The following is a 72,089-nucleotide window of genomic DNA, read 5'->3' as shown; positions in this document are numbered from 1 at the left end:
ATTCAAAGTCAAATACCTGATTTCTGTTCCAGCATGTGCTATTTATAATTAATGAGCTCACTTCAAAAGTCATTTTATTTCCTCAACTGTAAAATGAAAGGCTTGGATTAGATTCTCAATAAATTCCTCTTAAGATCTAGATCCTATGAACTGTAAATACTAAAGAAAGCAGATTGGTACAATAGAAAGAGCATTGAATCTATTGTCAGAGGATCTCTGTTCAAATTCCTTTTATGACTCTTCATTATCCTGAGTCTAAGTTTCTTCATTTGTACAATGAAGATGGCCTCTAAGATTCCTTCAAGCTCTAGACTTGTGAGCCTTATTACATGCCCAGAAATGTTTTTCATTTGTGGGAATTTTTTAAATCTAAACTATAACACAATTTCTGTTATCAATGACTTTTTATATTATTGAAAAGGCAACATTATACAGATGAAAGGGAAAAGAAACCAGTACATAATATGCATTTAAATTTATGCATATATGTATATGCATATAAATTTAAATTGAACATAATCCAAAAAATGAAAGCAATGGATAAACACAAAGAGAAAAAATATTACTTAATTGTTTTAGATCTTAGGTTCTTCATTTGTAAAATAAGAAAACAAATAAATACAGCCCTTTCCAGAAGCTATGTGATGCAGTAGATAGAGTACCAGACCTGGAGTAAAAAAACTTGAGTTCAAATCTGTCTCAGTACAGACTAACTGTGTGACCCTAGCCAAGTTACAACTCTGTTTACCTCATTTGTAAAATTTTACCTCATCTGTAAAATGTAAAAATTGTAAAATTTACCTCATCTGTAAAATGAGCTAGAGAAAGAAATGGCACTCCAGTATCTTTGTCAAGAAAATCTCAAATGAGGTCACAGAAAATCAGACATGATTGAAGCAACTAAACAATAAGAGCCCTTTCATCTTTAAATATGTGATTCTTATCTTGATTGGCATTGCCAGAAGAAGATTCAAGAAATTGACCTTAAGGGCTTAAAATATCTACATCCACACACAAAGAATTCTCTCTGGTAACTCTCAAGAACACAGGACAAGTAGTAGTGGCAAAAAAAATACCATGTCTTGTGTCTTATAAAAAGAACTGAAATATACATAGATCTTTAAAATTTGAAAACTTTTTTACATGTTTTAACACTATGAGACTGTATTGCATAAACTATTATGGTTTTAAGTCAATAACTCAAATCAACAAGTATTTATTAAATACTATGTGCCAAGCACTTTATTAAGTGTTGGGAATATAAGTATAAGTAGAAAGAAAGACCTTGCTGTTAAAGAGCTTCTATTATGTTGGAGAAAGCAGCACAGGGAAAGACAACAATGAGGAAGAAGAGGGAGCTGAAAAGTTGGTGGTGAGGATGAGGAAATGGGATTGAGAAGGGAAATGTACCCAGAGGTAGAAGATAAGGTTCAGTAAGTGAGGAGTGAAGAGAACTGAGACATGACTGGCCTGGACATTTTCCTTAAAATGGAAGTTCTCAGAGAAACCAGATAATCTTATGAAGTCCCTCCAGGAGTCGAGAGCAGAGTACTTCCAGTAGAAAAATCTGGCAGTGGGATGAAGTAGACCTCTAATGACCCTTCAGTTCCACATCTGTGTTCCTATCATCTTATTGGGATGTTCCATAAAGATCTCAAACATCATGTTCAAAAATATCTTTTATCATTTCCTTCCTCATTCTCAACTCATCCCTTCTCCAAACTTTCCCATTTCTGTTGAGGTCATGAACTGATTGTGAATTTGTGAAATGATTTCGAAAATAGGGACAGGCACACCCAGTTCTTTGGGTACTAACCAGGAAAGACCATGATTGACAGTCAGAAAGAGGGAAGCAATTACATTTTAATTAAACACAGAGGATATGAAGGCAGAGACAAATGGTGAAAAATGCTTCAGAGGCACACAGCAGCATGAGAACGGGGGATGAGCTGGTGAAGGAAGGCAAGATAAGACTAAAAATGGGGAGGGTAAGAGACAGAGAATATCACTCATGTAATCATGGATTAGAGTTGGGATCTTTAGGCAGCATGGAGCCAATGGAGAGGGAAGAGTTGCTCAGGAGTAAAACTTTGAGGTCCCATTTTTATAGCATTTTGGACTTTGGTGGGAAAAGACCATTTGTCTTCTATCTGTGTTTCCTTGGGGTCAGTTCATTAACATCCAAATCATCTCAAATTTTCAGTAAAACTTCAAAGTCATCATTTCAAAGTTATCAATCTTTTTGACATTCTGCTGTCCTGGATTCGTGGAGATCTAGATTTTGTTTGGAATTTATATATCACTGGACCAGAACCAGTGCCTAGATGATTTCTCCTGACTTGGCACATATTATCAGGATGTGAATTTTGGTCAATATATAATACAGTTTGCAAAATATGCTTCTTTGATCTTTGGGAAAGTTTGTACTTCCTAGTTCCCCTTTGCAATCTTGCTTCCTGATATTACCCTTCAAATTTAATCACCATACTGGCTAGGAGAAGGGAAGACATAATCTTAACACCTTTCAGTCACTTGGTTTACAAATTTGAAAACATCCTTGACTTTTTCCTCTCTCTTGCTTCCTTTATTCAATTAGGTATTAATCCTTAGTCATTCTACTAAATAATACCTCTTTACTCTATTCTCTTTTCTCCACTCATTTGACTTTTACATTAGGTCAATCCTTTTATCTAGACTATTCCAGCAATCTCTTTATTGGTTTTCCCAGTTCTCAGTCTAATTCCATTCTCTTTTCTCATCTGTAAAATGAGCTGGAGAAGGAAATGGCAAATCACTTCAGTATTTTTATTAAGAAAACTCCAAAAGGGGTCATAAAGAATTGGATGTAACAGAAATTAACTGAATGATAACAAAGGGGGCTGGTCTTAATTTACTCTTAGCATCAATTTTGTGACCTTCCTGGGAAAGCACAGAGGGAGCATAGATTAACAAGAGAATTTTTGAAGATGATTATCACAGTCGACAGGTATGCCAAAAAGGTCTCTCTTAATTTAAGGTGCTTGTTTTTTCTGCCAGGAGGGAATGGTCCCCTTCTATTAAGCTTCTAGGGTGATGATCCTGCTTTTTTTTTCAGTCTGGCTTGACATTTTTTGGTTGTTTCCAAGTGAGAGTTGTCTCCATCTTTGTGACTTTGGGCAAGTCACTTCACTTTTGTCTGCCCCAGTTTCTTCATCTATGAAATGAGGACTAATAATAACACTTACCTTCCAGTTGTTATAAAAATAAAATTATATAACATTTGTTAAATGTATAGCAAACCTTAAAGCACTAGAGAAATGCTAATTATTATTATCATCATCATCATCACCACCACCATTATTATTATAGGATCATGGATTTTAGGATGGAAGGGATCTCAGAAGCCATTTAATCTAAACTCCCCAACCCCATTTTATAAAGGAACTGAGGCCCATGGAGATTGAGTAACTTACCTGTTATGAGAATTTATTTCCTTTATTTATTTATTTATTTAGCACTCAGGGACAATTCTCATGCAAATTTTGATTAACTAAAAATCTGATTTAATATTAACCACATCTGATTAAAATTTGTCCTATTGGATGTGAAAATTTACTTAAAAGATTTATCTTTAGATGAAAAGCCACAGAAGGAATTTCAACTATCCTCAGCTATTTAAGGACATATAGATCATTCTCAATCAACCTATTTGAGAATCCTCTAAATGCAGCCTAATCTGTAACCTGACTTAATTACATAGAGCTTGGTTCATGAAGTTTGTTTCCTTAGGAAATATATAAAATTATGACTATTCAACTAAGTTCAATCTTTATGATATTAAAGGGAGTATGGGATTATGCATGTATCTTCTTTTTAACTATTGCGACTAAGAGAAAGCAGTATTATATCATTAGATTAATAACTAATTTGTGCATTTGTGATATACCCTTTTCTTCCTGTTTTTATTAAAGCTCAGTTCCTGAAAAGGTCAGTCAGCCTCTCATGCTGTTTGATGAGATTCTTCTAATTTCCGAGGCACAAGCTTGTTAGGCAGGACTCCGTCCAACCAGAAAATCTGATTTCTGTTTACAACATAGAGAGAATCCAGTCTAGGGCAGCCTTTTTCTGAAGAAAGAACCCCTGTCCTTGATCCTTCTCCATTAGAAATCAGAGCAACCCAGCTCATGAAGGGGAAAACTAGATAGAGAGGACCAGATGGAGATGGTTTCCCCTACCCAGGTGCTTAAGGCTGCTGAGTCTCATGATCAAGCCACGTTTTCAACAGGAGAAAAAAGAATTTTAGCCCAACTACTCATTAAACGTACACTAATCAGGGTTGTTTTTCATTTGTCAAAGGAGTTCCCTTTCAGAAGGGATTTAGAGCAATGCAAAGTCTCCCTTGGCATTTTTGGTTACTGAGATACCACTGACCAACAATTAATTAATTTCTGGCTAGCCCAATTTAAAAAATTGATTATTAATTACCTAGAAAGTCTGTCTCGAGGTTTTATTCATCTCATGCTCCAAGAGGTCAACCTATAAAATGCAATCTATAAAGGAATTATTTCTCTCTTCATTCTAATGTGATTTTTGTCTATAAGGGAATTTATAAAAGTCCTACTAGAGTTCAAGTTTTCCCTGAGACTTGAACCCATGCTTGAGCATCATAATAAAACCCATTTTATCTCTATAAAATACAAATATATTTTCTATATATTTGGCAGCAGTTACCCACCTACATGAACTCAGAGAGAAGATATTTTTCCCATAATACATTTGGCAACTGATGATTAATATCAGAGATGGGAAGTATCCATATGGTATATTCTCCTTTTTTCCCCAAAGGGCAAAATGAGAACTACCCTTTACCTTTGAGGAGGGTAATAAAGGAAAAGAATGATTACTAAAGGCAAATATTATCTATTTCAACATTTTGCCAAGAACTGGACTTATCCAACAGCCTGTACATTACCTCCATAGGATCATGACTTTTGAGCTGGAAAGAACTTTAGAGGACATCTGGTTTAACATCCTTATTTACAAATGAGGAAGCTGAGGCCCAGGGGGATTAACTGTCTTGTCCAAAATCTCATAGCCAGTGTGGGGCACAGTTTGGATTTGAATCCAAGTCCTTGGATGCCAGACCCAATGCTTTTTCCACTGGACCACATTGTCTTCCTTCTGATAGTGGTTTTCAGCTTTCACAAGACAAGCCCATTCATTCTCTTTTCACCTTCCTGGCTATAATAATTTCAGCACCTATTTACTAAGTTATCCTGCTTGTAAAAGCAATGTGATCATCTCTTTCTATTCCATTTAAGCATGGTCTTTCTACTAGGGTACCATTTATGAGAAAAATGTATTTGGACATGTCTTTCTCTAGAGTGTTATATTTTAGTGGGGGAAATTAATTCCCTCTCTCACTCTCATAAATGCTAAAATAAAATAAACATTCAGGGTGAGAGCAGGGAGAACCCAGAATGCATACTGAATAACATTATTATGCTCCCAGTCATTCTCTCTGGTTCTAATTTGCATTTACCTTGGTTTTTGGAGGAGTTTTGCCTCATCTGTATTCCTCAGTGCAGCTGCTTGCTAGCAACCTCTTCAGGATGGTTTATGTGTATTGTAATGGGCTGTGAAGCTACCCAGCTACCATTAATCTTTCTCATCCCCTTAGATAAGGAATGCTAACTATCTATCTCCTGTCTTTCTCCTTCAGTCCACCTGAGCAAATCAGAAGGCTCCTGTGACTGGGTTTATAATCAGAACCAGACACACAAAGATGGCTCTGGTCTATACACTGTGATTTCAGGGACATGAAAAAGCCTGCCAAGAACTCTCCTGAAAGAGATGGAGAATGAATTCTGGGACATCTGTAAAAGGGGTGTAATGTCAGAGGCAAAACTTTCTTTGTGAGCTCTCTGTCCCTATTTCCACAAAATTTGTTAAAAAAAAAAAAAAAAAGGAGGGGGGTGCTTCCTTCTTTGCCTTGGGAATAGAGGAGAAATTATGGATTGGTTCAATATACAAAGTCTTTTATGCTATCTTGCAGACCTACCTCCTTCTTCACTGGAGAAGTAAGAGAGTTGATCTCCTCATTTCCCAGTAGACAATATTTAATATAACCCCCAAACTCAAGAACCAAGGGAATATTCTAGTTTGATTACTGTGGTGCAGTAGATACTTCTGCTCTGGAAACTTCCCATCTCTGATATTAATATCCAGTTGTCAAATTTATTATGATAGAAATATCTTCTCTCTGAGTTTATATAGGTGTGTAATTGCTGCCAAATACATAGAAAATGTATTTATAGTTTATAGAAATAAAACATAGTTTATGATGTGCAAGCACAGGTTAGATCTCAGAACCCTGAACCCTGCTAGGACTCCTATAAGTTCTCTTAAAGGCTAAAATCACATCAGAACAACAAGAGAAATAATTCCTTTAGAGATTGCATTTCATAGATTGCCCTCTTGGGTCTCATTGAAAATAAAGTACTGTTTACCAAAAAAGGAAGGGGAGAGGTTGCTGTCTGGCAAATTAAAAATCTCTTCCCTATATAATCTATCCTTAATCCTTATCACCTAAACAGTTCAGCCCCACCTATTTCCCATCCCTATATTAGTCTATAATCATCTTTAACTATGCCCTCTGGAACCCTTACTTTATCATTACCAAATTCTCCTTTCATTCTACATCTCATTCTTTCCATCTTTTGTGTTCAGAGAAATTTGGCTATCTGTGGAATATCCATCTTCTGCAGAGACCCTTTCCATGGTTAGTTGCTCCTTCTCTGATCTCCTGAGCTACTGGGCCAACAGTAAGTTCTCTTATTCCCTGACGCTGACAACTTCTAAATGCCCATCATTCAAAAATCGCTCCTACTTTAATAGTCATGTTGTCACCTGTTCCTTTGTGAACTACACAATACTCCCCATGTTATATGTGAGGAATAACTTTAGATATGTATGAATGAAGAGAAGTCTCTGCTTATTTGGAAACACTGAATGCTTAGCTCGTGAAACAATCTCCATAGAAAAATAATATTAGTTATCTGAGGTTGGTTTCTACTTTAGGAATGTACAGTTAGGTGGCAGCTAGATGGTATAGTAGATAAAGCACTGGCCCTGAAGTCAGGAGATCTGAGTTCAAATCTGACATTATACAATTAACACTTACTAGCTGTGTGATCCTGCACAAGTCACTTAACCCTAATTAGCTCACCAAAAAATCCAAAAACAAACAAAAAAACAACAACAGAATGCACAATTTATGGCAGTGAAAATGTGGGTTGATAGTTATGTTCTCATATGTTGTATCACCTAGTCCAGATAACCACTGTTGTGATCATCTGCCTTCTAATCATTCTTCCTCTTTTTTCAAGATTTTCAGTATATATCTGCCAAGTGTTTAAAAATATTTCTTATGGAAATGGTTGTCTCAGAATTCAACAGTTTGGTGCTTGGTTTGTTTCTCCTAATTTGTCACTGAGATTTTAAAAAGGAAAGTCCAAAAGAAATTTCATCATGATACAGAGACTCAACTATTGAGAGAACATTTTTCTTAAGTTTTCTTCTTCCACTGTTTCCTGTCCCTCATTAACCTCCTCCTCCAGGACCCCCAAATAAGATCATTAAAACCCACACACCCTATATTCTTCCTGTCATACCATTATTCAAAGAAGAGAAGAAAGATCACTCACAGTTGATTTGGTAATGGTGGAAAACTGTGATAGGGGTACAGAAGAAGGTGGGAAACTGTTATGATTATTACAAGGTTCTAAGTCACTGGAATTGATAGGCATTCCGGGAGATTCACAAGTCAGGATTCAATCCAGGAGATTCACAAGTCAGAAGGACAAGTCCACTAGAGGAGGAGCCCACTCTCAAAGGCAAGACAGATTCATTCCATATTCCTCCTTTGTACTGGCTGGAGGCTTTGAATTCAGAGAGCTAGAGGCTGAAGCTGGAAGAGACAAAGGACTAGTGGCAAGAGCTCTTGGAACCAAGGAGAGAGATAGGCCTCTAAGAAAGCTAAAAGGGCTATTTTGGAAGAGACAATAAAGGACTGGACTTTAACAGCTGGCTGTATTTGCAGTGATTATTACTTTGAACTGAAACTAAGGCTACCTCCAGAAGCCCTCCAAGAAACCTGCTCCCAGAGAACGATTATATTTTAGAGAAAAGAACATTACATTTTGGCACCCAATGTGGGGCAGACACAATCCTGATTTCAGTGGAAAAGCCTCCAATTCTGATCTCAGTGGAAAAACCTCTGATCCTGATTTCAGTGGAAAAGTCTCCTCAACCCAGAAATTAGGGTGAGTACAACAAGGAAACTTTGTTAAAGGGCTAAGATATTATTTCAGCTAAAATGGGACAGATGTTTAGAAAACAGCCTTCTGTTTCTCTTCAAGGAAAATGTGTAGAGAGCATTGTCAGGGTTATGAAAAGCCAAGGTTTGATTATAATTTGGGAGCAGATCACTGAAGTTTTAGAAACTCTACAATACACATCTCCTTGGTTCTCTATGGAAAAGGAATTGGATCTAGATGAATGGAAATTAATAGGAGAGCAACTTTGTCAATTCTACAATAAAAATGGACCTGACTCAATTTCCAAAGACACACTTAATACGTTTAATTTCATACAACTGGCTTTAGGAAATTATATAAGTTATAGAATAAGGAAAAAGAAGAAAGAGCAGGAGGGGGAGATGCCAACTAAACTAGATGAAAAGGATGAATAATCAAATAAGAATTCACAGCAGGAGAAATTAGATCATTCCCAATCCCCTGACCTACTTCCCTCAATTAACCCTTCATAGATGGAGGGAGAAGGAGGAGGGGGAGAGGCAGTGACACAAACAGAATCACCTATTAAGCAGCCTATGACAACATTACAAAAAGCACTGGTCAAGGCAAAAAATGAAGGACAGGATGTATCTGATTTTATAAATGCATACTCTGTGATTCAAAAGATTGACTCTTCAGGTCAAAAAAGGAGAAGATATACTCCTTTTGATCTGGAAAAAATTAAGGATTTGAAAAAAGGTTGCACTTTTTATGGGGTTACATCATCTTATGTTAAGACATTACTAGATAATTTGTCTTATGAAATCCTAACCCCCAGTGATTGGAAATCCATAGCAAGGACATGTTTAGAACCTGGACAAAACTTCCTGTGGCTTTTGGAGTATCGTGAATTATGTAGGATTCACGCCAGATACAATAGGCAAACAGGAGTTAATGTACAAATCACTTTTGACCAACTAACCAGTGAAGGTCAGTATGGAGAGAATTCAGAACAGATTACTTACCCCATAACAGCTTATGAACAGATCGCCACTGCTGCAACAAAAGCTTGGAGTTCCCACCTCGGACAAAAAGATCGAGGGGAAGCCTTCACAAAAATAGAGCAAGGTCCCAATGAACCCTTTGCGGATTTTCTGGTATGTTTGCAGACAGCTGTCCCAAGAACCATTGGAGAAAATGCAGCTACAGAAATAATGACCATCTGGCTAAGGAAAATGCTAATGAGGTTTGCAGAAGAATTATATGGGGACTACACAAAGATGCTCCTTTAGAGGAGATCATAAGATGCTGTGTACCCGGACTATGACGAACATGGGAAGACAGGGTCCCTCTTGGCAAGGGACTTCTAGAAAAACTCGTCAATGTTTCAGTATGGAAAAGTTGGACATTTGAGAGTCCATTGTAGATATGGAGATAGAATGAGAAGACAAGGTGAGAAATAAAACCCAAAACCCCATGTCCAAAATGCAACCAAGGCTTCCAGTGGGCCTCAGAATGTAGATTGACCCAGAGAAATGAGAGGTGGAGCCCAGCCCCAAGATATCATACAAAAGACAGGTGGGGCATGATGGCAACTGAGTTTACACCCAGAGAGTTTTTAGAAGGTCAAAACTCTGATGTGATCTATAAGCCAAAAAGCAATCACATGGCAGAAAGGGATTACATGATCAGTCAGTCAAAAAGCAATCAGATAGCAGAAAGGGATTGCAACTGGGGAGAATACAAGCTTTTTAAACCAACAGGGCAGTGTCCAATGAAAACAGCTCCAATGTGATTGCAAGATGATGAGGAGAGATTTAGAAAGTGGTAAATAGAAGGGACTAGATAAGTTAACTGCCTGGGAGAGAGGGTTTGCTTGTATTCCTACAGATGTAAAAGGAAACAGATGGATGGCAATGAGCACTTAGAGAGAGACAAAAAAAGAGAAAAATCTGGAAAGAAAGGAGAAGACCTAAGAACAAAATCTGCAGGAATCATTGGATTCCCTAATACAAGATAAGACTGTTACAGGACTTGAAAACCAGCAGGAATCACTGGATTCTCTGAGATGAAAAATTGTTGATAAAAACTGTTGCAAGACTTGAAAACCAGCAGGAATCATTGGATTCCTTGAGATGAAAAACTGTTGATGAGACTATTGCAAGACTTCAAGACTTGCAGGAATTATTGGATTCCTGACACATGAACTAATGGACAATAGATTCCTTTTGGACTATTTCTAGTCCATGTATAATTTCTCATGTTGATTCATGTTATTTGTTATATCACTACTAGCTTGTGTTATGTTACTATGTGCTTATGTAATTTATGTAATTACGTGTAATTCCTGTTATATGGATGCATTTATGTATACCTGTTTTAAGAGTGAGCCCTTTCAGAAACCTGCTAATCTGATTTGATTTCCCATTTCCTTTGGTGTTTTCATCTCCCTTCCTGAGATGGCAGGGAGGGCATGATCACCTGCTTTTTATGGTGTTTTCACTCCTTTTTTGAGCAGTCAGGGAAGATGTGATCACCTTCTTTTGAGGGGTTCTCACCTCTTTGAGAAGTCAGGGAGGTAATGACCACCTATGTTCAAAATCAAAAGAAAGCATAAGATGTTATGATTCTTACAAGGTGCCAAGTCACTGGAATTGATAGGCACACCGGGAGATTCACAAGTCAGGATTCAGTCCAGGAGATTCACAAGTCAGAAGGACAAGCCCACTAGAGGAGGAACCCACTAGAGGAGGAGCTCACTCTCAGAGGCAAGATAGATTCATTCCATATTCCACCTTTGTGCTGGCTGGAGGCTTTGGATTCAGAGAGAGCTAGAGATTGAAGCTGGAAGAGACAAAGGACTAGCAACAAGAGCTCTCGGAACCAAGGAAAGTTAACTGGGCTATTTTGGAAGAGACAGCAAAGGACTGGATTTTAACAGCTGGCTGCATTTTTGGTGATTATTACTTTGTTTTTTTGTTTTTTTTTAATAACTTTTTATTGACAGAACACATGCCAGGTAATTTTTTACAGCATTATCCCTTGCACTCACTTCTGTTCCGATTTTTCCCCTCCCTCCCTCCACCCCTCCCCGAGATGGCAAGCAGTACTATACATGTTAAATAGGTTACAGTATATCCTAAATACAATATATGTGTGCAGAATCGTACAATTCTCTTGTTGCATAGGGAGAATTGGATTCAGAAGGTATAAATAACCCAGGAAGAAAAACAAAAATGCCAATAGTTTACATTCATTTCCTAGTGTTCTTTCTTTGGGTGGAGCTGCTTCTGTCCATCCTTGATCAATCGAAACTGAGTTAGACCTCTTTGTCAAAGAAATCCACTTCTGTGATTATTACTTTCAACTGAAACTAAGGCTGCCTCCAGAAGCCCTCCAAGAAATCTGCTCCCAGAGAACTTCATATTTTAGAGAAGAGAATATTACAGAAAAGCCACTTGATATTTAATACATATATAATACTTGCTATATGCCAGGAACTGTATTAAGCACTTTACAAGCCTTATCTTATTTGGTCCTCACAACAACCCTGAGAAATGAGAGCTATTATTATCCCCATTGCACAGATGAGGAAACTGAGGTAAGCAGAAATTAAGTGACTTGTCCAGGTCACAAAGTTAGTAAGTGTCTAAGACCAGATTTGATCTCAGGTCAAACGTTCTATTCACCCTGCCAACTAGCACTGAAAGATTAATTGAGAAAATTCATGTATGATCTTCACAAACTATAAAAGACTCAACAAATATTGTTTGCTTACATTTTGTTTTCTTTCTCTTTTTTTTTTCCTTTTTGATCTGATTTTTCTTGTGCAACATGATAATGGTGGAAATATGTATAGAAGAATTGTTGTTTAACATGTTTAACATATATTGGATTACTTGCCATCTGGGGTGGTAAGAAGGGAGGGAAAAAAATTTGGAAAACAAGATTTTGCAAGGGTGAATATTGAAGATTATTTATGCATATGTTTTGAGAATGAAAAAGCTTTAATAATAAAAAATACACTCAACAAAGGCTTTCTGACTAACTCCTATAAATGTAAGGGATTATTCTTATCGTCATCATCATCATCATAGAGGCAGAAAGGGGTAGTGGATTGAGTGCTAGAACTTGGAAGTCAGAAAGATGCATGTTCAAACCCAAATCATTTACCCTCTACTTGCTTCCAGTAACAACCTAGACTTCTAAGTGATACTTATTGATAGAAAGAAGTCCCCAAATATCAGGCCAAAGCTGCATAGGACTTCATCTAAACCAACCTCCTCCTTTCACAAATGAGGAAACTGAGGCCCAGGGTAGTTTGTTGACTTGTCTAAGATCAGCCAAATAATAAGTATCAAAAATAGGATTTAAACCAAGTTTTTCTGACACCAAGGCCATTTTTCTATTCACAGTGCCAATCCTCTTCTCTAATCGTGAATTAAGTATAATCATCAGAACCAACCTTGAATGTAAAATAGGCTTATTAAATGAAAATAGATACTTTTTTCCTTATTTCACATCCCAACAACACCCCATTCCTAGTATAATATCAAAAAACTAAGAGGTACACAATGTAACTTAATGGAGTAAAAAAAAATTACTCAAGGGAGACAAATAATGAAAATGAGAGAATTATTTTTCTTTTTTTTAAATTTTTAATAGCTTTTTATTTACAAGTTATATGCATGGGTAATTTTATAGCATTGACAATTGCCAAACCTTTTGTTCCAATTTTCCTCCTCCTTCCCCCCAACCCCTCCCCAAATGGCAAGATGACCAATACATGTTAAATATGTTAAAATATAAATTAAATACAAAATAAGTATACATGTCCAAACCATTATTTTGCTGTACAAAAAGAATAGGACTCTGAAATATTGTACAATTAGCCTATGAAGGAAATCAAAAATGCAGGCGGGCAGAAATATAGGGATTGGGAATTCTATGTAATCTTAGTGATCTCCCAGAGTTCTTTTGCTGGGGGTAGCTGGTTCAGTTCATTACTGCTCCATTGGAACCAATTTAGTTCACCTCATTGCTGAAGATGGCCCGGTCCATCAGAATTGATCATCATATAGTATTGTTGTTGAAGTATGTAATGATTTCCTGGTCCTGCTCATTTCACTTAGCATCAGTTCATGTAAGTCTCTCCGGGCCTTTGTGAAATCATCTTGTTGGTCATTTCTTACCAAACAATAATATTCCATAATAGAGAATTATTTTTCTTACAACTGAAATATGAAAATGGTGAGCAGTAGATGTGGAATTAGGTAAATGCTGCCAGAAGTGATCAGTTTGTTTTGTTTAATTACTTTGTTACAAGAGAGGAAGATGTAGACATTGGGAAATGACAGCATTGTTTCTTTTTCTTTTTTTAATTGTCAAGAAAACACTTTTTAAGCTATGCAATGCTGAAAAAGTATGCTCTTTCTTTTTCTTAACTAAATTAATCACTCACCCACCCAAGAAGCTATTGTTCCCAAAGGTTTGCACTCAATGGGCTGGAGAAGGAAATGGCAAACCACTTCAGTATTCTTGCCAAAAAAAAAATAAATCAAATAGGGTCACAGAAAGTCAGTCATTTCTGAAACAATTCAACAACAAAATTCATCCCACATTTTCACTGCAATTAATTGTGCATTCTGTTGTTGTTTTTTTGGTTTGTTTTTGGATTTTTTTTTTTTTTTGGTGAGCTAATTAGGGTTAAGTGACTTGTCCAGGATCATACAGCTAGTAAGTGTTAATTGTCTGGACAAAATGGGTCCATGATTTAGGCATAAAGAATGAGATTATAAATAAATTAGAGGAACATAGGATTGTTTACCTCTCAAACTTGTGGAGGAGGAAGAAATTTGTAACCAAAGATGAATTAGAGATCATTATTGATCACAAAATAGAAATTTTTGATTATATCAAATTAAAAAGACTTTGTACAAACAAAATTAATACAAACAAGATTAGAAGGGAAGCAACAAACTGGGAAAACATTTTCACAGTTAAAGGTTCTGATAAAGGCCTCATTTCCAAAATATATAGAGAATTGACTCTAATTTATAAGAAATCAAGCCATCCTCCAATTGATAAATGGTCAAAGGATATGAACAGACAATTTTCAGATGATGAAATTGAAACTATTTCCACTCATATGAAAGAGTGTTCTAAATCACTATTGATCAGAAAAATGCAAATTAAGACAACTCTGAGATACCACTACACACCTGTCAGATTGGCTAACATGACAGGAAAAAATAATGATGAATGTTGGAGGGGATGCGGGAAAACTGGGACACTGATGCATTGTTGGTGGAGTTGTGAACGAATCCAACCATTCTGGAGCGCAATATGGAATTATGCCCAAAAAGTTATCAAACTGTGAATATCCTTTGATCCAGCAGTGTTACTTCTGGGCTTATATCCCAAAGAAATACTAAAGAAGGGAAAGGGACCTGTGTGTGCCTATATGTTTGTGGCAGCCCTGTTTGTAGTGGCTAGAAACTGAAAAATGAATGGATGCCCATCAATTGGAGAATGGTTGGGTAAATTGTGGTATATGAATGTTATGGAATATTATTATTCTGTAAGAAATGATCAGCAGGATGAATATAGAGAGGCTTGGAAAGACTTACATGAACTGATGCTGAATGAAATGAGCCGAACCATGAGATCATTATACACTTCAACAACGATATTGTATGAGGATGTATTCTGATGGAAGTGGACTTCTTCAACAAAGAGAAAATCTAACTCAGTTTCAATTGATCAATGATGGACAGAAACAGCTACACCCAAATAAAGAACAGTGGGTAATGAATGTAAACTGTTTGCATTTTTGTCCTGGGTTATTTTTACCTTCTGAATCCAACTCTTCCAGCGCAACAAGAGAACTGTTCGGTTCTGCACACATATATTGTACCTAGGATATACTGTGACATATTTAACATGTATAGGACTGCCTGCCATCTAAGGGAGGGGGTGGAGATAAAAAAAATTACCCAGGCATGGATTCTGTCAATAAAAAGTTATAATTATTAAAAAGAAAAAAAAGTGTTAATTGTCTAATGCCAGATTTGAACTCAGATCCTCCTGACTTCAGGAACAGTGCTCTATCTACTATACCATCTAGCTTTCCCCTAATTGTACATTCCTAAAGTAGGAACCAGCCTCAGATAACTAATATTATTTTTCTATGGAGGTTGCTTCACAACCTAAGCATTCAGTGTTTTTAAACAAGCACTGTCCCTGAAGTCAGGAGGATCTGAGTTCAAATCTGGCATTAGACAATTAACACTTTTTTTTTTCTTTTTAATAATTATAACTTTTTATTGACAGAATCCATGCCTGGATAATTTTTTTTACCTCCATCCCCTCCCCTAGATGGCAAGCAGTCCTATACATGTTAAATATGTCACAGTATATCCTAGGTACAATATATGTGTGCAGAATCGAACAGTTCTCTTCATTCATAGTTAAAGTTATTCCTCACATATAACATAGAGAGTGTTGTGTGGTTCTCAAGGGAACAGAAGACATTTTTAGTCTCTTCTCTCTCAATCTTCAAGGAAGACTAATTCCTGCCAGGAGGGGAAAGAAGCAAGAAGTTAAAGTCAGAAGTTTGGCCATTCTGTTCTTGTTAGAGGAATTATATTCATTTAATCTCTTAAATATTTTTGGTCTAGGGAGTATAGTTTTTAGGTTCAGGCTAATCTTCTGATTATTGTTCATTCATTAATGGGGAAAGGACAGCAAGTTTTATATCAAAAGTTCAACTCCCCTTCTATCAAATATCATGTGTTTCCCAATGAATACGTAAATACCAAAAAACCCATTTATCCAAGTCAATGACAAAACAGAAATCAGAAAGAGTAGAAAGAGAAGAATATATATCAGATAATGCAGAATAAAAGCGTTCTCTCATTGGGAGCAAGATAACACTGTTCAACCAAGAAAATCACAAATCTCACTAAAAGGGAAAATTCCCTGAAGTCTCTGGTATAGCAAATTGGGGACAAACACATAATAGAGAATGCCCACTCCTCTCATGTCAGCTTCTGCTGAGAATCTTATTTTCCTCTCAGGAACTTGAAGTGAAGTTGGCTCTATTAATCTTCTCTCTCAAATTTGGAAACTACAAGTGCTAAAGTGACTACAGAGCTTCAAAAAAAACCCAAAGAATCAGAGTTTTTAATTCTCATCTCTCCAATTTCACCCTATTCTAGGAGTAGGGCATTAACCTTCACCAGTAAGACTCATACCATTATATTTTGAGATTTCAGCTATAATAGCAAAAGGAGTTTCTATTTTGATTTCAGAAAAAAGCATAGGAATATACTATAATGGAAGTAGAGAATGGTCACATAATTTTTTCTTTTATTTCATATATATAATGAGGATTATAAAAGGAATTGATTGAAATATAACCAGATTCATGGATGATTTCATGTTAAATGGAAACTCTTCTAATGGGTAAATGTTATCATTTTGCAGCCATTCTTTGCTTTGTCAAGGCAAGTCATTTCTAAGACTAGTAGTAGGAGAAAGTCACACATTACCCCCAATATTCCCTGGAGGGAATGGGAAAGCTGTTTTTTTTTTTTTGTTTTTTTTTTTTGTTTGTTTGTTTGTTTTTAAATACTGATCACGAATAACAATGTTTTTCTTAGTCTCTCTGTTAAGGATAGAATATGAAGATAACTCATAGATTATATATAGAAGTCTAATTCTTCTAAACTTAGTTCAGAAGACTGAAAAATGACATTTTTATTCTATCACAAAACCTCATGAACTCAGACTCCTTTAACTTAGAATCTGTTTAGTCATAGTTTTTCTTGAAATGTAGCTTTTATTATCTCTGAAGAAAGTATCTGCCAAATACATTAGCATCAAAAGGAAAGGTTGCTTGACTCTCTGGTGACCTCAAGTTTCATCCCTGTATTCTCTTTCTGAGGGGAAAAGCAGGGGAACCTTCAGCTACTACAAATCAGGGGATTATTTAGAGCGCTTTGGGAAAGTGGAGTTCTCTGAAAAAGCTAAGGAATATTTCTTGCCTTTCTATGGACTAGGATGCAAGTCTATATTTTTTGTGTTGTGTTAAATAAAATATACTCCATTTTGGTGAGAAGCCCAGACCATCCAACCTTCATTCTCCTCCCTCTGATACCTTTCACTTTCTAGTCTTCAGTATCACATCACTGCATTGGTCCTTCATGCCACCCCACCATCCACCTCTACCTTTCAGCTCCCTTGTAAGGGATGTCTTCCTCTATTAGAATGTTAGCTTTTTGAGGGTATAAACTGTCTTTTTGCTTGTATTTATATCCCCAATGCTTAGCACAGTTCTAGCATAGTAAATACTTAATAAATACTTCTTTTCTTGCCTTCTTATCATCCATAGTTTACATATTTTTAACCTGTTTGCAGAAAAACTGATAACAACGTTTTTTGGAAGAGCTGCCATAACCCACTGTTCCCAAATGTTACTTGGACAGGGGCAGAATAAGCTAGTACCTGAAGTAGAGACAAATGAGCCAAAGAGAATGTATGAAAAGTCTAGCAAAGTTCCTGATACCTAGACTTTCATTTCTGAAGCTAAATCTTCCTATAGCAGGGTTATTTTTTTAAGTGGGTCCAAAAATATGCTGGTGATATTTGCTGAACTGAATTATTTGTGGTATTTAACATACTTGACTGTATTTTTAACCAAAAATTTTACCTTGAGGTCCATTCTTTTGGTTTTTAAAAAAATTTTGATAACTATATTTCAATATACTTTGTTTTGTAATCCTATTTATTTAAAATGTTATTCTGATAAGAGGTTCTTAGGCTTCACTGTGCTATCAAAAAGCTTCATGATACAAACAAGATTAAGAACTCCTGTTTTAAGCTATTTGTCAATTGAGACTTTTCAAAAAAAAACCCACTGATTCGCAGTAACCTTCCCCAAATAGTCCAAGTTCAAGTACATGTAAATCTCTTGTGTAGTTGTAACTTTCAATTCAGCCTCTTAATCTACTTTCTTCCCTTTTAAATGAAAATGTTTTTTGAAATCTACCTACTCTATGATTCTCAAAATCAGTATATTAATCAGTATTATCTGCCCCCTCTCCTTGCCATCATCAATCACCAACAGTCAGCATTTCAGTAACTGAGAAGTGACTTGTAAATGACGGATATGGCTACAGTCACAAGATATATTCTCAAGTGCAAATCTGTTTTCATAACAAATAAATTAATATATATGATGATAGCTTTTAGTAAATAATGAAACTCTTGGTTTTCCATTCAGGTGAGAAACTTATTGGTTTAAGATTATGAATTGGCCTCATGAGAAATTGTGGAATCCTTCTCTCCTTAATATGTTCCATTGAAACTGCTGTTATTTTGGTTCAAGAGGCATCATAATATTAAGGAAAGAGTGATAAATTGGGCTCCAAACTCAACCATAATCCTTAAAACTTTTATGGCCTTATCCCCTTTGTGCCTGGCTGTCCTCATTTGTAAAATGAAAAGCCTAGACTTAGATGACTTTTGAGTTTCTGTTCAGTTCTAAATCAATCATTCTGTAAGATGGTGATGAAGATAATAATAATGAAGATGAAGAGAGGATGACAAATATTTGAGAAACACTGTGTTATAACAGAAGGAAAACTGAACTCAATCAAAAATTGATTTTTTTTTTTTGGATGACATAGCATATGGAACACTGGATCTGCAACAAGGAATCTAAATTCAAATCTGGTCTCAGACAATTACCAACTGTGGACTCTTTCTACACAAATCACTTAACCTGTTTGTCTCAGTTTCCTCATTTATAAAATGGTGATAATAGAAATACCTCTTTCCCAGGCTTACTGCAAAGATAATTTTTTTTGTAAAGAACCTTGAAAACCTAAAAGCAGCAAAAAATATTAGCTGTTATTATTACTAAGAAGGTGCAAATCCCACTCTTCCAGCTGCTTACCTTTGTAACCACAGGCAAGTTATTACACATTTGGATCCACACGTTTCTCATCAATAAAAGAATAAAAATTCTTGTAAGTCTACCTTGCTATGAGCCATGTATTTTGTGTCTAAAGCAGATACTAATCTGTTATTATTTATGCACTACATTTTGATTTAAGAAGTATTTTCATAGATTCAGAATATAGAATGAGACATTTATGCATATATATACATGTATTTTTTTTCTTTTAGCTATAACCAATGGAATAATTAGTTTTGCTTAGCTGTACATATTTGTAACAGGGGATTTGCTTTTATTTCATTTTATTTCATTCTCAATGGGAGGAGGGGTGAGAATGGGCAGAATTGTACTGATTGGAAAAAAAATTAACTTAAAAAAAAAGTATTTTCTTTTTTTTTTTTTTTACTTAATACTGGAAATACCCTTACATCTATAAGTCACTGCACTCTGAATTCCTTGAAAGATCTATCTTTTGCCTTTCTTTGTATTCTTAGCACCTAGACCAGTGGGTGCTTACTAAACTTAGTTAATTGACTGACCACAAATTAGATATCAGATTATAGATAAAGGATCTTCACAAATTTAGTTATTCCAAATTGAAACAGACTTTTTAAAAAGATAAGTTCTTCCTCCCTGGAGCCTCCCAAAGGTCAGATTACCATGTATAGGGAATGTTCTATTCTATGTAGTATTTAAGAAATGTTTTTTCAGATACTCATTCTCTCTTGGTCAGATAAAAGTTGGACCAGATGACTTCTGAAGTTCATTCCACCTCTGAGATTTGGTGATTTTACAATTCAGATAATTTTGCCTAGACACAACCCATGTTCTATTTAAAACTAAGCTCCAGTATTTCCTTGTGCTTTTTTTTTTTCCCCCTTGTGCTTTCTTATAAATATAAGTACAGTGGGATAAGAAAGACCATTCAACACAGCTAGTCCTGCTTGGCACTGAAATGGTTCAGAACAAATGGTATAAGCTAAAGCAAATAAGAATTTTATAGCATGAAATAGGTCAGAGCTTAGGCTAAAAAGAGGTTGATCTGATAACTCAGCTTTATCACTAGGTAATTAATTCTAAGGAAGGGAGATGAGAGAGATAAAAACTTCACAACTGCCTATTTGTAGTTTAACAGTTTCTTTCTATTAGGATCCTTTACTATCATTTTTTCCATCAATAAAAATGACATTTAAAAATTAAAATTGCTAGGGCTTTTATGTGTGTGAACATGAAGTTAGTAAGATCTGAGCTAGAATCCTCCCTCAGATAACCATTAGCTCTGTAACCCTGAACAAGTAAATGAATATCTCTGAGCCTCTGTTTCCTCACATTTAAAATGAAATTGAAAACATCATCTACTTCACAGAGTTGTTAACTTCAAATGACATGGTTTATAAAGTATTCTCTGACTCTTGAGTCCACATACCAGCATAATAGCCCTCTCAGTTTTCAAGGAAATTCACTCTCCATGATCATTCCATAGGCATTTCCTCTCATGAAGAATTTTATTTGCATGAGAATTACAAAATCAAATTGGAACAATTTCAAGTCTAAAGGTAAAATACATCACTGGAGTAAAGGCACAAAAGCATAATCATCTCTATGCTAGATTTGTAAACAGATAATGTTCTGCCTTCTATTCTATTCAACATATTTTCTAGGAATACAAAAAAGCAGAGCTTCACCTTGAAATAGAGATTTAAAATTTGAATTCAATAAACTTTTAAAAAACCTACTTGATGTGATTTTACCATTCTGTTTATGAGTAATCCCAGCCACTGAATGGAGGTAGCATTATTTACATGACCTAATCTTAAGGATGACATATAAACCTTGAGCAGTCTCATTTTTATTTTTCTATAAAACCTTCTTTCAAATTGTTAGAATTTGTTTGTTTCTAAATGACTTTTTGTAGTTCTCAGAACCAAGAGAGTATTGTCTAGAAATAGTACAACTTCTTTATGATCAGGTAATGAGGGGCAGCATGACATATAGAAAGAACAGTGATGATCACATCTTGCCTCTCATTTCTAGTTGTGTAATTTTGGGCAAATCACATAACCTCGTCTTAGTTTCCTCATCTGTAAGAAAAAGGAAGTGAACTAGTTAATCTTATTCAGTTCTAAATCAATGTTATTATGAACCTATAGTTTGTGCTTCAATAACACTGACCATAAAGTAAATTAATATTTAATTCTGTGTGAAAGTCCAATCCTGAATCCAAGTAACCCCAGAGATGCAGATTCTTCCCCTGCATTCCACTAGCTGCTTGGATGATGAATTTTAAGAAGATTTCCAGAAATGTACTAAGGGGAAATTCTGAGAGAAAGGAGGAAGAAGGTGGCAAGTTAGTTGTGAGACTAGAACTTCCATCTTGGGATCACACAGGAAGATGTGTAGAGGTCTTTTAGTTCATTCATTGAGAATATGACTATTAGTGGGGCTAATGAGGTAGTTGAAGACAATGAGAAGCTGTGGTACTTACTGAACAGAATTGATTCAGTTAGACTATCTTTTAAAGATATTCTCATTCCCTGTGACTCCAAGTTACAGAGAAAGCCGTTATGTTAAATAGCCCTTCCCAGTGACTGAGCCAGAAAAAAGTATCTCCTGCCTATTTCATGTATGTTTTGCAATGACTGCCATATTTCCAATGAACAAATACTAGTGAAAATGCTAGTCACCTGCAATACCAAGGAGCAAGGTATAAAAACACTGGAAAGGTAGAAAGGCGAAAAATTATTAGGGACTTATTTGATTCTGGACATAATTGGGAGGTAATATTTCATACTCAACTACCAGGCAAAACCACTCATCTATTATGTACATAAACTTCAAAATTCCTTAATTTTGAGGCTTTTTAATATAAAAAGAGCTATAGACTACTCTCAATTATCTGCACATAGCGATTTTTTATGGCAAATATTTAACCCTTAGAATGTGAACACGATGGGGACAAGGGTTGTTTCATTTTCTTTATTTAATATTGTCCATAGAGCATGGCATATAGTAGATGTTTAATAAATACTTCTTCATTGATTAACAGAGAATCCTAATTTGCATAGGTCAGTAGCATATTAATCAATAAGCATTGTGCTGAGTGTTGGTGTTATTCAATGATAAAATTTCTTGATGTCTGGTTTAATATTAGAATACATACTAATGTGTCTCCACAGCATTCAATAACTTACTCAGAGGCCCATCATCTTTCCTTCTTATTGAATCCTCTATGAAATTCAGTATAATGTATGTAATCTATCATGGTGCTAAATAAATGATTATTGATTGATTGACTTTCCCGGTCTTTCCAGCAAAATTTTATGTGATAGTTGTGTCTTGGCAATGGGGATAGAACAGAGAGCTGCATTTTAGGCTATCACCAATCATCCTGACTTTTGAATTGATACTGGATTTCCATAACTCTGAGAAAGAAAGTAAAGCTGCCTCACTTAAATCCAATTCACATGCAAGATAAGACATTACCCATCACGTCATGATATCATTGGTCCTCTCAGAAGAATGAATAACATTAAGCACCTACTCTAAGTCTGGCACTCTGGTTACAAAGAAAGGCAAATCACTGTTCCTGCCCTCAAGGAACTTACAATCTAATATGGAACAAACTATGAGCACCAAACTATGAGCAAGTAAGTTATATACAGGATAAATAGGAAATATGCAAAAGAGGGAAGACACTAAAATTAAGAGGAATTGGTTAAGGCTTCCTATAAAAGATGAGATTTTAGCTGGGAGTTAAACCAAGGAAGCCAGCAGGCAGAACTGGGGAGAAATAATATCCCAGACATAGGTGATATCTAGAGAAAAAGCCCAGACCTGAGAAATGGAGAGTCTTATTTGAGAAACAGCAAGGGCAATGTCACTGAATAAAGGAGTATGTGGTGGAGCATGAGGTGTAAGAAGTCTGATAAAATGGAGATTAAGAGGAACTTCAGTTATGGAGAGATTTGAACAATAAACAGGATTTTATATTTGATCTTGGAAGCAATAGGAAATGTATTGAGTAGTAAAGTGATCTGGATTAGATCTGTGCCATTGATTTTGAAAGGTTAAAAACGTGGTTCACATTAAGTAAAATGTAATCTTTCATATTACATATTAAGTGAGTCAGAAGCCAATCCTTCAATTCAGCCAGCATATATTACATACAAAGCATTCTCCTAAGCTCTGGAGATACAAAAACAAACAAATAAACAAAAGAAACAATCCCTGACCTTAAAGGAAAATCCCTAACTCATGGTAAGGGAGAGGCTTTAGAACACAAAGATGGAAAAAGATACAAATTTTGTAAATAAATAAATGTTAAGTATGTACAAAGTAAGTGCAAAGTAATTTAGGAATACGAAAAACACTTAATAACTTTAGGTCAGGAAAAGCTTCATGAACTACTTGAAAAAATTAACAATTTTAGAAAGTTGCAGGATATAAAATAAACCCACATAAACCATCAGCATTTTTATATATTTACCAACAAAACATATCAGGAAGAGATTGAGAAATTCATTTAAAATAAGTCTGACCACCTGTCAGATTGGCTAGAATGACAGGGAAAGATAATGCGGAATGTTGGAGGGGATGTGAGAAAATTGGGACACTGATACATTTTTGGTGGAATTGTGAATACATCCAGCCATTCTGGAGAACCATTTGAAACTATGTTCAAAAAGTTATTAAATTGTGCATACCCCTTGAGCCAGCAGTGTTACTATTGGGCTTATATCCCAAAGAGATTTTAAAGAAGGGAAAGGAACCTGTATGTGCACGAATGTTTGTGGCAGCCCTCTTTGTAGTGGCCAGAAACTGAAAACTGAGTAGATGCCCATCAATTGGAGAATGGCTGAATAAATTGTGGTATATGAATATTATGGAATATTATTGTTCTGTAAGAAATGACCAGGAGGATGATTTCAGAAAGGCCTGGAGAGACTTACATGACTCATGCTGAGTGAAATGAGCAGGACCAGGAGATCATTATAAACTTCAACAACAATACTATTTGATAATCAATTCTGATGGATATGAGCCTCTTCAACAATGAGATGAACCAAATCAGTTCCAACAGAGCGGTAATGAACTGAACCAGCTACACCCAGTGAAAGAACTCTGGAAGATGACTATGAACCACTACATAGAATTCCCAATCCCTCTATTTTTTTCCACCTGCATTTTTGATTTCTTTTACAGGATAATTGTATACTATTTTAAAGTCCGATCCTTTTTGTACAGCAAAATAACTGTATGGACATGTATACATATATTGTATTTAACTTATACTTTAACATATTTAACATGTATTGGTCAACCTACCATCTGGGGGAAGGGGTGGGGGAAAAGAGGGGAAAATTTGGAACAAAAGGTTTTGCAATTGTCAATGCTGAAAAATTACCTATGCATATATCTTGTAAATAAAAAGCTATAATAAAAAACAAGAGAGAGAAAAAATAGTTGTAGACAACATAAAATACTTTAGAATTTACCTGACAAGACAAAGCCTAGGAATACATGAACACAATTACAAAATATTTTTCACACAAATACAGATCTAAAAAATGGAGATCATAAAAAATGAATAGACCAAGCCAACATAATAAAAATGGCAATTCTATTCAAGTTAATTTACTCATTCAGTGCCATACCAAACTCCAAAAAGAACTATTGTACAGAATTGAACAAAAAGATCAAGAATCTCAAGGGAATTAATGAAAAAATTGCAAAGGAAGGTGGCCTCACCATACCAGATCTAAAACTATGTTTAAAAGTGGAAGTCATCAAAACAATTTGGAACTAGCTAAGAAAGAGTAGCGGTTTATTGAAATAAGTTAGGTACACAATAGTTAATGACTATAGTAATCTACTGTTTGATAAACCCAAAGACTTCAAAAGGTCAATAATACAAGAAAAGCAGCAAAAAAAAAAAAAAAGAGTAAAGGAAAGTGGCCAACAAGTACCAGATTTTAAACAATATTACAAAGCAGTAATCATCAAAACAATCTGAGTAGTAGATCAGTGGAAAAATTAGGTACACAATATATAGAAGTAAGCAATCATAGTAATCCAGTATTCCAAGGTCCAACCTTTGAGGGCAAGAACTCACTATTTGACAAAAATTTGTGGGAAAATTATGTATAGATCAACACCTAATGCCTCGCAGGCAGATAAGATCAAAATGGGTATATGATTTAGGCATAAAGAATGAAATCCTAAACAAATCAGGAGAGCATGGAAAATCTTACATGTCAAATCTATGGACGTGAGAAGAGTTAATGACCAAACATGAGGAAAAGAAGATTATAGAAAGCATCATGCATAGTTTTGATTACATGAAATTAAATCTTTTGCACAGTAAAAAAACAATGCAGCCAAAATTAGAAGGAAAGCAGAAAACTCTGTGTGTGTGTATGTGTGTGTGTGTATGTGTGTGTGTGTGTGTGTGTGTAATTTACAATAAATTTCTTTGATAAAGACCTCATCTCTGAAATATATAATGAACAGAGCTAAATTATAAAATAAGAGACATTCACCAATTGACAGTCAAAAGATAAGAACAGGAAGTTTTTAGGAGAAATCAAAGTTATCTACAGTCACATGAAAAAAAAATGCTCTAAATCACAATTGAGAACAGAAATGCATGTTAAAACAACTTTGAGGAACCACATCAAGCCTATCAGATTGGCTAACAATATAAAAGGAAAATGATAAATGCTGGAGAGGATAGGGGAAAATAGAAATACTAATATAATACACTGGTGGAGTGTATTATACACATGTTGGTGGAGTTGTGAATTGGTTGGACCATTCTGGAAAACAATTTATACCATGCCCAAAGAACTATAAAACTGTGAATACCCTTTAAAAAATAAATTTTATTTTTCCAAATATATATAGTTTTCAACATTCATTTTTGCAAAATTTTGTATTCCAAATTTTTTTCTTCCCCTCTTTTTCTCCCTGCTTCCCCAAGACAGCAAGCAATCTGATATACATAAAATGTATGCAATTCTTTTAAATATATTTCCCTATTTGTTTTGTTGTGCAAGAAAAATCAGATCAAAAGGGGGAGAAAAACATGAGAATAAAAAAAAAGCCAATAAACAACAACAAAACATAAAAATATTATGTTTTGATCCACATTCAGTCTTCATAGTTCTCTTTTTGGATGTTGATGACATTTTCCAACCCAAGTCTATTGGAATTTCCTTGAATCACCGCACTGTTGAAAAGAGCCAAGTCCATCATAGTTGATTATCACATAATTTTGTGGTTACTGTGTACAATGTATCCCCAAAGTCTGTACAATGTATCCCAATACCATACTGTATCCCAAAGAAGTTAAGGAAAAGGATCTGTGTGTATACAAACATTTATAGCACCTCTTTTTATGGTGACAAAGAATTGGAAATTGAGGGGATGCCATCAATTAGAGAATGACTGAACAAATTCAGTAGATTTTTGTGATGGAGTTCTATTGTGCTATAAAAAATGAGAAGTAGAATTGTTTTAGAAAGACTTGAGAAGACATGTGAATGAATGTAAAGAGAAGTGAGTAGAACCAGGACATTAACACAGTAATAGCAATATAGTAATGATGATCAAATTGTATTATTAGCAGCTCTAATAAATACAACAATCCAATCCAATTCCAAAGGATTCATGATAGAAAATACTATCCACCTCCAAAGAGAGAACTGATAAACTCTGAATGCCAATTGAATTATAATTTCTTCACTTTATTATTTTTTACAACCTGGCTAATATTAAAATATGTTCCATGATTTCACATATATAATTGATTTATATGTGTGTATCTATAGCTATACATACATACATATATATATATATATATATATATATATTTTTTTTTTTTTTCTGAAGCAATTGGGTTTAAGTGACTTGCTCAGGGTCACATAGCTAGGAAGTATTAAGTGTCTGAGGTCACATTTGAACTCAGGTCCTCCTGACTTCAAGACTGGTATTCTAGTACTCTATCCACTATACTAACCAGTTGCCTCATTGATATTATATTTCAATACAAGGGGAAGACACTAGAGGGGAGATAATTTGGAACTCAGACTTTAAAGTTAATATTAAATTTTTTTTATTAAGCTTTTTATTTACAAGATATATGCATAGGTTATTTTTCAGCATGGACAGTTGCAAATCCTTTTGTTCCAACTTTTTTGCTCCTTCCCCTCACCCCTTCCCCCATATGGCAGGTTGACTAATATAGGTTAAATATGTTAAGGTATAAATTAAATACAATATATGTATACATGTCCAAACAGTTATTTTGCTGTATAAAAAGAGTCAGACTTTGAAATAGTTTACACTTAGCCTATAAAGGAAATCAAAAATTCAGGCAGACAAAAATAGAGGGATTGGGAATTCTATGTAGTGGTTCATAGTCATCTCCCATTGTTCTTTTGCTGGGTGTAGCTGGTTCAATTCATTACTGCTCTATTGGAACTGATTTGGTTCATCTCATTGTTGAAGAGGGCCATGTCCATCAGAATTGATCATCATATAGTATTGTTGTTTTTATAATGATCTTCTGGTCTTGCTCATTTCACTCAGCATCAGTTCATGTAAGTCTCTCCAGACCTTTCTGAAATCATCCTAATGTTCATTTCTTATACAGCAATAATATTCCATAATATTCATATATCACAATTTATTCAGCCATTCTCCAATTGATGGGCATCCACTCAGTTTCCAATTTCTGGTCACTACAAAGAGGGCTGCCACTAACATTCTTGCACATACAGGTTCCTTTCCCTTCTTTAAAATCTCTTTGGGATATAAGCCCAATAGTAACACTGCTGGGTCAAAGGATATCACAGTTTGATAACTTTTTGAGCATAGTTCCAAATTGCTCTCCAGAATGGCTGGATGTATTCACAATTCCACCAACAATGTGTCAGTGTCCTAGTTTTCCCACATTCCCCTCCAACATTCTGCATTATCTTTCCCTGTCATTCTAGCCAATCTGACAGATGTGTAGCGGTATATCAGAGTTGTTTTAATTTGTATTTCTCTGATTAATAATGACTTGGAGCATCTTTTCATATGACTAAAATTGTCTGTTCATATCCTTTGACCATATATCAATTGGAGAATGGCTTGATTTCTTATATATTAGAGTCAATTCTCTATATATTTTGGAAATGAGACCTTTATCAGAACCTTTGATTGTAAAATTTTTCCCCCAGTTTATTGCTTCCCTTCTAATCTTGTCTGCATTAATTTTATTTGTACAAAAACTTTTCAATTTGATATAATCAAAATTTTCTATTTTGTGATCAATAATGATCTCTAGTTCTTCTTTGGTCATAAATCCCTTCCTCTTCCACAAGTCTGAGAGGTAAACTATCCTATGCTCATCCAATTTATTTATAATCTCATTCTTTATGCCTAAGTCATGAACCCATTTTGACCTTACTTTGGTGTACGGTGTTAAGTGTGGGTCAAGGCCTAGTTTCTGCCATCTAATCTCCAATTTTCCCAGCAGTTTTTGTCAAACAGTGATTATCTCAAAAGCTGGGGTCTTTGGGTTGTCAAACACTAGATTAATAAAGTTATTGGCTGTTTTGTCCTTTGAACCTAACCTATTCCATTGATCAACTAGTCTATTTCTTAGCCAAAACCAAATGGTTTTGGTAACCACTGCTTTATAATATAATTTTAGATCTGATACAGCTAGGCCACTTTCGCTTGATTTTTTTTTCATTAATTCCCTTGAAATTCTTGACCTTTTATTTTTCCTTATGAACTTTGTTGTTATTTTTTCTAAATCATTAAATGTTAAACATTTTTAAATTATGATTTTTTAAATTAAAAAAAATAAAAAGTTCTTACGTATAAACAATTATGATTTTGAAAAATAAATACAAAGGAAGGCCTCATATATAAGATCTCGTGAGCTGAGCTTTGATGACTATATCCATCCATGATGACTTTGACGCCAGGGATTGAAATAAAGGAGGAGCATGCAAAAACATGGAAATGGTTGATAGAATGTTGTATACAAAAAAGGGTAAATAAGCCAGTGTGGTGGGAATACAGATTTTTAGGAAAAGAATAGGAATTTGGTTTGGAAAAATAGACTGGAAACATTATAAAGGTTTGAAATAATAGAGTATTTTAAATTTTGCCCTATAAGCCAGGGAGAGTCATTAAAGATTCTTGAGCAGGGTAATATTATGGTTGTACTTGTGATATAAAAAGGCAGTTTTGTAATTATCTAGAGGATGAATGGAAAAAAAAACTAAAAGTAGGAAGGTGCCCATATTTGAATCACATATAGAATTTGATAGAATCCCTTCTTTTTCTATTTATTCAGAGGAGAGTATGAAATATTAAATTTATTTTAAAATGTTTTTGTTTGTGGGATTATTTCCTTGAAATCTCATTTTTTCATTACATCTGAGATTGTTATTTATGGCTTCTATTTATTGTTCTGTAAATTTTCATTTTTGTATGATTCATCCATTGTATTTAAATTGTTACTTATTTGCATGTAGTTGAGCAAAATAGTTTACAGTAGTTTCCTTTTTCTTCTTTTGTTGTTAATTGATTTTTTTTGTTGTGAATTAATTTTTATTTATTTTTATTACTAATAATTTGGTTTTCTTCTTTCTTTTAAAAAATCAAATTAATAATTGTCTATACAATTTTAATACTAGCTCCTACTATTATTTATGAATATAATAGAGGTTTGATTTTTTTTTTATTTTGGTAAATCACTTTTTTGATTTTCAGGATATGTATTTTGGTATTTAGTGGACTTTTTTATTTGGCTGATTATCAAGATTTTTTAAAGTCATATTCCCAATTTGTTCATTTATTATTATTCCCTTTTATTAATGAAAAGTGCTTAAGAGACATAAATTAACCTCTAAAGACTTCTATATTACATTGTCTTCTTATTATCTTTAGTAAAACTATTAATTGTTTCTATGAAGCTTTATGCACTTATTTTGGCTTTACTTGCCAAATCCAGTTGTCTTTTCTTCATTCTCACTCTTCTTGACTTCCATACAGCCTTTGACACTGTTGATGACTCTTTCTTGATACTCTATTCTTTCTTGGTTTTCAGAATATCACTCTCTCCTAGTTTTCCTGCTACCTATCTGGGCTGCTATTTCTCTGTCTATTTTGCTGTATCTTCTTTAAGATTAGGTCCTCTACACATAAATCATCAGCATTTTTATATATCACTAACAAAATCCAACAATAAGAGATACAAAAAGAAATTCCATTCAAAATAACTGTTGATAATATAAAATACTTGGGAATCTATCTGTCAAAGGAAAATCAGGAACTATATGAGCAAAATACTTTCCACACAAATAAAGTCAGATGTAAACAAATGGAAAAATATCAAGTACTCTTGCATAGGTCGAGCGAATATAATAAAGATGACAATATTACCTAAAGTAATCTATCTATTTAGTGTTATACCAATCAAATTTCCAAGAAACTATTTTACTGACCTAGAAAAAATAACAAAATTCATCTGAAAGAACAAAAGGTCAAGAATTTCAATGGAATTCATGGGGGAAAAAAGCTAATAAAGGTGGCCTAGCTGCACTAGATCTAAAACTATTTTATAAAGTAAAGGTCATCAAAACCACTTGGTACTGACTAAGAAATAGTCTACTTGATCAGTGAAATAGGTTAGGTTCACAGAACAAAATAGATAATGACTATAGTAATCTAGTGTTTGACAAACCCAAAGACCCCAGCTTTTGGGATAAGAATTCACTATTTGACAAAACTGCTTGGAAAATTGGAAACTAATATAGCAGAAACTAGGCATTGACCCGCATTTAACAGTGTATACCAATATAAGGTCAAAATGAGTTCATGATCTAGACATAAAGAATATTATAAACAAATTAGAAGAACATAGGATAGTTTACCTCTCAGATCTGTGGAGGAGGAAGAATTTGTGACCAAAGAAGAACTAGAGATCATTATTGATCATAAAACAGATAATTTTGATTATATTAAGTTAAAAAGTTTTTGTACAAACAAAACTAATGCATACAAGATTAGAGGGGAAGCAATAAATTGGGAAAACATTTTTACATTTGAGGGTTCTGATAAAGGTCTCATTTCCAAAATATATAGAGAATTGACTCAAATTTATAAGAATTCAAGCCATTCTCCTATTGATGAATGGTCAAAGGATATGAACAGACAATTTTCAGCTGAAGAAATTAAAACCATTTTTAATCATATGAAAAGGTACCCTAAATCACTATTGATCAGATAAATGCAAATTAAGACAACTCTGAGATACCACTACACACCTCTCAGATTGGCTAAGATGACAAGAAAAGATAATGACAAATGTTGAAGGGGGTGTGGGAAAACTGGGACAGATACATTGTTGGTGGAATGGATCTAACCATTCTGGAGAGCAATTTGGAACTATGCTCAAAAAGTTATCAAACTGTGCATACCCTTTGACCCAGGAGTTTTTCTACTGGACTTATATCCCAGAGATCTTAAAGAAAGGAAAGGGACTCACATGTGCAAAAATGTTTGTGGCATCCCTTTTTGTAGTGACAAGAAACTGGAAACTGAATGGATACTCATCAATTGGAGAATGGCTGAATAAATTATGGTACATGAATGTTATGAAATATTATTGTTCTGTAAGAAATGACCAAAAGGATGATTTCAGAGAGGCCTGCAGAGAACTACATAAACTCATGCTAAGTGAAATGAGCAGAACCATGAGATCATCATACATAGCAACAAGAAGACTATATAATGATTAATTCTGATGAATGTGGCTCTCCTCAATAATGAGATAATTCAAATCAGTTCCAATTGCTCAGTGATGAAGAGAGCCATAAACACCCAGAGAGAGGACTGTGGGAACTTGTAATGTTCTTCTCTAAAGTATAATGTTCTCTGGGAGCAGATTTCTTGGGGGGCTTCTGGAGGCAGCCTTAGTTTCAGTTCTGAATAATAATCACCTCAAATGCAGCCAGGTGTTAAAGTCCAGTCCTTTATTGTCTCTTCCAAAATAGCCCGGTTAGCTTTCTTAGAGGCCTATCTCTCCCCTTGGTTCCAAGAGCTCTTGTTGCTAGTTCTTTAGCTCTTCCGGCTTCTGCCTCTAGCTTAACTCCAAATCCAAAACCTCCAGCCAGCACAAAGGTGGAAAATGGAATGAATCTTGTCTTGCCTCCGGAGAAAGTGGGCTCTTCCTGTAGTGGGCCCCTCCTCTAGTGGGCTCTCCTCTAATGGGCTTGTCCTTCTGACTTGTGAATCTCCCAGAGTGAATCCTGACTTGTAAATCTCCCAGAGTGCCTATCAATTCCAGTGACTTAGAACCTTGTTTCAAGTTCTGGCCCATAACAGAAACTGAGTGTGAACCACAACATAGCATTTTCTGTTGATATTTGCTTGTATTTTGTTTTCCTTTTCAGATTTTTTTTCCTTCTTGAGCCGATTTTTCTTGTGCAGCAAAATAACTGTATAAATATGTATACATATATTGGATTTAACATATATTTTAACATATTTATCATGTATTGGGTTACCCACCATCTAGGAGTGGTGGTGGGGGAAAGAGAGGATAATATCGAACAGAAGGTTTTGCAAGGATCAATGTTGAAAAATTCCATGAATATGTTTTGTAAATAAAAAAAACTTTAATAATTTAACAATAAAAAAAATTAGGTCCTCTAACCACACGTGTTCCTAGGATTCTGTCCTGGACCTTCTTCTCTTCTCCCTCTCTACTATTTCATTTGGTGATGATCACATCAGCTCCTATGGATTTAATTACCATCTCTATGCTGATGATCTTAAAATCTATCTAGCTGGTCCCACATTATCTGTTGACCTCCACAACCTGTATCTCCAACTGCCTTTTACATATCTCCAATCGGCAATCCAACAGATATCTTAAAATTAACACGTACAAAACCAAACTTACTTTTTCCTTAAATCTACCCCAGCCTCTACCTATTTTAATAGAGGATACCATCATCTCAGTCCTTCAGGCTTGTACTATATGTGTAATCCTTGACTGCACTCTCTCAACCCCACATTCAGTATTTTGATAAGGCTTGCCTGTTGATTTCATCTTTGCCACATCTCTCAATTATGCTCCCTTCTGACACTGCTGCCACTCCACTACAGGTCCTCATCATCTCACTTCTGGACTACTGTAGTACCTACTGGTGAGTCTGCCTGCTTCAGGTCTCTTCCCATTCCAATTCATCCTCCGTTGAACCACCAAAGTGATTTTCCTTTAACGTAAGCCTCAGTCAAATCACCTTCTTATTCAATAAACTCCAGTGGCTACTTATGGCATTCAGGATCAAACACAAGTTTTTGCATTCAAAGCCCTTAATATTTGACACCCCACCATTCCAATATTCTTACCCCTTTTTCTGACATTACTTTTTAATCTAATGACACTAGCCTCCTGACTGTTTCATGAATGAGACTCTCCATCTCTTGACTCTAGAAATTTTCTCTATCTGTCCCTCTGCCTAAAATGTTTGATCTCCTCTACTCTATGTGATCTCTCCGGCTTCCTTAACTCAACTAAAATCCCTTCTTGAACTGGAAATCATTCCCATTCCCTCTTAAATTTTTTTCTACTTATCTGTATATAGCTTGCTTTGTATATGTTTGTATGTTGTCTCTCCCGTTAGATTTTAAGCTTCTTGAGGGGGAGGGACTGTCTTTTACCTTTTTATATTGTCAGCACTTTAGTACAAGACCTAATGTTGAATAAAATAGAAGTTAAATAAAGGTTACTAATCTTTTCCTGGACCATAAACCAAAGATGGCATCTAATCCATTTTTTCCCCCAGTCCTTTTAAGTCTCTCTTCACAAGCCTTACTTTTACCATTATTTTCTCCATTGTTCTCATTTCATTTCTAAATATAATTTTAAAAAAATTTAAACACACCATTTTTTCTAGGAACTTTAATTGAATATCAGGGCATACTATATCTGACTTAGTTTTGGGGTATGAGAAATAAAACTACCAGTTAATACTTGTTCCTGCTACTTGCACCAGGTCAGGACTCTTGATACTGGATCTAATGTCTTAATGTCCTTGTGCACATTCCCAGACCCTCATACATGATCCTGGGTAAGTCCATTTCCCAGTTGTAATGTTCTAGCTAGCTCTCTGGAGGTCCTCTGAATGGGCCTTGGTTTCAGCAGAATAATCACCACAAGAATAGTTAGGAATAAAGTCCAAAGTCTTTATTATCTCCTTCACAGTCTGTCTCCTTCATCTGGGACCGGGAAAGCTTTCTGGGGGACCTTTCAGGAGGGCCTTGGTCTCAGTGAAGAAGTGAAGACAAGCCAGCCACCACAAAGGTCTCTGTCTTCAAGTCTTTTCTAGGTCTCACTCTGACCTCTTAAGTACTCTATTACAATTAAATTCATTCATCATACTGAGTATAAGCCAATCATTATATCACTAGGGAACCATTATTTGTTGTAAGATTAAATCAATCATATTGAACTAGAGAATTATTAATCACCATGTTAAATTAAATAACCATTATCTTATCAATTCCACTGAGTTAACACCTTGTTGTAAGAATCCTTACCTCAAGTATATTTCTCCAGAATTCTGGCTCATTACTTCTAGTTTGGCATTTTCCTAAATTTCCATGCCAGTCTAGACTGGAAAAATTACTCATTTTTTTCTTGGATTTCCCAAACAAGACTTGATCTAATGCATTTTCTGAATCTTTGTGGAGTGCCTGTGGTATAGAGCTAAAGTATATTGCTTCCTTCTCTCATTTATTTTTTACTTCTTTTCTCTAATGCCCTAATTTCATTTATATTTGTTTTTAAGTTTCCTGTTTAAATTCTTTTAGGAATTCTGATCTTGTGAGCATAGTTTTTCTTTTAAGGCTTTGATTGTAATTTTCAAGTCTTTGTTTCTCTGGATTTGAGTCCATTTGATGCATGCTGGCATCACAATAGCTCTTTATCTTTTTATTCTTTTCAGATTGAGACTATATTTAAGAACAGGTCCTGTACACTTACGTTAGAATTGTTACTGCTTGGTATGGTTCTAGCATATTTAATCTGGGGTCTTGATGCAATATTCTCCAGGTCCTACATACTGTGTTCTTCAAGGACCATCGGGAAATTTCAGGCCAGAACAGCAAACTTTTGGAGACTGCCTGAGATCTGTTCAAGGTCATAGTATAACCGCTGCCTTCCTGGACTTTCTAGGCTCCAGATTCTGGTCTGTCTCTAGGCAATATAGCTGAAGATTTGCACATAGGTTGAAGTCCTAGACAACTATTAACTTCAATGCTTCTCAGCTAGCTGAAAAGCTCTGTAGGTTTGAGCGACAATGTTGTTTACTTAATCTTGTTTTAACTTTTGAGGGTTGAGATACTGTTTTAGGGTCACAAGGATAGCTAAAGTTAATTCTGACCTAGAGGTGGAATTTGCAAGCCCCTCTCAGAATCAGAGAGACAGTGCTGAAAACACATTCTGTGTCCTGAATCTCGGGATCCTGGACTATTCCTGTTCTACTGTTCTCGCCCTGGCCACTTTTCTATGACTTAAATTTTGTGATCTTCATCTGGAATGTTGGCCAATAGCATATTTTTCTTCGATTCTGGAGAGCAACTTGGAACTATACCCAAAGGGCTATAAAACTGCATACTCTTTGATCTAGCAATGCCACTACTGGGTCTGTATCCCAAAGAGATCATAAAAGAGGGAAAAGAGCCCCATATGTGCAAAAATATTAGAACAGCCCTTTTTGTAGTCTCAAGGAACTGATAGTACTAAGATTATGTGATGCCAGACTTGTACCATAATCATAGGATGATTCAAGTCAATCAATTGGGATGGAAAATGCCATCCACATCCAGAGAGAGCTATGGAAACTGAATATGGCTCAAAGCATAATATTTTCACTTTTCGTTTCTTCCAATCACTAATCAATCTGCAACTCTTCTAAGAACTTTAGAGAAGTAGCTATGAGGAGAGCTGGGTTATACCGCTTCCTCCTACTTTGCCATCTTGACTGGTATCCCTTGCTCCTTGTATAAAGGAAAATTATCATTTTAGAATTGTTTTAGCATGGTTGCTTTTATCCCCATATATTGACAGAATACCTTTTATAGGCAATCTGAGAGGTGTGAGTTTATGATCAAACAAAGAACAAAGAGGATTAAAGAATACAGACAATTTGATCCCTCAAAATTAAAATGTTTTTGCTCAAACTAATCTAATGCTGCTAATATGAGAAAGGGTCACTGGAAAAAAACTCTTGAAGCAAGTTCCTCCAATAAAGGTCTTAAGTTCAAAATATCTAAGGAGTTAATTCCAATTTATAAAATTAAGAGAAATTCCTCACTATGCATTCTTGATAAACTGATCTATTTAATTATTAATTAAAAGATTAGTTGAAAAAAATCACAAAAAAACCTATTAAAATATACATTTCAACTAAATATTTAAAAGCATTCTAAAAATATGTATTTATACACAAAAGTATTTTAGCATACATTTAGGAGACTTCATAAAGTTTAGGACTGGAAGAAACATTAAAAATAATGTATCCAATCCTCTTCATTTTACACACATACAGAAACCAGGACCTAAAGAAGGAAAGTAAAATGACCCATGTCACATGAATACTAAGCTATTGCCAAATGTAGGATTTGATACAAAATTCTTGGACTGATTCACTGCTCTTTCCAAAATACTTTCCTGACTTCTGATGCCTCAATGTTGACTAGGATACACACCCTTATATCTTTAGATTTTATGTTTCATCTTTAAGTGCAGCATTAAATATATTTTGAAATTCATTTACAGATCAATTTAGAAAAATACAGATTTAAATCAAGAGACTTTCCTTTCAAGATCAAGATGAGAAACTTTAGAAAATATCTAATCCCAAACTGAGAGATTAAGTAAGTCACTTTAATGATAAAACTGTGACTAAATCTAGGTCTAGGGAATTTTCTAAAATATCACAGTATTATATGCGTGGTGCACTTAAAAACTATTATTGAGAAAATATACAGACTAAATTAACACCCAAAGAACAGATGTCCAAAAATTAAAATGGAATTCCCTTCTTTTGCTCTAAAATCAAAATGCAATTTCTTAAATTGAAATAGTCAAAAAATATAAACAGGCATTTCTTAAGGGAAGAAATCTAATGTATTTGTCACATTTGAAAAATATTCCAAGTCATTAATAATATGAGAATTACAAATTAAAATAACTCTAAGGCTCCACTAGATATATAGCAGATTGGCAAAAATGACAAAAATGGAACATGACAGATGTTTGAAGGGTTGCAGCAAAACAGGCACATTGATGCTTTTAGTAGAGCTGTAAATCAGTATACACATTCTGAAAAGCAATTTGATACTGTTCCTAAAAAGTTATTAAATGTTTTGCATACCTTTTGACAATATTTACTTCCAGACCTATAATCCTCCAAAGAGATGCAAAAAAGATGGTCCTATAAAACAAAAATATTGATAGTAGCTCTTTGTTTAATGGCAAAAACCTGGATACTAAAGGAGTGCCTATCAGCTGGGAAATTGCTGAACAAATTAGGCATCTATGAATGTAACAGATAATGTTATATTGTAAGAAATAAGTGCCAGAAAAAACTGGCAAGACCTGCAGAGTAAAATGAGCAAACTCTGAATAACAAATTATACTATAACATTATCAATATGAAATTTTGAAAGACTTAAGAATTCTGATGAACATAATGATCAACTACGATTCCAGAGAATCACTAATGAAGAAAACTATCCATCTCCTTAAAATGATGTAACACATCTGCAGAATAAGACACATTTTTGGACATGGTCAAATTCCACATTGACCAGCTTTGTTTGATTATCTATGTTTGTTAAAAATGTTGTTTTTATTTGCCTTCTTCCAGTAAAGGAGAGACATGAGATATGGAAAAAAACAACCAAAAAATATACACACACGAAAAAAAAAAATTTAATCAAAAACTAAAAAAGCTGGGATAGGCGAGATAAAAATAGTAAGAATATTTATTTAATATAATAGTTATATTTAAATGTACAAATATTTCTATATATTTAAATATTAAAAATTTAAATAAATTGGTATTATTCATTACTTCTAAATAATTCATGCACATCCCCGCTTACCATTTTGGATATATCAACCTAAAGATTTTCTAAGTGAAATATTTTTTAACTTTTCCAAATATTGTCTGTCAGTCAGCCATCAAGCATTTTTTAAGCTCTTACTTTGTACCAGGCCCTAGAGAAGTCTCTTTATTCAATGGTCCTTGATAGGCCTAGAAGCAATAGTTAAAACTCTTTCTGTAAGTGACAATCTCCTGCAGTGGTTTCTTCACTCTGCAGTCAATGGTCTAGTGTATAGACCTTGAGAAATCATTAGCATTTGCTAAAAAAGTATTCATGAAGACAATTTCCCTTTCCAATGGTGCAATTCTTGTTATTCATAATTTCAAGTTGCATGCATTTTGTGCTTGTGTCCTTGGTTTCTCATACTACCTCATGAAATAAACAACTGTTGATTTCCTTACTTGTAAAGATGACTAAAAAGAAACTGCATAACACACTTAGAAGATCCCCAAGATTTTAAGGTTAAAAATGGTTTTAGCAGAAAGTAGATTGCTTTCCTTCAGTAATCGATATGCAGCCCTCACTTTATGAAATAAGCAAATTCTTAAAGACTTTTTTTTAAATGCAGTAAGATTTTTAATGAAATTTCATAGTGAATTGTATAGCAAATTTTTGTTAACAGTAACCCCCTTAAGCTAAATTTTTATTTTATAAACATTTCATTAAAAGTATGCCAATCTATATAATTACCTCATACATGAAGCAGTGTTTAGAAAATAAAAAACCACTGTAACATCTCTCTCAAGAGTTTTATGTTTCTCCCCTTTATAGAAAATCATCTTGGAATTAAATAATTTTGCAAGTTATGGCTGCAAAAACAAGTTTTTCTGAAATCTGTTTTAATATTTTTCTATCAGAGAAAAAACTAAAAATAATGTGAATATTTAATATAGTTATATTTAAATGTAAATACTTCTATATGTTTAAATATAAAAAATTTAAATAGAATTTATATTATCCATTACTTCTAAATAGCTCATACACATCCCCACTTACCATCTTAGATACATCAAGATTTTCTTTTTACAGTGAAATAGTTTTTAACTTTTTTTTTTAACAAGGCTTTTGCAACCATTTTTTTCTCCATTACTCATATGCTAGAGACCTAGAATTTGCAGCCTATGAAATTCTCAAGTTTCATACTTAATTTTCCAGACATTCTCTTCTGTTTGCTATGAAATTAACCTCAAGATTCCTAAACTAGCTCTGAGCACTTAGCAGTTTAAGGACATATACATATCCTTCCCCCAGTCAAGCCCAAAAGCATGAATCCCCAACACAGTGTTAATGAGTGTCTTATACCTTCTTAGAGGGCCCCTTGGGTTGATATTGAAGCTAACCCGGATTAATGAGATAAAGCATATAAACCCTTTGGAGGAAGTAGTAATGATCTGCCTCTAGAGAGAAGTTGTGTTGATTACCTAAAATAAGAAAAGTTCATAATGACTGCCTTATTCTACACCCACATTTTAGTCCTGTTTTCTATAAATCATTTTACGATTGAAATATCAAATAACACTGAACAAAAAAAAACCTCTTTGCATAGGATCTTTGCACACCAACTAGCAAAAGGCCTTTCCAGCCTAAAATCAAAAAAACTCAAAGCCATAACCAATCTCAAATGCTTACTTGTTAGAATCCTTACAAAGTGTTAACTCACTGGAATTAATAGAAATAACATTTATGCACTTAAGTTTACACCTTTGAGAGATTCATACATTAGCTCACCCGTTAAGAGTTCCCAAGTCTAGGAGATTCACAAGTCAGGAACCCACAATCCCACTCCCAGAGGAGTCAACCTTTGGGTTCACACCTTTAAGAGATCATATATAAGAAGCTTTTAGAGCCTCAGCGAGGAGTCAGTGGAGGAGACTGACAGAGCCAGAATTCAGCTGGGAGAAGACTGAGGAATGAAGGATTTGGAAGAGGAGAGGCTGAAGCTGCAGAGGCAAAAGACTAGCAACGAGAGCTCTCGGAACCAAAGAAAGCTAACTGGTCTATTTTGGAAGAGACAATAAAGGATTTGAACTTTTAACATCTGGATGCATTTGAGGTGATTATTAATCTGAACTCAAACTAAGGCTGCCTCCAGAAGCCCCCGCAAGAAATCTGCTCCCAGAGAGAACAATCATATTTTAGAAAAAAGAAGAACATTATACTTACTAGCTATGTAACCCTAGGCAATTCATTTAATCTGTTTCCCTTTCTCAATTGTAAAATGGGGATAATAACAACACTTACCTCTCAGGGTTATCATGAGAATCAAATGAGGTATCTGTAAAGCAACTAGCATAATACCTGGTATGATATTTACTTCATACTTTTCCACTACTTCACTCATTTTCCACCAATTCCCCAAAATAAGGGTGATAGGGAATTTTGCTCTAATGTGGGATATATGAATTGGTGACATTGTAAAGGTTGATTTATCTATCCTACCAGAACCAAATTAGATTGTAAACTATCTAAGAGCAGGATCTCTTCTTATTCACTTTTGCATGACCTATCCTTTCACATTTCCTCCAAAATACTGTAGAATACTGTTTTTGCTTAATGATAGTTGTTTAAAAAAAATTTCTAGTTAGTATCCAAAGATGCTAAACTTAAAATTTTAAAAATCACATTACAATAGAAGTTTTCCCTGGTAATTTAAGATTCAAAATTTTCTGACACTTAGTACAAAGTACTGACACAATCAAAACAAAAATTAATGTTCATAAGGGCTCTTAGCACTTCAAATCCTGAAATACTTCTAAATTAAAGTTTAAATGGTATCTAGTAATATTACTGATACTTAATTGTATTTTAAGTTAGGTGAAAATAAGTAAGCCATATATCTTTAACACTTAAAGGAGTAACTCAGTTGTCATATTTAATTAACTAGACCACTATTGCCTCTAACATTCTGGTTTAAAAATTTTCTATACCTTCATGTAGTTTGATTTATGTTATTTGGCAGTATTTATTCTCAAGAAAAATCAGTACCAGTTCTGAAATTGCACTTCTTTACATCAATCTGTTATATATTATCTTGAAGTGTGTTTCCAAATAAACTCTCTAACACTTAAATTTGTTAATCTTGCTCTCTCTCTCTGCTGTTTAATTAGGTATAGTGGTTAATTAGCCAGGGCTATGGCACCACCTAATGGTAGAAAACAAAATTTAGATTCTTTTATCAAATTTTCTTGAGTTACCACCCTACATTATTCCATTTGAAACTTATAAATAGCCTCAAATGTTTTCAATTTAATTTTTTTTAAAAAGTTTTTAAAAGATGTTATCATATCATTTCAATCACTAATGAAGATTGGAATGGTGACATCTTCTATAAGCCCATAAATACAGAGAGGAAAACAATTCAGAAAAACTTTTCTTTAGTTTAAACAAAACTTAAGAATTTAAATTACCTTAATATTTAATCTCTAAGTAAAGGCAGATTATGCTATAAATAGCACACTATAGTTTCTAAGATTAAAAAAAAAAAAGTCCTCCTCAAAATATTCAACCTTTTATAAAATGAAAGACTTTAATGCATTTTATTTTGGTACAAAGGCATGTTCTGCATTATTCTATATGCAAAAAGATACTAATATACTTCACAAAACCTAAAAAATTTGTTTTTCAAGAGGCCATCACCTGACCTTGATGTTTCTGTGTAATATGGCAAAAAAGGCAAAACACATGAGACCACGTAAAACAGATATCCAATGTTTTAAGAAAAGGTATTTATTATTTACACCACTGCTATAGTCCCTTAAGAACAATATATACCATGTTTATTTGAAAGGCTCGGACTTCTTTCAAATACAAAAACTGTATAATGTAACACTGTCAATAACGCAAAACAGCAGTCACATCATACTTCTATAGTGCAGGCTTAAGCATCGCAAATAAATGACTTTTTGAAAACTGTATGGCTAGGTATTTCAATTGATATATGGTATTTGCACTTGGACAAGATTTAACTAGAACAGAACAAGGGCTTTTGTTCATGCTTTATTAGGGATGAATCTGTGGCATATCCTATTTGAAATTTAGTGCTTTTAAACTGCTTTATGACAATGGTTTTTAGGCAGAAATGCTTCTACTTAGCCATCAAATACAGCTGGACTTTTTTTTTTTTCCCTTCAAATTTGGTTTGTCAGTAATTATTTTCCAGGAATCCACCTTTTCCCAATATGGCACATTTGCCTTAGGGCTGGTGCTTTCCAGTCTTATACAAAAAAACACTGACACACAAAATACAAACCAAACTAAGAGTTTGTATTTAGAAACTTAAATATTGCAACAAGGAAGGAAAACTGTGTCTAAGACAGAAGGATGAAGAACCTTGGTTATTTAAAAGGATACCAAAACTGGCTACCTGCACAAATTTTTTGGTCTTAAAAATATAAAATAAAATCTTGCTTTCCAGTTTCAAGACAGGATTTTGGTCTTTGGAGATTTAATGAAACAAAAACCTAAAGTCTCAAGCTGTTTCCAAAGTTACTGAATAACATCATTAGGAAAATTAGTAAAAATATTTTCCTCCATTTTTGTAGGGGAAAAAATTACAATAATACCTTGGCAGCAGTGCAAAAGTAGGTATTATTTTTAAATAGTAACGTTGAAGTATATATTTGAAAAAGAAACTGGATTTTTTCTTTTTAGCTTATTGCTGTGATCTTCAAAAAATACAAAATTAAATTAAATTAAAAACTGGAAGACCAAGGATAAGCAGTCAGTCAGTCTGATGTTTGCTTCAGTGTCCAGCACTATCATTATAATATCTAGCATAAAAGCAAGGAAAGGTCCATAGATCTCAATTATCTTCAGATAAATGCTAATGCATCATAGAACTACTGCCCTTGCTTCTTTGAGAGATACCTGCAAGAAATAAAATTATCAAGATTCAAAAGTTATCTTACACCAAGATTATTAAAACAATCCAAATATAATTCCTTAAAAAGTTTTAACATTTCTTTTCTTAAAAAGAAAAAAAAAGCATAGCATTAAAGTAATAATTAAAATTAATGAGGATTTACCTGCTAGAAAAGAAATAAACATATAGATTTACTACAAGGTATTTGATGTACTTACTTTTCAAAATTAAATGCATGGAATAAAACACTTAAGATTCCAAGGAAACAATGACATACAAGTACAATTATCAAAATATTTTTAAGAATGAGTTTACAATCCCTAAGTTAAGAACTCCTGATCTACTGTAATACATATTTCAACATGGTTTTTAAAAATCTTACTGTGAATGACAATCATTGCAGAAAATGAGCAGAAAAGATCTTGATCACGAATATGAAATAGGAAAAAGATGCCCAGATAACACAAGCTAGTTTTTTTCCTCCTTCTGGTTATGGTAAAATTACATTAGACTATTGTATATATTTCTAAATCTCTTTCATATTTTCAAATTAAAAATGGCCTCTCATCATAGTGTATAGAGAAAGGTTCAGCCTGGGAACCAGAAAAGCTAGGTTTATAGTTCTTGATTTTCCAATAATATAATGTATAATGTATAATATATGTTTATTTATACTATATGTATATGCATACATATAGATAGATATATGAAGAGTTTTGTTAAACTAAAGCATTATTTTAAAAATGATATTACTAAATGAACAATGTTATGTTTCTGGAACAAAACTGACAATGAGTATTATTAAATATATAAACAATTAAAATATTAAAGATTTGATTCTAGTAAGAATTCAATTACTTATAAGACACAATTAAATTATGAATTTCTCTGGAGTTTGAACTTTTGATATGTTTTTAAATGCTTTATTTAACTTCACAATTTCGGAGCCCCAGTAAAACAACAACCACCCTTAGCAATTTATCCAAAATCATGCAATTACTTATAAACTTTATAATCCAGATGTGTTAAATCCAGTTTGGTGTACTTAACACCAAATATTACCTACTTCTAGAATCCTTGCAATAAACAAGAGAACAGAAAAAACAGTTCTTTCCCATTCTTCTAAAGACAAAGTTCAAAACAGCTACTTTTCTAAATTCTATATAAGGTTTTAAAGCATGCCCTGCTTGTGCATCAAGATGCTGAGAAGACAGTTTCTGAAAAAGGTGAAATTTCTGTGATAAGGAAAAACACTTAAAGAATGACACATTACAAACAAAAATGAGTTTAAAATATCAAGTATATTTGAGTTTCTTAGTTAATTCTGTAAACATGTCCATCTTAAAAGAGGAAAAATGGAAATGTAATACTTACCTTTCCCAATGTTTGTGATTCAGTTCCAAAAAGTCATCTAATTTTGCTATTTCCTTGAGGTATTGGGTTAACTTTAAAAGTTCTTTATCTTTATCTCTATTTAGATGAGCTTTCATAAAAGGCCTTATCTATTAGGAAACAAAGATCATTCAACACTTTAGACTGAGATAAGGAAATCTAGAACATCTAGATTAGATTAGAAAATCTAATGTTTTACTATTTACAACAGATAATTAAGTTGATAAAAATTACTAAGTCCTTTGAACATTAACAGCAACATTTCTACAGTAACAGTCTCAGTTCATTAAACTGAAAGTCATAGAGTAAGTTGAATCCAACAACATTGTGCCACTTCCCCTTAAAATATCAATTTCAGGGAATGCAAAAACAAGTCTAACTTTCTTCTAACTATTTCAACCCCAAGGGGCTACTTTGTATAGCAATCTTCAGCTCTGTATTTCCCCAACATTCAAGCAGCTCTCTCAACCAATTCTTATTCTACTTAAATACAGATTTCATTCACATAAAATTAGCCAAAATGTAATCTAATCTCATTATTTCTCATTCTTTACCTGAGTATCAAGGAAAATGTGATGAGCTTAATATTAATAAAGAACAAGAATGAAAAACATTTGTTTGTAAGTAATTTTTCAGAGTTATAAGGATAAGGGCTGGACAAAGTAATGAGTCTATACTATGTCAGCTTCAAATACAGATTCAATTTTATTTCTGTATACTAAAGAACTGACAAACTCTCCTGTGATGTTTCAGCAAAAACAACTGTGTTGCTATTATTTCTATCTTCTCTTCAACTGAGAGTTCATGGATATATTTTGCAGACTAAGTGCAAAGCTTTAAGAATCTCAGCTCAGCTGCCTTGAGGCAGCTAAGTGGTACAGTGCATAGAGCACCAGCCCTGAAGTCAGGAAAACCTGAGTTCAAATCAGAGCTCAGACACTTAATATTTCCTAGATGTTTGACCCTGGGCAAGTAACTTAACCCCAATTGCCTCAGGAAAAAAAAAAAAAATCTCAGCCCTCAGAAAAGTCCAAGAATTATTTTATGCTACAAAATAAAACTCTGTAAGACAAAATCACACACCTTCCTCAAATATTTATGCAGTGACTTAAAAAAAAAAAAAAAAAACACCAAAACTTTGTAGTGTCTTTGTTGAGCTGTCCTTAATTTGATCAAATTAAGGAATAAGTCACTTCTAAATTATACAAATTACTATACAGAAATAAGGATGGCAATGACCTCAAATGGTCATTACTCCATCACTTCTCTCATTTTGTGATCAGTAACAAGCACAAACAAAAATTTTGTACTTTCAATAGATCAAGAGGAAGGATTAGGTGAACCAAGTGGCTGCCCAACACAACTCTACAATAATAAATATTTATTAAGTGCCTACTATGAGTAATATTGAGGTTGCAAGATGGCTCAGAAGGCAGCGTGCCAGACATGGAATCAGGAAGACCTGAGTTGAAATCCAGCTTCAGACACTTACTAGTTATGCGACCCTGGATAAGTTATTTTTGTTTGCTTTAATTCACTGGAGAAAGAATTGGCAAACCACTGTAGTATCTTTGCCAAGAAAATTGCATGGACTATATTGGCATGCTAAATTCAATAGGGTCATCAAGAGTCAGACATGACTAAAAATTCAATGTGCATAAGAGATACTATGGAAGACACTGAGGATTCAACAAGAGAAAACATGGAAATCCTGCCCTAACAGAGTTTATAGTTTACTATAATAGATAGGAAATATATAATACAAATAATTTTGAATATGGAGTGTGATGGATACCAAAAAAAGATCTAGCAAAGTGTCCTAAGACAACCTGAGGGAAAGAATACTCTAGGCAAAGAAATAGGAACTTTCAAGACAGTATTAAGCTGCATTTCAAAGGAAAAGTAGAGTTATAATGGGTAGAGAGAAGAAGTATATTTTAGTCAAGGAGAATGTCCTCTCTGAAATATAGAGATAAGAAATGGCAGAACTAGATTACAGAATAGCTAGTAGCTCAACCTGGCTGGAACATGAGAGTAAAGAAGAGTAATGTGACCTAGAAAGAACTAAATAAAAATGGTCAATAGGGAGTTGACACTCAAGAGAAAGAGAATAGGATTACCACCACAGAATTAAATGCCAAAGAAGTAATAAGAATATGATATGTAAACTAGAAGCTAGCGAGCCCAATTCCTGGCAAAATTCTAGATTGTCATATTAAAAAAATACTGAGTGAACATTCAGAAAAGGAGGAAGTATATGTAACAAAAATTCAGTTTCATATGCAATCCTACTTCATTATGTGTATGTATGTATGTGTGTATAAAGGGTACAGCATTCTCCAAAATCTATAAAAAAAAAGTTTCATATGCAATCCTACTTCTCGTGTATGTGTGTGTATAAAGGGTATAGCATTCTCCAAAATCTATAAAGAAGTTTCATATACAATCCTACTTCATAGTGTGTGTGTGTGTGTGTGTGTGTGTGTGTGTGTGTGTGTGTGTGTGTGTAAAAAGGTATAGCACCCTCCAAAATCTATAAAGAAATAAATGGAAAGGGAATAGGATAAGGTGGGGTATAGAAAGAAGTACACATGGCAAAGATTTATGGGAATGGGACAAATTATACAGATTAAAGGGCAGTGGATAAAGGATAAGATGGGTGGTAGAAGGGTATATAGAGTAATAGTAGTGGGACAAGGTGTATAAATCAATGGAAAAGGGATAAATTTGGGGGGAAAGGGTGGCATAGGATAAGGTAGAGTATAGAAGGGTGTTTAGAATAACAGGAGTGGGATAAGGCATGTATATTAAAGGCAATAGGATAAATAGAGAAGGAAAGGTTAGGGGAAGAAGATGAGGAAAACATCCAGTGTGGGAGGAAGTTAATACCAAGGCAGGTTAAGGAGCAGGATTAAAATAGAAGAGTTAGCAGGGATAGGAAATCGGAGATATACACAAACACTTTAATAAGGATGGGGGGGGGGGGGGATGCAGGGTACAAAATTTATTAGAAAAAAATGGGACTAGTAATCATTGATCTTAGACAAAGTCAAATGTGATTCAATTGAGAGAAATCTACATAATATGTCAGCCATATTAACATTGTTTTAGATACAAGTTTACATATGGAAATGTATTTATGTGTATCTGAGTATATATGGGTATATATGTATGTAGATCTATGTATGTATGTATGTATATATATGTTTGTATGTACGTGCAGGTGTGAGAGTGTGTGAACATATATCGGTGCTTAACTATAGCTTGTTTGGGAGGCAAGAGGGATGAAAGGGGGGAAAAAGAATAAAGTAAAAAATATGCAGCAGAGAACAAAAGAATAATCTATTAGGAAGCAAAGAAAAGATGGACACTCATGAATATAATTTCCTCTATTATTATATATGCTTTCTTGAAATTTAAATTTATTGTTACAGATTTTGAATCTTCCATGATATTCTGCAGGGTACATGACAATATTTTGTTTTGATATTTTATTTTCCTTTTTCTGTCTTTTTTATATTGTTTTTATTATTTTGTATTTAGTTCAATAAATTGAAAAAGGGGGAGAGAAAGCATTTAACATCCAATAACCTTTCTACTCAGAGGTCATGCTTTTGAAGTCCATTAACATTCTCATCCATACAAGCAAAAATTCATAATTACTGCTCTCCTGTTAAGATGACATTTTGTTGAAAAAAGGCAAATACTTCTAAATAAATGCTGACTTTCAAATTCCTGAAGGCTTTACACATTATTTACTTAAAGTCATAAAGTTATTAGTACTATATATGAATTTTACTGTCGTCAAGTACATTCCCTTCCAAACCTAAATTTCAATTGTCCCATTAAATCAATAAATTAGCATTCTTGTCTGATGTCAATCTGTGAGAAAAGCACCAAAATTTGTTTATCTTAGATTTTTTAAATTTTTTATGTGTTGTTTAAAAAAAAAAAAGAAAGAAAGAAAGAAAAGAAAATAGAAATGTTATTGCCAACATTTCTATTTTATACTAATAAATAATCTGCTGGTTTTACTTTCGATGTAAATTACATGACAATCAATAGATGTTCTGCAGTAAGACTGCTTTCACAGTCATTAAAATAAACAACATGACTACATTTGTAATTAAGGAAACATGACTCAAACATACAGGGTACATGAAGTAATAAAGTTTGTTTTTTTTAAAACTACCTTACATACTTTGCTATGTCTTAAATGATACAATTAAACTGTGAAGATTCAAATGTTTAATCTGATATATATTATATAAAGAGTTTAGAAAAAACACTAAAATAGAAGGAACAATTCAATTTTAGAAATTTTTCTATGAATTTTAAGCTTCATTTGGCCTGTAGTCTTAAGAACAGTTCCAAAAAATTATTCCTTCAAATTTCTATTGAGCCATTTCTTGTAGGTCATGTAAAATAATAATAAAATGACTGATTACCTTTAATCCATTCTGTGGGTTCATAAGAAAATTTCTTCCAATATCATCAAACATAATGGTATTTTTTTTGCTGTAAAACTCTGAAAATTTTCCCCATATAACACCAAGAGGTTTTACCTTAATGATAAAAAGGAAGTTTTGTTTATATATGACCTTAAAGTCTTAAATCATAAACACAAAATCAATTTCTGGATAGTTCACTGAAGTCCAAGCAAAATTAAAAACCAAGGCAGTCTCTCTGAAGTAATAAAATGATAATCTTCTGCCACTACAATGAGCCAATAATGATTAATATAAAAAAACCATACCTAAGAAGTTTCTAAAACATATACCAAATAGAAATACTCAAGCAGCCTGTGATTTATGGGCCTACACCTTTGGATCTTTTCTCTTCCTCATCTGACATTCAAAACATGGAATCTTGATTAAGATAACCCAAAAATAACTTAGTGAAGAACACTTTAGAATAGTGACTATTCTAGTCACAATTTTAAAATTTTATACTGCTAAAAAATGACTTTTCTGCCTTTAATGTGGCAGTGATACTGCATTTAAAAAGATAGGAACTCTTTCCTGATAGATGATAGCAGATGTAATGGTAACAAGTCCTTTTTAATAAACATTACTGAACTTTAAATTTTTTAATATTCTAAATTTTCTTTTTTAACCAATTACACTTTTTTCTATTTCCATTTTATTTTAAAGAGGGAAAGGATGGGATATGTATGGAAAGGTATTAAGAAGGACAGCTCTTAATTCTCTTCCTCTCTTCAATTGAAAACACACAAAAAAGAAAACTCTTTGCCAACATCTATAATCAGATAAAACATTCCTATATTGGCTATATTCCCACTGATCCCCCCATCTCCCAAATGCCTCAATTTTCACTACTAAGTCTATCATCTCTCTACTTGGAAGTAACATATTTCACTGAATATTCTGGAACTATGGTTGGTCAATGTGTGGACCATAACCTGTCTTTTGATTATTGACTCTCCAATGTTATTCTCCTTATTCTACACGGTTCATCTTGCATCAGTTCATACAAGTCTTCTTAAGTTTCTCTGAAACCATTCCCTTCATCATTTTTGTTGTGTAACAATATTCCAACACACTGGTATACCATTATTTCTTCAACCATTCCTCAAATTGATGAACCACTCCTCAATTTCCAATTCTTACTACCAGAAGTAGTCATAAATATTTTTGCACACGTGCCCTTATACTCTTGTACTTACATCACCTTGATTTTCAAAACTATCCTTCTCCCCGTCTCTCCCTAATTTTTCTTTATAACCAAAAATAAAAAAGGAGGAGGAAAATGCATCTCAACAAAACTAACATATTAACCAAGTGTGATAATATATGCAACACTCTACATTCACAGGCCTGTCTGTGTAAGGGTTAAACTTGGTTTATGTAGCTACATAATTTTCCCATGCTCCTCTGAATTCTTCATGTTCCATTCCACTTATGTATCACAATTCACTTAACTATTTGTCAATTAATGTCAACTATGTTTCCTCTTCTTTGCTAAAATAAAGTGATTCTATAATTTTGCTGTACATGAGATTTTTCTGTCTTTGCCTCTTTGGGGTATGTCCCTAGCAGCAGGATCTCTGGGACAATTGCCTTCTTATAGTATAATTTCAAATTCTTTTCCATAGAGGTTGAACCAATTCATAGTTCTACTAATGGTATTTTAGTGTATCTATCTTCCAAAAAGCCCCAAAACTTAATTATTCCCTCTCCATCAAATTTCTGAACAAAAACCTCAGTTCTTTTGATATGTACTTTTTTTTTAAATTAATGATTTGGGACAATCTTTAAAATGATTACTAATATTTTGCAATTTTTGGAAAATCATTTATTTACTAAGACCACTTAACCATTACCATATTCATTAGTGGCAGTGTGGTATAAGTGTCCCATTCTGCGCCAATTCCAAACCTGAAGCACCAACTTGTCTAAATCAGGCCTGGCCTGTTATAACATTCCTATCTTCTTATTCTGTTCAATTCTTAAAAGATGTACTCAATGTACTCAAAGCCCTTTTTTAATTCTTTAAAAAAAAAATTTATGGGAACCCAGAGAAACAAAATAAATACATTTTCAAAAAACAAAAACAAAAAACCCAACACTTCTTACATCTATTAGGCCTCTTCTTGGGGTATGCACTGTTATCATAGCAGCACTGTCCAACATGAAGGTGATCTTATAGTTTGTATTCGTACTTACTCCCAGCTCCTATAAACAAAAATACCCATTACTGATATGACAATGGTTTCAGAAAAACTTTGCTGCTTTTTTCCAATAGTTGGCTTGCCTCTTTTCCCCTGTAGTATCAATACACAGGGACACTGGCTCAATTAGGGGGAGATTCCAAATATCATTTCCTGCATCTCCAATTTTCCATTCATATGACCAACATTCTGCTGAGCTGACAAATCTTACTAGATGAAGTTAAAAAAAGATCAGGGAAAGTAAAGATGAACTATAAAAAAAAAATAACAAAAAAAAAACTCTCTAACTTCTTATTTGTGCAGAGTATCACTCTTTTTCAATCATTACAATCATTTCAATCATAGTAAAAGAAGATACTCAAACTGGCAATTAAAGAAGCAAAACCTACAATGGATAAGCAATTCTGTGAAAAGTATGAAATGTCAAATACAAATAAGCAGTAATATTTCTTCTCCCAGAACTATAGTATTGTTTTTATCTTGTTCATTACTTTTTTAATAGTTTCTAGTAACTTGAAATTTTGGAAAACATAAAAATTTTACCTTCATTTTAGCTTCAATCCACTTCATATTTGTAGCAGCTAAAACACAAAAGAAAATAACATAAAAATTCAATTATGTAATAGTAAAATCTTCCATCTCGTGTAAACATAGCTATCCTCTATAAAGTATTCTAAGCAAAGCAATCAAGTTAGCTATCCATTGGAAGTGGATTTCTCTGACAAAGAGACTTAACTGAGTTTCATTGGATAAATGATGGACAGAAACAGCTACACCCAAAGAAGGAATACTGGGAAATGAATGTGAACTATTTGATTTTTGATTTTCTTCCCGAGTTATTTTTACCTTCTGAATCCAATTCTCCCTGTGCAGCGGGAGAACTGTTCGGTTCTGCAAATATGTATTGTATCTAGGATATACTGCAACATATTTAACATATATAGGACTGCTTGCCATCTTGGGGGGGGGGGGGTGGAGGGAGGGAGGGGAAAAAACGAAACATAAGTGATTGCAAGGGATAATTCTGTGTAAAAATTATCCTGGCATGGATTCTGTCAATACAAAGTTATTATTAAATAAAATTAAATTTAAAAAAAAAAAAGTTAGCTATCCATTAGTGTCTTGACAGCATTGACTTCAATCTTTATAAGTAAAATAAGCACCATCTATTTTTAATATAACTTCAAGAAAGAAAATTTTGATCCAATGTGTAGCATATATGATAGACTTATAGCTGGAAAAAATTTCAGATTATCTAGTTCAACCACTTCATTTTGTACCCAAGATAAACTGACATCCATAGAGTTAAACAACCTTCCTAAAGTCACACACAGGAGAGGTGAAATTCAATCCCAGGCTGTCCTCCAGCTCTTCCTGCTGGTGGCTTTTAACATTCTTCCAAGCTACAAATCTAGCCCCTTAAAATAATTACAAAGGAAAAATACTTATGAGTCAGATTACAAATTTCCTTACGACTCCCAAGCTACATATTTGCACAGTTCTCTCTCATTCATGCAAATGGTATCAGAATTCCTGGTTATGTTGTTAAAATTATAAGTGTACTCTTATATGGGCTGGCAGTTGATTACTATCCAATCATGATCAATCCTTTGCCAGAGTTGAGAAATGTAATACTTATTGGGTCTGGCAGCCTTTACTGATAACACCAAAACTAACAAAATCCAGTCCAATGTGCTAATTTTCCAACTGCTCGGTATTGGTTCATGAATAAGTAAATGACAAGATGCAAGGTCTACTGGTCTAAAGAATAGTGGAATAAGCCATATAGATCACCACTAGAGAATAACATCTGTAAGGATCAAAACCATATCTTATATAATTTTTATATCTTCTCAAGAAACTAGTATAGTACTTTTGATAAAAGGTACGAAGTAAATATTTGTGGAAAGAACATGAAATCATTACCAAGATACATATATTTACATACATACACACACACACACACACACACACACACACACACACACACACACAAAATGGAAAGCAATCAGAATGTTTAAGATCAATGGAAAAATTTAATCCAAATATCGAAGCTTTAAGGGCTATTATCACTGCAATGGAAATAATAGACAAACATGCTGCCAGAATACTATACTTTTTAATTTCATATTTTTATATTATAATGCTCTCTAATAAAAAACTGATCAAAATATTAACCTAATATCATGCTCTGTTCCTCTTAAAGCATGTAATCATTTTAAGACTAGAAAAACAAAAAGAAAATTGTCCTGATTTACCCATTCTAACCATACAAAGCACCACATGAAAAAAAAGTCCTCCACTGAACCTAATTCTCCTATTCATACATAAATCCAAAGGATGCTTCCTTCTTTAGGTTTACATGAATTTAGGAATAAGTATTCAAGAAGGCTAAATGATATGCAGGAAATCTTTAAGTGAAAAATGTAGCTTACACCAAATTACTATGTCATAATCTTCATATGCAGATGTTAAGAATTCATGAAGATATGGCCGCATTAATTCTACCCCAGTCTCTGCACAGGACCTGTGATCTAAAAAGAAAATCAAGAAAATTAATGAGACAATTATCAATTTAAAATTATTATCAGGGAAGTTATGTTGCTCAGTGGATAGAGCCCCAACTCTAGAATCATATCTGGCCTGAGACTTGACAATTATTAGCTATGTCACTCTGGGCAAGTCCCTTAATTCCAGTTACCTTAGCAAGGAAAAAAAAAATTTTGTCATACAATTGTCCTAATTCTAATTTATCCCATCTTGGGATCAGGACATCCCATTTGGACACTACTGCAAAACTGTTCTTTATTATGCTTATCTCTGACTATATTATTCCCAAAAAACAAAGTCAATCCTTTATTACACTTATTTCATTGTCCCCCAAAACAAATCCAAATTCAAAATAGAATTCAAGGCCATTGGCCCCCATTCTGGCACCAAACTATTTATAGTCTTATCACACAACTCCTTTTAATGTAATCTATATGCCATATGGCCACTATCTTTCCATAAACACATCTTGCCTCTTTGCACTGGGCTATTCACAATGTTTCATATATCTAGAATGCTCTTCTATTTTCTTTTTTTCCTTCCAGACCATTAATGAAATTCTACCCATTTTTCAAAATCCAATTCCACTACTCTTTCTTTCATGAAGCCTTCATGGCTAGAAGAGATCACGCCTTCTCTTAATTTGCACAGGTATTTATCTTCACCTCTCTTATACACATATAATATTCCATTCTGTATAAGTCATTTATGTTCATGTTTTATTTTTCCTACTAAATGAAAATCTTTTGAGGGACAACAGCCAGGTTTTAGTTATTTTAGTATCTATTCTTACTTTCAAGATTTAACAAAATGTATTGTGTGGATGCTCAATGTCTTTTGAAATGAATTTTAATGAACATAAATATGAGCAAACATTTGTAAACAACAGAAAACAGAAGCACACTTCCATTAATACATACTATATCAAATATCAACAAGTGAAAAAATTAATTCTTTGGTGATAGAATTATTTCCTTGGAATCTAAAGGTAAGAGTTTGATACTAGCTTAAAAAATTATAAAAGAATATTGTCCTTTTAGTAAAAATGCTCTTGAAGCTACATTCTGTCAAGTCAGTAAAAATATAAACACATCTATATATCAGTGTTTCAAGTTAAGATACAAAGAGTGTGTAAATATACAATTAAGTTTTATTATTCTGAAAACTATCAATTCCCTATTGAAATCAAATCCAACTCCTTCATTTTAAAAAGCTTAATTTACTGATAAAACTGGTTTCAATTTTGAGTAAATACTCATTTACTATGTACTGATTAAAAATATACTTCTAATAAATACAGTGGTAGTGTGGCAATGTTTATTCTTCTATAATAAACTACACACATTCATTTGACAATGTTACACGGTACTTTTTTTATGTTGATTTCCATATCAACAAGACAAATTCTAAAATCTAAAAACATTTCTTTTTTTCTCTGAGTCAATTGGGGTTAAGTGACTTGCCCAGGATCACACAGCTAGGAAGTATTTCTAATCTGATTATTCTTGATCCAAAACCAGATTTGAACTCAGCTCCTCCTGACTTCAGAGCTGGTGCGCTATCTACTACCTCACCTAGGTGTCCCTCTAAAAACATTCTTGAGAACAATTAAGAACTAAAAGCATAGGAATATAAAGCCAAAAATTAATTTGAAATGTTTTACAAAAAACTGTTAAATAAAAAAAAAGAAAATCACTTCCCCCAAATGATAAAATTCTTATTAGCTAACTTACCAAACAATGTGTAGTCAACATCTAGAACCAAAAGTTTCTTTCCTTCCCTGGGAGGATTCAAAATTTCCACTTTATAATCTTTAACTCTTCGAGAAATTTTTAGCAAGTTTTCTTCCCTAATGCAAAAAGTAAAAATATAGCTGAAATGTTTATTTTTTATATTAAATTCAATTTTCTCCAAAAAATACTAAATACTTACCTATTTTCTACTTCAACTACTTCCTCTTCAATATCAAAATCATTGACAACATCATCATTGTCAGGTGGTGGGCCTAAGACATCTTCCTATAAATATGGAAAAGGAACAAAACCTTGAGTTTAATATTTGTCACTTTTTATTTCAACAAATTAATCCAAAATTATTTATTATTTTTCTATTTTAAAAATATACATTACACAGTTCAAATAACAATGAGCAATTTGAGAGAAAATGTCTTTCAAAACATATTATGAAAGATTTCTAAGGATAACCTTTCATTGTAAGGTTTCACATATTAAATGTGATACCCATTCCAGCTACTTTAGTATCTACATATGGCTCTATGTAAACAGGTCCACATATACTTATGTTCTGCTATGAATTAATGCCTTGCCTATAATATTATGCTACTTTATTTACTGCTAAACTGTGACAGCCCTATAACAATTATAACTATGGTATAACAATATAATGTAGATTGTAACATCTTCAAAGGAACAAATGGTTTATAAACATTTACCAAGCTCTCCTCTCGAGTTCCCATCATCATGATTTTAGTATTTGGTTTCAGTTTGAGAGCTCCAAGCTTAACGTCATTTTCTGCAGGTTTGCCTACAATACAAGCAAATGACTGTTTTTTCACTAAAGTTCAAAAGCCAACTTCACTATTCCATGACACAAACCCTAACATAAAAATCTGTACAATTTCACAGCAGGTGAAACTAAACTAACATAGCAATATGTTACTGTAAGGTAATAGCCATATGTCTAAAATTAAAAAGCAGTAGCTGATCTTAGTGCTATTTTCCCCTCTGCCCCATAAAATATCCTACCTTTATAAATTCATTCTTTACTAATTCAAAATTAAAAGAAATACTCTTCCAAAAAGATTCAAGCACCCCCCTCCCCAAAATGGTCACCACATCTGCAATACACAAAATTTACCCTTCAAAAGCTATTATTACAAAATGCCACAAATGCTGAGAAAGACTATTAGTCTTTCTCAGCATTTGTGGCATTTTGTAATAATTATGCAATGTAATATTAGAGTTAGTATGAATGGAACACCACCCTCATTTTAAAACAGAAAGGATTATATGGGATGAAGAAAAAAACCAGAACTTTATGAGAGACTATGAAAATTAAAAAATATTCTAGATTCAATTTCACCCAATGCTTCTGTGTAAGAAATTAAACTCTAAGAAAAAAAATTTTTATAAAAAGGATAAGCATTGGTAATTCTCAAGAGAATAAAAAGTAATCTTAATATTATTAATAGTTCTTTTACATATCTTTTCATATGTCAGCTTACTTGTGCCACTTGAGAGCAATTAAATTTCCATCTAAAATATATATCCAAAGTGGAGAGGAAATACTGTACTAAAGCAAAAGGACATTTAAATTTTACAGTATCATTAAGAAAATAATACATATATACTTCAATGAAAAAGGTTAGAAAGCTCTACACAATTATTTATTTTTAAAAATGAGTACTTTTTACCTTTAACTTTGAGACCAAGCAACTTTTGGCGTTCTGGTAGCACTCCTGTAAGTGTCTTGAGGGATTGCTTGAGATCTAGCACCGTATCTTCTTCGGAAAGTGTGGTTATTGAATATTCTTGTCCACCCCATTTTATTATGAGAGAGAGAGACATCCCTGAAGCATGCGATCAAGCAATTTATTGTCAAAAGACCTAGAAAGTAAGGAATGGGCAAATAAAAAATCAAAATGAATAAACACACATATAAGACATATATATATGTAGATATATATAATACATTATATATATATTTCATATATATATAGATATACATAATACAATTTCATGATAAAATATTATTTAAAATGTAGTACATTAAAATAATTATTTATAATACTGTTATTCAGTAGCATCATGCATTTCTCTCCTTTTACTCCCATACATTATCATCATTAACAGCACTTATAGATTTATTTACAAACTCATTTCTCCTCATGAATATAGATAATCTAGTTTTTAAAAAAATAGCTATTTCTAAACTCTTTTATTTGGCTAATGAAACATTTAACTGAATTCTTCCACAATATAGCTCCTTACCTCCTTCTCTCTCCACTTATCACATCCAAATGACAGGGTAAAAGTAAACTCAAAATTTCAAAATCATTTAGAACTGGCACGAAAAGTATCTGTAGGCATTTTCAACATGACCTATTGGCTGTAAGATCTATCATAGCTATTTAAACATACTATACTTTGAACAAAACTTGCTACATTTTAAAAACTTTAAAATCACCACTAGTTCAAGATATCAGCTTTTTTTTTTTTCAGTTACTTACTCAATGTTATAAGCTTCAACAACACTCTTTAAAAGTGAAATGACCTGTTTATTTAGCATAAAAATGCTAACTTGTAACAGTGTAAGATCAATTTCCTCTGAGGGAAAAAAATTCTAATGTGTAGCCTTAAAACCAAATGCTGAAGTATCATCTGCTAGAACAGTGTATATACCATATTTAGTAGTATAAGCATTATAATTAACACCATCTGAATGAATATAAAAGCTATTTAAATATTCATAAACACTAAAAAATAGATGGATGCTGAAATTCTGCTGCCCTAAAGCAAAATTTCAAATTCTTGGGCACCTCTATGTCCTTTTCTCATATGTTAAAAATAGAGGGGGCTGGAACTAGAAGATATCTTTTCATATGTAAGTTTATTTGTGCCATTTAAGAGCAACAAAATCTCCATGTAAAATATATATCCAAAGCAGAGGAAAAATATTGCACCGAAGCAAAAGGATATTTAAATTTTATAACAACATTCAAGAAAATAATATATAATTCAATGAAGAAGTTAGAAAGCTCCAAACAATTATTTATTTTTAAAAAATGAGTACTTCAAGCTCCAAATCTTATAATCCTCAGAGGAAAATAATAGAACAAAGTAGCGTTTGCAATCTCAACTCTAGTATTAATTGGCTGTGTGACCATATAAATCATTTAGCTTATCTGGCTTCAAGAACTTCTCTCTTCTATAAAATGAAGAGTTTGGACTGTATTAAGTCCTTTCAGTTCTAAGACTGTATAGTACATATTTTCAAACCAAAGTGAACAAAGTAACACTGCATAAGGTAACAATACCTTTTCTATGAACCTTCTTAATGAAGGAATTGTATGATATGATGTTTTCTATCATATGTTTTCTATTTTCCAAACAATGTTTTCCAGCTCAAAGACTCAATAAATGTCATATTCAAATTAAAATTTGTAAAGCAGCAATAATGCATAAGTTTATAAATATAAATACACACACACACACACACACACACACACACACATTAATATTTCCAGTAAGGCTTTTCTTGTAACCTTCCCATCTATAAACATTTTCTATTAATAGTAATATTCTTTAAAAAAAAAATCAAAAACTTTAGGAGAAAACATTCCACATATGAACAATTATAAGCAAAAGATCAGAACTCAAATTAAAATAACTGTTTAAAAAAAAAAAGACACCTTACAAGATTACCTAGCATTACCCTTCCACATTCTAGATGAGAACAATGAGGCTGAGGAAGGGTATTCAACCAAGGTCATAAGAGTACATGAGTAGAACAGCGGAGATCTGAATTCAGTTCCTTTGATTCCATATCCAGAGCTCTTTTCACATTATTACTACCCCCAGTAATTTGTATTCGGTCTATAAATTTTATGATACCATCCACATTCTGAAGAAAAGTTCAAAGAACATAGTAAAGGAAGCAAAAGGCAGGGGAATCCAATTGAACAAACACTTATTAAACGTCTGCTCTCTGCAAAGCACTGAGCTTGGCAAACACACACACTCACACACAACATACACATACATACACACACGTAATGATTAGACGGGCCTGAACTTGTAGTTATAGTAATTGCAAGGAAGTGTAACAAGAGAATAGCACAACAGAAAACGGGTGAGAAAAGCAAGAGCGCCTTGATATTAGCGACGCCTTCAGATCAGTGAACTTGCAAGAAGTCTGGAAATAACTCAGGAGGGTGGAGGGAATTACCAAGAATAGAATAGGTGTGTTGGGGGGAGGAGCGGAAATGGAAGGGGGTGGGGGAAGGGACAGGAGAGAAGTGGTGGCAGGTGGACACAAAACGGGAGGGAAGGACTTCAGCAAAGGAGGCTTTGAAACAGGGTGGGGAAACAAGTTGTCAGTGAAGGGAGCGCTGGCCTGGGCCCTTGTGAGGGGACAGGTAGGGGAGTCACCTCGACACCTCCAGCCCACCTCACCAACACTAACATCCTGTCCTCTCCCCTCCCATCACATTCATCTCCACAGGGAGCCCCGGGACAGCAGCAGATTCGGCCTCCAGCCGGGGTCTCCACAACGCAGGCCCCAAGGCCCTGCAGAAGAGATCTGGACCTCATAGAGAAAGGAAAGGGGGTGGTCAGCTCCCCACAGAGGTTTCCGCCGGTTTCCGTCACTTCGCTTCGGGGTAACGTAGGGCGTCCCGCCCCCTCACCTGGAACGGAGTCCCGACTGGCAGCTGCGGCGGATACAAGAACTTGCCACACCGGAACCGGCGGCGCCGCCCGGAAGTTGTAGACAGGAACCGGAAGTTGTCGTCGGAACCGGAAGCCAAGGAAGACATCAGAGTGGCAAGAGGAAAATAGAGGAAATGGACAGCCTGTGTAGTGTCCACGAAGGACAGGGTCAACTCCTGGAGAGAACTCATGTTTGAAGTCGTTATTTCGAGAAGTCCAAAGCGTCAGGCTTTTGTGACCCGGATATAGATGGCAAGGAGGTGCTGACGACTGATAGCGTCCTGCCTGCACTACGCAGGCGCATATTACACGTCAAAAGCTAGTGGGGGAAGGGCAGGCCATTCCCGGACCTGTCATTGCCTAGCTGCACCATTTGTGTTGTTCTGCCTCCTGATTTGTCTCAAATTCCCAGGTCCTGAGAGATGCCGCTCTCCACAGTATACAGTTACGAGGTTATGAAAGTTGAAGGCATTCAGGTTTTGGAGTCTGGGGTCGAATTTCTGTCCCAGCCTTTATTTCTGTGATCTGGAGGGCAAGTCTCATATCTCTGAACCTCAATGTGCTTATATGTAAAATAGGAGTGATATTTGTTCTCATCTTCTTCACTGGGGGGGGGGGGGGGGGGAGGGGGGGAGGGGAGGGTGCACCTTTCCTCAGGTGAGATGAGGTTGTTGAGAGGAAAGCATTTTGTAAAGTAAAGCTGGTAAGAGAGAACTGGGATCCGTTTCAGGAAAAAAAAAGTGAAGGAAATGTTCATATCGGGGACACCGGAGGCAGTGGGAGGAAAAAATTCATGAACTTGAGAATAGTCAGAATACCTGATTTTGAATCCCCTCTCTGCCACTTTCTATCAGTCTGATCTTGGGAAAGCCACTTCACTCTATCTTTAAAACGAAATGGTTGGATCAGATGGTTTCTTAGTTTTCTTTCAGTCTAGATCTTTGTTCCTTTGATCTCTTGATTTATGAAATGACACTTTTATCTCCTTTAGACTTGGAACTTATCCAACTCTTTTTTTCAGACTCCGAAATAAGGGAATAGAATGAACACCCTAATAATGGGATGAGGGAATGTCGTATCCCAAAAGCAATATTGGTGTTAAGAGCAGATATCAAGGAGGCGTCTCAAAAGAATTTGTAAGCTTAGACCATCCCAAAATAAGAGGCAAAGATTTTATTACATTGTAGTGGACTAAATTCTACATGGTGTTTTCGCAAAGAAAAGAAATACAGAATTTTTTTTTTTTTTTTAATAAGACAAGCCTGTCACACAGGAAGTATCTGAGGCTTGATTTGAATTCAAGACATCCTGACTTCAAGCCCAGTACCCTGTTCACGGAGTCACCTAGCTGCCTTGAGTAAACATTTTCAATTTTTAATGTGCTATCTCCCTGAAACAAATGCTTTGAGGATTGAATCAAAGCACAGAATTTTATTTAGTCTTAAACTCCCTTCCTCCCCTCGCTAGGACCTAGTACAGTGTTGTTCATATAGTAAAGCCCTAATAAATGAATTTTATTTTGCCTTTTCCCCCCCAAAACTTGATTAATGCTATATTGTTACTTCTAATAACATAACCAGTACCATAGATAAATTTAATATGTAGTCTTATTAGTAACTGAAGAGTTTTATGCATTTATCAAATCTCTTTTTATAAGTTTTTATTGATATTTTCTATATCTTATATCAACTGGACCAAAACCTGTGGGTGGCAGGAGCTGAATAGAGCAGAATAGAGATAGGAGAGTTAGGACACAAACAGAAGTTGATAACTGGTAAATATGAAATAGAGTGGGAGAATACATAGGAAGGCGTTTTAACAATTAATTTTACAATTAGCTAGGAGAAAGGAAATATCCCAAAAGGTTGGAGCATGTCCTTAGCTGGCAGGCTAAATCCTATAAGGGATTCAGCACCCTAAAAAAGTTATAAGAAAAAATACATAAAGTATTAGGGGAGGGGGAAATGATGAGAGGAGAGAAGCAGGGAGATCAAAGGAGTGATATCTCTTGGCATGGGAAAGAAAGAGGGAAAGAGAAAGAGGAAAAACACCATGAGGCAGCAAAGATGGCATGGGTCATAAGTAGATTTATAGGGGAAATTTAATCCCAGGGACATGAGTAGGATATCTGACAGGGCACAGCAAGTGCTGCTGCCCATAACCCCTACATAGGGAGGCCTCAGGGACTTAATATAATTTGGATTTCTTGGCTGGACACAACTAGCTGGGACTGTTCACAAGGACAAGGGAATCTCCACAGAGAGTGGGATTTCTAAGCTAAATGGATCTTTATTAGACCTGTTTCCCTGCCTGCCCCCTTTGCTGTCTCCAGTCAGAAATACAAGTTATGTCAATCTTCCAGGTTAAATTCCCCCTACAAATCTGTCCATGGCTTACACCATCTCTGTTGAACCCCTTTTGCGTTAAGCACCACAGCATTCTGCTTCATGATGTCTTTCTCCTCATCCATCTGTCTCATGATGTCTTTCCTCTTATCCTCCTACCATGCTTCAAGGTGTTTTTCTCCTTGTAGCTAACTCTTTTGAGGTGCCAAATCCTTTTTAGGATTTAGCCTGCCAATCAATGGTATTACTCCCACCTCATGACATAGTCCTTTAATGAATTTTTCCCAAAACCTTTCCTTGATAAATCTATTGTTCTCCCAGATCTATTTCATATTTACCATTCCTGGTGTTGTATTTTATTTTGTGTCTTCTAAAATAACATACCTTTTAGCAAAGAGAATGACCATTGTGAATCTTCACATGACTGAATTCCAACATTTGGTGCCTATATTAATGTCAATATTTGGTGCTATACCCCAAACATATCATTATGACACAGTCTCTCTGACCATTTTTTCTTATAGCCAGTTATACTGGCTATATCCTCCCTCAGGACACTGACTCAATTCACAAAGGAGTTAGCAAACTTTCCTCTGCTTCACCCCCTTGCCATTTCCAGTTTTTTCTCTCTACCTCTATCACTGGATAATCTCTCTTCCTCTGAAGTTAATGCTATTCATATTTACACCCCGCCTCCTCCCATCAAAGTCCTTGTAGTTATTGTCTCTACTAACCTTCAGATCACTCCCTCAATATTTTCAATACATAGCTCAAATTCTATTTTCCCCAATTCCTTCTCTTATAGTAGGGGACTTCAATATATGCCCTTATTTATCCTCACTTAAACACCCTAACTATTTAGCTCTTCAGACTACTTATTTCCCATGACCTATTTTTTCATTCCACCTCAGTCATGAACAAATTAATCATACCATGATCTTACCATCACCCACAAAAGTACTACCTTAAATTTCAAGAATACTGAAATCTCTGTCTGATCATAGTCTATTGACTTTCTACCTCTCTTTTTGTCTTCCATTACCAAGCCTTACTCTTTCATCTACACTTGGTTCTTCAATTCTTCAGTTCTCTCCCCAGGCCATTTTTCCTGTACTACCTATCCACTTTCTTCCTTGTTCCTCATCTTGACCTCTTGGGGAATTAGTTCAATTCTTTACCATCCTATTTTCTTGAGTTTGGGCCTCTTTACATCACCAAATATGCCTAGTCAAATCTTAGTCTTGAATCACTTTCACCATTTGTCACATTTATTTCTATGCATCTGCTAAATGCAAGTGGAGAAAAATTGTGCAATTATATAACCTCACTTGGGCTCCAGAGGCAATCCTATATTTCCTTTACCAATCCACTACCACCCCTGTCCACAGCAACTCTTCCAAAACGTTTTATCTCTATTCACTCCTCTCATAACTTCCCCTACCCTCATTCTTTCAGCTGAAAACCATGCTTCATATTTTACAGAAATAACTGAGACTGTTTGCCACGAACATACATGATCCATATAATAACATGGTAAATAATACCATTGGCCATCACATATCTCCTTTGTCAGTTTTTCTTTTTGTCTCCATAAGCTAAGCTTTTTTAAAAAGTTGCTTTAGGGAAAGAAACAGTAATATATTGAAAAATATAATTAGAATAAAAGAACAGGGTTTAGGAGGGAGAGTAAAGTGGATAAAAAGTCCCAAGATACCATGCAGCTGTTAACAAGCGAAAAGTGAAGACAATGCTGCCCTGCTTGCACTACTCCCTTAGAGTCTCTGATCATTTGTAGAAGATGCTCTGCATGTGCTTCCCGCTCCATATTCCACCAGGGAAAGCATAAATAATGTGGTGGAGGGAGCATGGGAGTTCCTCCCTAGAGTCTAGAGTAGGTTCTTGGCTCTGATATTGAACCTTATTAAGGGAATAGTAAGAAAACATTGCATAGAATCAGGTAATGAACCATGTTTACAATAATAATATCATACTTTACACATAAAGATGATTCAATGAATCAACTATTAATAAAATGTGAAATTTGAGTCTTTTTTCCATTAATTGTAATGACTTTTTTTTTTAGATTCAGAGGTATTGAATCCCAAAAGTATATTGTGGTTACAAGTCAGTGTCATAAGTCATCCCAAAAGAATTTGTAGGCTTAGACATCCTCCAAATGAAGGAACAAAGATTTTATGAAACTTGCAATTAAGCATGAAAAAGATGTCAGTGAAGCATAGAGGAGTTTAGGGTCCTAATAGGCATTAGCTGTTGTGATGCTTAGCAAGAGGACTAACCCTAAAAAGGAGTTAACTATGACAAGAAGAAAGATACCATGAGGTAGAATAGCCTGAAAACAGAGTTATGGAGTCAATGAGGTAGGTACAAGTTAAATTTTTTCACAGGAAAAATATAACCTTGAGGTTTGGCATCATAACTTGGCTTTCTGATTGGATACAATAAAAGTGGGATTTCCAGAGATCTCCACTTCGATGAAATTGTAATCAAAAGTTCATTTGAACAAAAGGCCTACTTAAGAACCAAAGACCCACTTGAGGCTGAGTTGTTCTTTATCAGTGTTCCTTCCTATTTGCCTTAGAGAAGTAGCTAGGCTTCCACATGGTATATAGTAATCCAGGCTCTCTGTCAATGTCCATCTAGCTCCCAGGACATCATCATTTTCTTTTATATTCTTTTTTTGCTGTCCTTGTTGACCTAAGGTGAACATTTGTCTGGTATATGGATGGTATTGGGACATAATTTTTAACCATAAGAAAATCATTTTAAGTTCAAAATATCAACCCATCTGATTAGAAAAATAATTATTTCCTTGAAATTATTTTCCCCCCAACTACTTGGGTTTCTTTTCTTTTCTTTTCTTTTCTTTTTTTTTTAAAATGTTTTACATTACCAGCTGCCTTGCCAACAGAGATTGCTCTGCTAAGTTATGGGACCCTATGGAGAGGGAGTACTGAGGCAACCTTGACCTTTGGTGCACAATAAGTTTTCTGCCACGTTATAGAAATGCCTTGTTGAGCAAGAAGCAATAATTTGTGATCATGGGAAAAAGTGTTGAGCCTGAGGGTCACAGCTAGTTCCTCATGAGCACGGATGCCTTAACAGGGTCTCTCACCTATGAGTGAGAAGCTAAATTACTGGATCCACTCTCCTCCCATTGGCAGATACCATGCATATGCAAGGCCCATGATCTGCTTTTCTGAATGGTGATTGAGGATTGTCTACTGTTCATGCACTGATCACACTTGTAAAAATGTATATACACAAGGCTGTACTACATAATAAGCTTTAGCTCTTTTCACACTCTGAGTCTCCTACCTCATTCATCTCACCTCTGAGATCAAAGGGCTCATATGCTTCGAGCTCTTAAAAGATGGCTGTAACATTGCTCTAAGCTGAATATGGTATTTTGTTCTTGCCTGTCTATGCCAGACAAAAGTTAAGCTAGCCATGCTATCTGCTTCTGGCTAGGAAAGTAATTGGTGGTTTTATTTTTGTTTCTCTCACCAATACTTAATCTGTGTCTCTTTTGCATAGTAAGTGATTCTTAAATGTTTGTCAAATGATTTATACTCCTGCACTTACTTTTGCCCTTTTCTAATTGCCTCTCACCTTCTTACTTTCTAAGCTTTTGAATTCATGCACTCAAAAAATGTTCTTTGAAGAACTAGAAAAGTATTCCAGCTAGAGAAGAGCATCTACTTCATCTTATCAAATTTAATCATTCCCTATAGTTTCTATGGGCAAAGGAATAAAAGAAGAGCAGTTTTCTAGAAATTAAAAATATATGATAGGGCTACAACAGCTACCTGGTTAGCTATATAAGGTATATATAAGGTTTGGCCCTTGGGCCAAACTTTTTAAGAAAAAAATCCTATATTTAATGATTTTTCAAGTACTTTTAAACTTGATTAGTTTCTATCTCACAAATATATACTATAGAAACTGCTTAGTCAAGCCAAGTTTACTAATATTTAACTCTTTACTCAGTACTGGGCTCCTTACTGAGTACTGTGGGTAAGACTGGGTAGATACAAAGAAATGCAAAAACAGCCTCAGCCTTTAAGGAGCTCACATTCTAATGGGAAAAACAACATACAAACAACTATTTACAGGCAAGATATAGTTAAAGTAAATTGGAGGTAATATTAGAGAGAAAGTACTACAGTAGGGATGGGGGTGGAAAGAAAAGAGAAAAGGGGAGAGGAAAGAAAAATAAGGGTGGAGTATATGAAAAGGCTTCTTGCAGAAGGTAGCTTGTGAGCTGTCTCAAAGGAAGCCAGGAAAGCCAGGAGGCAGAAATGAAAAAGAGTGTTGGACATGGAATGTCACGTGAGAAACAGCAAAAAGACTGGTGTCACTAGTTCACAGAGAATAAAGGAGGAAGTAACCTACTAAAACTGAAAAAGTAGAAAAGGCCCAGGAAGCAAAGGACTTTTAAGGCAAAACAGGAGATTTTTATTTAACAGGGAGCTTTTGTAGTTTTTTGAATAAGAGACTGGTAAGCAACATAGATTAAAACATTACTGAAGAAAATTAGAAATCGTACTATATCTCAGTTTCACTTAACTTGCTATGTAGAATTATAGTATTATAAAAAATTAGAACTGAAAGGAACCTAGTCTACAACTCAACTTCTCATAACAAGTTAACAACTCAAAATGAAGTGATGTGAACTCTAAGCCTCCTTGCTAAAACAAGCCCACCTTGTTTCTATTATCAGTTGTAATCAGCACACAAGAAAGGTCAACTTTTCCAAACTGTCTTATTAGTATAGTTAAGCCTCATAATGTGAATTCTATTAACCATAATTATATATAAAAGGAGATTAATTTTTCCAGATTGTATTGTTTTCATTTTAAAGACAGTTTCAATCTTTCATTACATATCTTGTCACACCCTAGACCTTTTCATTTCCCCCTCCTTCCTTTTTTAAAGTTGTTTCCTCAAAAGCATGTTGCAAAATCATTTTTAGATTTTGTCGGTAACCCTTTCCCATAAATAAAAGATATCTTTTGGCAAAGAGAACACCATTGTGATTTTGTCACATACACACTACAGATTACAAACTGTTCTCCTGATCCCCATCAGAAGCACTATTCTTTTAAATTGGAATTGGAAATAATTGAGCCAGTGAAGATTAAAGGTGGTTTAAACTAGATCACCTACTAAGGTTAGACTATATCACCTGATTTTAGAATAAAAATATCAAAAGAAAAAAAAAAAGGAAAAATTCTTCAGTAAATAACACCTAAAAGGCATAATTTCATACTTAGACTGGCATGGTAGATAGTTTATTCTCCCTCTTTCTTCATAAATGAGTAAGAAAGTAAAGGGTTTTTGGTTCTGTTAATCTTCTTTTTGCTAGTGCAGAGTGGAACAAGAAACCCCTTTCCTTGATCTCTAGGGTCTCAAATGAATAAAGATTGCTTATCTTATCTTATTCTCTTCCCTTTTAAGCTGAAGAGTGCTAATTGCATATGATTAAGTTCCTAATTTGTCCCTCTTGCTATCTCTAGAGCTCTTTTGTAATAAGCAGAGGACAGCAATATAGAGAATTTCAGGTCTTTCTGCTTCTGTTGTGGAGAGCTTCAGATTGATTCTTCTCAAGTGCCCATATGAAAGGTCTCTCTAGGTCTAGGTAAGACTCCAGATCCTCTTTGGCTAAACCCATTAGATCCTAGTGTACATATCTACTAGAGTCTAGGTACCTGAGAGATTCACATTAAGCAAATGGAAACTTTGTACATCTATAAGAGATCTGAGTTCAAAAGAAAGACTGTAAAAGACCTGAGATTTGGAGGATCATAAAGAACTGAATGCTTTTTGCATATGTAGGATATCTCTTCATTACCTGCCATCTTTGAAAGGCTACACTATGCTGTTTCATTGAATCCTATAGTTTGTGGATGCTGTTTCACTGAACCCTATAGTTTGTGATTCCTGCCAGGTCAACCGGTTCTGTTTTTTGTTTGCCTGTTTGTTTGTTTTCTCTTCTTTTCTTTTCTTTTCTTTTTTTTTTGTCCTAGTGATGAACAATTGCTGCTTCCTGAGGGAAAACCTCTTTCTTCTTTAAACCCTATCCATCTCAGGTCTACACTCCATAGTCAATATTGTCCTCTGTGCTTCTATGTCTTTGGATTATCTATATCCCCAGATATATATGTATGCACAAATAAGTATAGAAGAACTTTGGATATATATAAATATATATGTATATAAATGTATGATTATAGATATCTATATTTATATATATTTCCCTCTATATCTCTTAACCTCATACTCCAGGGAGAGAATAGGATAAGGCAGGGTATAGTAGAGTGTGTAAATTAATAGGAGTGGGATAAGGGGTGTAAATGAATGGGAATGGGATAAAGAGGGAGGAAAAGGATATGAGAAGATGATAAAGAAGGGATGGAGAGGGAGATTAAGTAAGGCTAGGCAATTTAGCAGATAGAAGTAGAATTAGCATAGATGGAAAACAAAACATACACCAATGATCAAAAATAGAATTTATTGGGGAAAAACAGGGATAGTAATCATTGATCTCAGACAAAGTCAAAGTTAAAAAGGGTTAAAAGACAGAAATCTACATTGTTCAACCATATTAATATTGTTTTAGACTACTCAAAACAATTACATAGTATAAGGTTGGAATATGCTGTGCATAGGAAATGAGTTAATAAAATCAGAAAAATTCAGAAAGACTTGAACCTAAGAAGAATAATGTTATCCATCTTCAGAGAAGAAGAGGATAAATAAGCATAGTACCACTTTATATAGATATCTATGAATATATGTATATGATCATAAGCATCTATAGGTATGTGTATATGTGTATATGTATATATATGTATAGATGTATACATAAATATATCAGTGCAGCTGTAGCCTGCTTGGGGGAAGTGGGAGTGGGGAGAAAAGGGGCAAAAAAAAAAAGTAAAGTGAAGTACACAACAGAGAATAAAAGAAAACCTATAAGAAAGCAAAGAAAAGATGGACTGAATACAATGTGTTCTATTATTATATACAGTTTCTTGAAATTGAAATTTATTGTACCATGTTATGAATCCTCTCATGTTCTGCTGTGCACATGATGCTTTTTTGCCTTCTTTATGTTTTATTTTTTCTATTTTGAGATATGTTTTTAAGGGTTTTTTTGTATTTAAGTTTTAAATAAATCAATACATTTTTAAAATCTCATATTTTTTTCTCATTTTCTGGTATCCAGACTGACTTCCTTTAAAATACAAAGACTCTTTGGCCACCTTTTCCAACACTAGTTGCTTCTTTTCTTATATTACTCTCTATTCTCCAATAGGAGATGCCCTATTGCTGAAGATTCACAGGAAGAATGGGCATATTCTTTATTCCTTTCTAAATTTCTGAAGTTTGTTGCTATTACTCAGTAATCTCTTCTGTATTAATATTTACTCCATCCATTTATGTCACCTAGTCCTGACTCTTCTTATAGGAAAATCTGCTCCACCTTCCCTCTCATCTCATCTGTGTTAATCCCGTGGTTAACCATTATAAACACATATTTTCCTTTTTTTTTTCTTAAATTCTATTTGTCCCTTTGTTCTGTTTCATATTAGGCCTTTGAAAATTTAACATCACTTCCTGTAAGGAGAAAAATGTGTTTATACCCTGATTATATTAATTGTAGGGTAGCATATCATCCAAGAGAATATTGAAATATTAAAGATAGAAGAGCCCCTGCCAGCTTGGTTATTAATACATTTTATTAGGGTTAATTGGGGGAGTTTACTCCCAAGGGGCCAGTCATCCTGGATGGCAGTAGAAAAAAGTAATATCATGTATTTCCCCATCAACACTGTATCAGGCCAGGTAAGATATAGAAATAGAAAAAAGAAGGCATAGTGCCAGGGATGACCCAGAGTCATGTGCAAGCTGTACTTCTTTTGCTGTTTACATTTACTCAAGGTAATTTACATTTTTCTGTGAAGTCCCAGATCATGTCCTCATTCTGGTTATTACTCTACATTCACATCATTTCCCCTACTTTTTCAAAGAGTTTATTGTTCCTAGTCTTTCTACCCCAACCCCTATCCTCAGACTTTGGAATATATATATTCAATATACTATTTTCCTATTAAGTTCTTCAACTCCCATTCCCTACATCATTATTCTTCCTTATTTACCTAGAGGGATGTTTATATTTTACATCTTGCCATCCTTATAAAATCCTTCATGATCTTAAGTTCCAAGATCTTTTCCCTTTTCTTTCTTCATATATCTTAATTTTTGTCCTCACTGGGATCTCTACTCTTTTCACCCTTCCTTATTTTCTAGTACATACCCCCTGTTCTGGCCTCATTCTCCTGTCACGACAGTCTTAATCTTAATCTTATAGCTGATCAGTTCAGCAATATATTATCCTCTATCCTTAAATTCCTTATCTTCTTGTTTTCTTTCAACCCAGGCCTCTGCAAGTTCTAACCCTGAGTTACTTTCACTTTCTTCCTTCTCTTCTCTTTCATTAACGCTCAATGCTATTTAAAAAGTCAGTAAATATGCCCATAGAATCAGTCCCTTCAATGTCATCTCTTAAAAGCTAAACTCAGGATCAAGATATTCTCTGGATCTGAATCTGTTCAAATCCACAATTCACAAATCCCTGCTGATGTTCCCCTTTAGCAGATCAAATCAGATTACACATTAATTCATAGCAAAAAACATTGGTGTAGACAGAATTTTTAAAAAATACATAAATATAAAAAAGATTAAATAAAAAAAGAAAAAATCCCAGCCCTCATAAACCTAGGGAAATCAGTGCCAATGAAAAAGAGAGTAATCCTCACTAGAAAACTCAATCCCAAAGCAGTCATTTGCGCAGAACAGCTGTTGTCTCCTACTGGTTGAGCTGCTTTCTCTGCTAAGCCTCCTCTTCTGAATGATTGCTATATGCTACATTTCTGAAGATCACTACTATTTCCTATTCAACATTTTTGCTAGTGTTTCATCTCATACTAATGGGTGTGTACTCTGTCTAGTCATGCAACTATCCAGTGATCTATGGTAGACTGGTACAAGTACCTTTTCTTGGGCATATGCAAACATCTGTACAACTCTCAATTTTAAAATACCAGTTTACTGACTGTACATGCACAAATAATATGAGTCATTTAAGCTTTCAACTTATTTTACTCCCTGTTGATATGCTTCAGCAATGTATGATTATTTATATAAATATGATTAATAATATGTAAATATATAATATTTGATTATGAGTAATCATAATTAATAAAGAAGGTCATAATAATATATGATTGATATATCATTATTTGGCTTCTTACTCTCACATAGTGGATCCCATTTTTTCTCCTCCTCAA

General features: G+C 34.2%; 1 protein-coding gene across 2 annotated transcripts; it reads right to left on the bottom strand.

Moving 5' to 3' along the window:
- Positions 1-42,130: 42,130 nt before the first annotated feature.
- Positions 42,131-60,452, bottom strand: UBLCP1 (ubiquitin like domain containing CTD phosphatase 1). 2 transcript variants are annotated; one of them, XM_051978813.1, is made up of 11 exons: positions 60,349-60,452; positions 57,355-57,547; positions 56,374-56,465; positions 55,854-55,939; positions 55,655-55,770; positions 53,807-53,905; positions 51,915-51,952; positions 51,277-51,375; positions 49,129-49,245; positions 44,663-44,790; positions 42,131-43,293 (listed from the first exon to the last, which is right to left on the bottom strand). In XM_051978813.1, exons 2-11 carry the CDS (start codon positions 57,506-57,508, stop codon positions 43,266-43,268), a joined length of 957 nt encoding a protein of 318 aa, XP_051834773.1. In that variant the 5' UTR covers positions 57,509-57,547; positions 60,349-60,452; the 3' UTR covers positions 42,131-43,265. The 2 variants fall into 2 exon arrangements, with proteins under 2 accessions (XP_051834773.1, XP_051834775.1); XM_051978815.1 differs by lacking the exon at positions 60,349-60,452 and adding an exon at positions 59,366-60,304.
- Between the last annotated feature and the right edge of the window lie 11,637 nt (positions 60,453-72,089).

Source organism: Antechinus flavipes, chromosome 2 (assembly GCF_016432865.1).
Source record: "Antechinus flavipes isolate AdamAnt ecotype Samford, QLD, Australia chromosome 2, AdamAnt_v2, whole genome shotgun sequence".
NCBI classification, from domain to species: Eukaryota; Metazoa; Chordata; class Mammalia; order Dasyuromorphia; family Dasyuridae; genus Antechinus; species Antechinus flavipes.
Note: the sequence above shows the minus strand (reverse complement) of the source record. Positions and strands in the feature narration are given on the sequence as shown.

Excerpts from the sequence above, each read along its gene's own strand:
- UBLCP1 (XM_051978813.1), bottom strand. The coding sequence starts at position 57,508 with ATGTCTCTCTCTCTCATAATAAAATGGGGTGGACAAGAATATTCAATA. Across the intron at positions 53,906-55,654 it reads TGTTGACTACACATTGTTTG|ATCACAGGTCCTGTGCAGAG; the intron begins GTAAGTTAGCTA and ends TTTTCTTTTTAG. Across the intron at positions 51,376-51,914 it reads GGATTGAAGCTAAAATGAAG|GAGCTGGGAGTAAGTACGAA; the intron begins GTAAAATTTTTA and ends TTTTGTTTATAG.